Source organism: Telmatherina bonti (assembly GCF_933228915.1).
Source record: "Telmatherina bonti genome assembly, chromosome: 12".
In the NCBI taxonomy this organism is placed as follows: Eukaryota; Metazoa; Chordata; class Actinopteri; order Atheriniformes; family Telmatherinidae; genus Telmatherina; species Telmatherina bonti.
In genome coordinates, this window is record NC_136610.1 from 20,528,216 (window position 1) to 20,600,304 (window position 72,089).

Below are 72,089 nucleotides of genomic sequence, written 5' to 3' on the forward strand. Positions count from 1 at the left end.
AAAAATGTCTAAGTCGTGTCCACACATTTTTCCCAAACACCTTTCATTGACTCATTTGATGCACATTTCGGCCATTTGATGCTCTTGCATTAAATGACCGGGGTCACTTATTCATAAATTAATTCATAAAAACATAAATATTCTAAATGAATATTTAATATAAACATATTGTTTTACATGGTTAGTCATATTTAACCCTTTATAGGGCAAGTGACTAAATTTAACTTCCACAGTCGTCCTACCTTACATCACCACGGCTTTTCACATGTCGGTAGAATGGTATGATTTTAACTAGCCAATCAGCAGAGATGAAACTCATTATAGTTTGTGCTTTTGTGCTATTTAACCAATCAGCTGGTATTTGTGATGCGGCAAACATCAGTGTTTTACCAGAAAACTGAAAAAGCCGGTTTTGCAGCTCAATCCTCTGCATCTTTACTGTCGGATCTCTAAAACAAACCATGAGAATTTTATGAAACATTCACACTATATAGTTGAAAAGCAGTGCTACATAACATCATATAGATTGTTCTTTGGTAGACTTTGTTAAACTAGTGAAACTATCTCATGAAAAATGAAGTGATCATATTTGATCATATGCCCTAAACAGGTAAAGTCACCAGTAACTATTTTTAGTCATATGCCCTGTTCTTTTAGTAAACCATACGTGTAAGATGTTTCATGTCAAACAAACATTATAACTTGAGACAAAATATTACAGTGTTGCCATATGCGTATAAGGATATTTCACAAGCTATCAAAAAATAAAACCTGCTTTCATAAATTCATTTGTTCATTCATTTTCCTAACCACTTAGTCGGATTAAGGGTTGCGGGGAAGCTGGAGCCTATCCCAGCTGACTTTGGGCGAAAGGCGGAATACACCCTGGACAGCTCTCCAGTCCATCGCTGGCATTCACAAATTATATAGCTAAAACCAGTGAATAAGCGGGATTTTAGATTGTTTTAGTATAAAGTCTCGTGACATTTCAGTGTTGTTTCATATAAAAAATGGAGTTTTAATTCAACACCGTCCCACAGACTATTATTCAAGTCAGTTAAACACAGTTTTAAATGCATGTAAACATCTGCATTGCTGAGCTGAAATTCAAACTTTCTTGAGTTGCAAAAGTGCAATTTGTCCTCACTTTTCATTCCGGTGTGTGAGAAATGAAAATAAAACATTTTACTCCTCCAGTAAAGCGTTATTCTGACTGAACTCTGAGCTTCTTGTAAATAGAGCTTTTGTGCTAAATTCTAACTTCAGTCTAACTTCATGTTTGTCAAAAAAAAAAATACAAGGAAACCAAGCAGAGAACATTTAATAGTTTAATTATAAGCTGCTGTATACATTCAGTGATTATTCTGATTTTTATGTTGCCAGAAGCCATGGGTGAGACCAGCAAAACATTCAGCTACAAGATCTAGTTGGTTGTATGCAATTTGTCCATTTCCATTCATATATTTCCACATTGTACATACTGTTTACTGCAAAGCAACATCAAACCATATTGCTGATGTGCAACACGGTTCTTCGAACACCTCTGCTCAAACACGGTTCCACCCAGTCGGTAGTGTGGTACTTGCAGGAGGGGAGAGCCTGTTTTTTGCCACTGTGATCTCAACTTCACCTTTGAGATCAGCTGAACACAGATGGCACAGGGTGACAGCAGTGCAGACTGCAGTGAGTCTGTGTGTCAGAATGCTCTCAGTTGAAGCTGAAAAAAACCTTGTTAGCGCTCAACTGGGTCAAACAAAAAGCCGACCTGTAGGTGGAACCCAGTTATTGCCCTGAAGAACACTGGAAGCTGTTCTTACTCCTTAGATACTAAGATTAAGCAACATCCTGCAATTTGTATGGATTTGTGTAAATCTTTTGTGGTTTCTTTTGCTATCTCACTCTAAGCTCATTGAACTGACACACTAATGTTGGTGCTGAAATCACTTTTTTTTTCTTTTTGAATTAAAACTTTTTTTTTCTTTTTTTTTTTTTTTTAAACATTTTCTAGTAGCCCACGCAGAAACTGGATGGCACAAGAACTGACCAATAAGAAACTCTTTACAACAAGGTAGACTGCAAGTCAACGGTTGCCAGGGATCACACAGTAGAGAAAAAAAAAAAAAATCCAAATTCATTTCTGAAATTTAAAACCATAAGAAAAACAAACAAACAAACAAAAAATCAGATTCAATATAAAAGCAGCAAACAAATTAACAAAAGCAAGTTAATTTCAAGTATAACTTACTCATAAAATAACTACACAGCATTAAATATTCTCATTTTACATTTTAAATTATTTATAAAATATATTTTGGCATATATGTTTTTTTTTATTTTTGTGTTTGTGTAACAAACGCTACTGTAGCTTCAGTTGAACACCAATGTTTATTTGTTTTTCTTTTTTCTCTTGAAACAAAACATTAAAGGGATTGTCACATAACAACAGGTTATTAAAAATGATAATAGTAAACCCTATACAGAGTTTCACATAGCAAGACATGAGTGACGATCCCTTCTATCCTAGCCCCATAATCAAAAGTCAAAAAAAGTACAAGACCAAAGCACAAAGCTCTAATTTGTGCTCCACTGGCTACAATCAGAGGTTGGGCACAGGAGATTTCAAAAGAAGTCTTTTCCTTTCTTTCTTTTTTTATTTTTTTTTCTTCACACAACCCATTCTGAACACAAAGATATGTGTGTCCCACCTCCAGTGTTCAGAGAGGCCTGCAGCTAGAGAGAGTTCATTTAGCTCCATCCGTGATAAAATATAAATACTGTAAGGACCTCACAGTCCAATGACACTGTGATGTCCTCTGGGAAATGCAGAGAAGGTTTCTCTTAACAGTCAGGGACAAGGGGCAACCGAGGCAGAGAGGCCTCGAGTTCCTTCTCCTGAATGCTAAAGAAAAGAATTGACAATATGTTTAGATGAATCCTGTGTATATCTGTGGTTATTACAGTGACAGAGCTCACTATACAAAGGAACAAAGAGCGATTTTGGCAGCTAAAACAGACTGCAAAACCAAAAGAAGGCAAATGTCACTTTGTGATACAAAAGTAGTTCAAAAGGCCTAACTGTACGTATGAATTGGCATCTCAGGTGTCCAAACATGTAATGTCCTGCTTTGGCGCAAGAGCAGGGGAGCTCCACTGGCCGTGTCCATGCAGTCAACAGTAACCTGCCTGTTCACTCACCGCAGACTGATAGAAAGGAAACTAAACAAAAGCAAACAAGGAAAAAGTACTGCGACTACGACAAAAGCCACATCCACTACCTGGGCTTGAGCTCACAACTAGCTGCAGCATACTACAGTTCATTATCATCGGCCCAAAACTGCTTATTGAGTTTTATATACTGCAAATCGGTGCGACTTCTCTACGTCCACATCTTTCCTCTGTGCACACACAGCTATTGCGGAGAATACACACACACACACATATGTATATGTATATATGTGTGTGTATATATATATATATATATATATATATATATATATATATATATATGTATATATATATATATATATATATATATGTATATATATATATATATATATATATATATATGTATATATATATATATATATGTATATATATATATATATATATATATATATATATGTATATATATATATATATATATATATATATATATATATATGTATATATATATATATATATATATATATATATATGTATATATATATATATATATATATATATATATATATATATATATATATATATATATATATATATATATATATACATGTGTATGCATGGTGGTGTGTGTCATTGAGAAGCTTGCTAAAGCACAATGTCCTTCAGGCGTTTGCTGCTGGGAGATTCCTTGTCTCTGCCATCTTGGAGAAGTGTATTGATCTCCCTGACAGCCGGCTCACTGTCTTTCCCTTCCGGCTGCCGCAACAGGCTGTGGTTGGCGATTCGCTCTGCATCGCGACATTTCAGTGTATTGTAGGCTGACGATGGCTTGGAAACAGGGCTCTTCAGGTGCACGGGGGAAGTGATGGGGCTGGCAGCCTCACGCCCATTGCCAGCTTCACGAACAGCCCCTCCATTGGCCTTGGGGCTACACACCTGAGACTCCTGAGTCCGCTTTCCCTTTATGTCTCCTCTTTCCACATCCTCAGACCCATCTTTGCCAAAGGTTGCAAAAGTTCTCTTGATGGTGCCATCCTCATAGTGTGGCACGTCTACTGTGGTGGCCTCGATGGACAAAGCAATGACGTTACGGGCATGCTCGGGTGACTTGGCACGTGCCGGAATTGGTACACGTGGCATCCAGCAGCGATCAGAGTGACCAAGGATGCGGCACTCATCCTGGCAGTGAAAGCCCTCACTGGGATCTGTGGAGAAAAAAAAAAAAAAAAGAAGAAAGAAAAGTAGATGGTTAGATTTGTCAGAAAGATTTGCTTCACGTCATAGACTGACAATTTGTTATGCTTCTCCCACATGATATTATTTGATTTATGTGTCAAAGCTATAAAGAAAATTAATAAAAAATTAAATAAATTAATTTTTTAAAAAAAGAATTAGATTGATTCATTTTATTTCAAGCAGTCGGATATTTCTAAATAATTTGTTTTCCGAGTGCAGCCAATCTACGTTGTGACAGCAGTCCCTTTAACACCACACACTGCTAACTGGGGCTGGATGTTTGGGGCACATCTAATGTGCCAATTAAATTATGCATTGTTAAATCAAAAGTCCATTTGCAGCTTGTGTATAATTGGGTTTTCTCTTCAGCAACATTAGATAAAAGGGAAGTTTAAACAGTGCAATCAGATAACTCAGAGAAAGACACCAGACGGGTTGCGGTGTTGCTGCCTGGTTCATATCTCACTCCCTCTCTGTCTCTGTCATCTGGCGCCGAGTTATAAATATGTAATGATGTTTAACGCTGGAGTGAAAAAAAGATTTGTCTGAGTCTGTATAACTGTGCTGCACTTTGTTGTGCTGGGGGAAGAATTTTAGAAGGACATTTTTGCATAATCATTCACAAAAAAAAAATTACATTATGGTGCCTGTAATTAAATCCAAACGATGCAATTTTGCTTTTGTGTGTTTTGTGATCCTCATGTTCATGTTGAAAAACAAAAGAGCAGTAATATATGCAGTGATATATTATATATACAATATTCTCAAAATTTATAGATCAGTTCCCTCATGAAGTTATCAGATTGGTAGCACATCGGAAAAATACCATTTAAAATGCTGTGACGGAGGAAAATAGAGCAGATTATTTTCCAAAATCCCACTCTGGCGCTTTCCAGTGGGTTCCACCAGAGGACCTGCCACACACATACAAGATGACATATTTTTGTGCTCCCCTACTGCTTGTTTCACTCCTCACAGCAGCCCAACCTCCCTACCAAAGGCCCAGGATGACAAGAACGGATTGTGAGAAGGATCATGATCGACCCAAATGTGCACGCTTACATCTGGCAATCGCAGCCTGACAGATCACCTAATTAAAATCACTAATGATCTGTTTTTCTCCCTTCTTTTCTGCACTCATGAGAGGCACCTCTGCTAAGGCCTTGGGAATCAATATTTAAAGATTGGAGATGGGCTTTTCAGGGGCAAATATACCAGAGCTGTCTCTCATAAAGTATAATCTGATATGACCGACAGATAACATGGTAAAAATGACTGAATAACTGAGTCAAGACAATCCAAAGCTGTTGGACTGCAAATACAAAGAGTAGATGCGTTTCTTTTCACAGGATGTTTTTATTAACAGCACCTGAGATGCAGTCTAAACTTATATAAAAATGTAATTCAATATATCTGGTTCAAAATATCAAATGATCACTTCATATTTTCTGTATAGGCGTAATTATGCAGTTTCATATGAGACTGAAAAGCACAGTGCAAAACTCTGAATATTTTCTCAATGTCAGTTGGTGTATGTATATATATATATATATATATATATATATATATATATATATATATATATATATATATATATATATATATATATATATATATATATATATATATATTAATGTGTGCTGATTGGAGCAGGCAACTACAATGGTTGCAATCATAAAGATCAAAGGCAGTAAGCTGAGGATTTTGTTGAAATACATATAATCAGGGGTTGTAAAAAAATCACAATCAAAAGTATTTACAAGGTCCAAAGAACAAAACAGAAGAAAATTATTAAAAGTAAGATACATAATTAAAATCAAAGTGTGATAACATGGTCCACATCTCACGAACTTTGTGCACTATCCTAACAAACTCTTATGAAACTGCTTTGAATTTGAATTTATTTATTTACTCTTTCATACATTCATATATATATATATATATATATATATATATATATATATATATATATATATATATATATATATATATATATATATATATGTATATATATATAAACTGTATATATATATATATATATATATATATATATATATATATATATATATATATATATGTATATATATATAAACTGTATATATACAGGAATCCTGCAACTCTTGCAACTTTTTCTTGGCACATTTGACACAGCCAATATTTTTTCCCCCCTGATTAAAAATGCACAAGCATCTTGGTAATGAATGCAATTTCTTCTAAACACTTTGACTTATTTCTATAGCCTAAAGCCCTCTCTGAGGCATGAAAAGCCTTGAGGCACAAAGAAATACACACAAGTTTCATGTTCTCTGCTTAGCAGTGCATGCATGTGCAGTGAAAGCCATTTTCTCTACTTTTCTTTAGGAGTGTATGGGAGAGCAACTGGGTTGTAAATGGCATTGTTACGAAAGCCAAGTGCTATTACCATCACACATCCTGCCTCTGCTCAGAGCTTCATATAAAACGCAGATGTTGCTCTGAAAGACCCACAAAAAACCACTGAGAGAGAAATTCAAATAAAAAAAAGTGGCAGGCCATCGACCTCTGACAAGACATAATCTCTTCCTATTAAAGGAAAAAAATGATCCAACTGTAATGATCGGAGATGAATCGAAGGCTTTTACAGCAGCACTTAGGTTTGAAAGTCAACAAGTACAGAATAGAAGGCAGCGAAGGCTTCTCCTGCTGAGACTGTACATTCAAAGTCATCAGGAAAAGTCAGGAACATAAGCTTGCCAATCAGTTCTAGGAACACACAGAAAGTACAGCACAGAGCAGGATGTCACTGGGAACATTTCCTGTTGATGATTTACTACCTATTTATTACCAAACGAGGTTTATTGTTGGGGGGTTGGATGTGGCTTGTGACGTGCATTCAAAATACAGTGCAACCTAATGGCAATGGGGTCTAAAAAAGAAAAAAAAAAATGCATGTACAGCAAACCGCTGCCATCAAATCAGACTTATTGCACTTTATACTGAGAGAAGGTCAAAAGGCTCGTAGTGGCTCACAGGAGCACTTTCAACATGTGTAGGCATTAGAAAATAACAAATATTGTCCCTTCAAATGCAAGAGCCAAATCCTCCTGATACTGCTGTCCATGTTTTTTCTGTTTGTGGTTACCTGGAATAGCATCACTTTGCATCAGCACAGGGAGCAAACCCACTCACTCTGTGCCATTTCATCTGAAACCTAGCAGCATGCCAGCAACAGATTCCAACTTGTCTCTTCCTCCTCCTCTCAATCAGACCAAGTGAATTTTAACTTATACAGACAGATCTTTAGCTGCGTGGCTCTACAACCTCACTAGCTTATTGCTCAATACACCCTTGTGCATGAGTGGATATCACGATCCTTACATGTTATACAGCTGCAAGCACAATTCGTGGTTGCAAATATTATAAAAAACAAAAAAAAGAGAGAGAGGGGAAGACAGGAGTCACAAACAAAAGAGTAAAATCCGCTAACACAAAGGGAGAGGGATGAGCTCGCAAAGAAAAGGCAACTCTCTGTAAAACTGCTAAAGCTCTCTGCGCAGTACTTCGCGTCCTGTTTGGCTAACACATAGAACCAGGCTTGGAAACACAAGGTGCTTATCCTTCCAAAAGTAGCACATAGAGCCTCAACCTTGATGTAATCCTACAAAATGAGTTTAAGCAGCCAGACTGGAGGACCAGAGGCAAGATTCAGTTTGTCTGGACTCAGATTGAGGTGACAAAAATCCTCATTCCGAATGCTCAACTAAAACCACAAGGCCACGGGTACTTGCTGTATGACACAATTCAGTCAGTTTGGTTTTTAAACAGGTGAACCCTAAAAAGAATGTGGAGCAGCAGTGTGGCATGATAAATCATTTTACAAAGAACATCAGCCACTTTTGGCTTTAACTACCTTTAACTACCTTATTTCCTCTGTACACTGACATTTTTGTTGTAGCGGTAACAATAAATGCCCTGATTCTGTTTGTCATATGAAATAGATATTTCTGTTTAAAAAAAAAAAGCCAGAGTACAATCTGCATTTTATTTGTGATGCAGAGGTGATGAAAGAAAACAATTTAGAGCAATTTGAAGCAGATATACTTTTCACGTGTCGTACATGGGGTTTGCAGATTCTCTTTGATTTCCTCTTGTTTCCTGGCTGTCTTTGATTCTGAACCCACCATTACAACGCCACAACAAGGCTATCAAATATATTCAGACAATAGTTATTCAGCTGTTGGCTGAAGCAGAAGATACCAACTCTGTTTTTACGCTTTGACCCTGTTTGCACTGCAATTTGATGGGCTGGCATAGACATACATTTCCAGAATTCTTAAATGAATGTGGCAACAGGTTTGAGAATCCATTAACCTTGGGGCAAGTGACTATTTTTAATCACTTCTTTTTCTTTCATATTCAGCATGAAACTGTTTTTTTGTTAATGTAACAACAGAATGTAGGTCTTGGTACATTCCAGAAGGACAATTTTAGGTTAAAATTTCTAATTTCGAGGTATTTCATTGAGTGCCAGTCAACACGCTGCCATTTCTGAATGATCAGTAGATGGTTTTTACGATATTTACTAACATAATGCTGTCTGTCTTGCTCTGGTCTTGATATTCTGGAGGTATCTTTGACAGCGAGATGCCTGTTTTCTAATTGCTCTCCATATTAATTTTCCATCCTGGCAGTCAGATGGCAAAGATTGATTAAATCTAAATTGTTACTACAGAGTCTTGATGGAGTCTGTGATGGAACGCTGATGAAAAATATCACAGGGGAGGGGAAAATAATCTGATCTGGTTGCTGCAACGAGTTGAAAACATGTTTAAGGTCTAAGTCAGCCAGACTTGGTCCTGGCTGATCCGAACTCTGCGAATGGAGCTTAGCATCTAGTCTGTCCTATCTGAGGAACGCTCTATGGCCAGCTGAGGCTGGAGGCTCAGCCAAACAGCCTCCTACACTATTCACTAGGGAGAGTCCGAGCACTGCTGTCATCCCAGCCAGCCAATTCAGTCTGTGGGCCATAAATCAGCCTGGAGGCTTGGCTCCTGCGGGAGTGGCAAGATGGAGTGTGATGGTCTTGTTTTTACAAACAGTAGAGGGGCACCCTTACTGCGCCACATAAGCCATCATTCTCTGCACAGCACTGAGTCCTCTCCTTCTCTCTACAGCATCTGGCTCAGTCACATCAAGCTATCCCCCCCGAAACCCCTAGATTCATCCCTCACAGCTCCCTGCACACGGCCGTCCTTTATGGCTTTCCTCCTTCTGTCCTCCTCTCCTGTCTAATCAGTGCTGCTGTCTCACATATATTGATGTAATTAAATGTATCCTTCATACAAATATCACTTCCTCTCATCCCTGTCTGTCTGAGAAGAAGTATTTAAACTCTCCCTTTGTCAAATATAAATTGTTGAGAATATAAGACATATCAGGCAGCCTTATTAGTGCTGTCTTACGGTTGGTAAAGCCAGGAGTTCATGTGGCCCTGGTTCTGATTCTGAGCATTAGCAGCAGTCAATTTATCAAGAATAAATTCACCGTCTGATCCACTCAGGACTGGACAGTGTCTGGCATTTTGTCCAGCCTACTTATGGACTCAGCTTTTTTTTTTTTTTTTTTTTTTTTTAATGCATGTCAATTATTTTAAAGGGTTGCGGCAGAGTAAAGAAAAAAAAAAAAACCTGTAAAATTTTACTCCCACTGTTTATCTTCTCCCTTGCTGCTCCCCCATCTAGCAAAACCAGTGCATTCGACAATAGTGCCCTGGTATAAAGAATGAATTTCCAAACTGGTGTTGACAAACAATGCAGTAGCTCGTAAATTGGTACAAACAGCATCTGCTTAACAGCTGTGTAACAACAGCGGGAGGAAAAAAGAAAGAAGCAATCGCTATGCTGTTTATAAATCACTATGTCATCACAGAGTACGGTTCGGTTCAGGAGCAGGACCACTAGCCAATGGACTGCTTGATGTAGTGGAAACAATGTGAATGGGTTGTCATGATGACATACGTGGGTGGGCTGGTTTTACTCCCCTGGCAACAAATGATATTTTGCTGAGAGGATTCTCTCACCCTATTGTGCCAGCTCTGTGGCTCCTAAGAGTCATAGAGTCCAAGTAAGAGTTTTTAAGCCTCAACAAGCATCACTCTTCCTTCATATCATGTCAGATGGAATACAGAGAGGGGCAGGTCTTTCCGTGCTGGTCAATTGTTGTCTAACAGCAGCCAATGTCATAATTCATGCCCTGGTTTTCATATATTACATGAGCCAGTGACCATTTAACTCTCTCAACAGGCACTGTGAACTGGATTTAACCCAAGCAGAAAGGCATAAAGAGATAAGCATGGCTGCACAAGGCTAAACTGTGTTAAATTGGTAGCAGAGAGCTTCTCAACACAGGCTCTGGTACCAGTACAATGCACTTATGTGACAGCAGAACACCAGAAAGCCTGTGGGAAGGCCAGTTTCATCTCTGCCAGAAAAGCTCCCAACTGTTCAACCATGCTGCCAGTCCAACAACATGCCGAGTTTCAGTAGAGAAAATGACACACTTCCAACATGTGCCCCTATCTAGACACTGAAATACTTCATCAACAGCATCAACAGGCCACACAGATTATGTCAAAGTTTTGTTCTTTGTGTCAAGTAACTGTCCTTGTTTATAATTACTTGTACAGATATAAATTTTATTGAAGTTTAATAGGAACTTGGAATGAAGTTATGGGGATTCAAGTCTCATTTTGCATTTTTTTACATGTAAAAATGATATAACTAGGAAAATTGATATCATTATATGATGTGCCTACCTACAGCCAATAACTACAAATTGCAAATGAACGTGTGCTTTTTTTCTGCAGAAGTAAAGATTAGTACCATATTGCTTTGAACTGGGACAAGAATCCAGCTATATCACTTTATGGTAGTAAATTATATACATTTGAAACCATATCAGTAAGCAGAAAAAAAAAATCTGGTAATGTACTTCAGTGATGAATTTCATGAGAAAAAAATCATCTTTTGGTATGGAATGCATTAAAGAGACAATTATTTTAAAATAAGAAAGATTAAACTGCAAATTAAACTAAAACTTGAGCACACCTTGTTCAAATAATGTGATCTATTTCCAGCTAAAATGTGATTTTATAGATGAAACATCTTGCAGGGAGGATCTATTAAAATGTCACAGGGAAATTTTGACAGAACTGTAAATCTGTTTTATTGGAGGAGCATTTTCTGTTGAAACATTTGCATAACTGGTCCTAACCAGCTTTCAACAAAACATTGCAACTAAATTAAAATTCCTCCATATGGTTATTGCTCTCCTGGGTCTTTGTGAATATGTTGAACTTTTAAACATTGCAACACTTTGGTAAGTGATAGATTTTAAACATGCTTGTATAGCTTTCATAAACTGATCACGGTAATGAAAGAATGCATTACCTACATATTAAAAAGATTGTGTTGATTGTCATGTAGTGAATTTTGGGAGAATTGCAAAATAAACACATTTAAAAAGCTTCTGAATAGCACTTCCAACAATAAGCTTCAAATTAAACTCTTCAAGCCCCCAACAGCAACACAATGTGTTCCCAAAATGCAGAACAGAAGGCTGAAGGCAGCCAGCCGGACCTGCCTGTCCGCTTGTCTGCCTGCCTGCCCGCCTGCCTGCCTGCCTGCCTCTGCCTTGCAGTCTGCTCGGTGCGGCTTGTTCCCCCTACAAAGCATCAGCAGAGGACATCTTTAAATACACTGGAACAAATGTCGTATTTCTGTGTTTAAGCTTGACCGAGCTGGCGAGCTAATTTGCTCCTAAACCCTTGAGTCTGGGAGAAGCAAGGGGGCAGAAACAGACACTTAAATTACATCCATGGATGGGGTTGGGGGGGGGGGGGGGGGGGGGGGGGGTGAAAACTTGAGTGAGCAAGAATGGAGGAAAAGAGAGTCGGTTTAAGATGGCACCACTGTGGATACTGATGATTGATGTCACAACTATGAGGGAAAACTGAGGTCAGTTCATCTCATTTCCAGGACCAAGTGTCATACCCTTAAATGAACTCTACGGGAGTGTCATGACCCGGAATATTGTTCCATCATAAATCTGACAGCCTCTGCAAACTTACAGCAGAGAAAAATAAAACTTTAAAATTTTAATTTGACACAAGGAGATGTAAAACCCTGCATGGTGCCATTTGGAGCACTGCAGAAATTAAAAAAAAAAAAAAAAATCCCTTTCCAATGCAAATATATATAAAGCCACATTTTTACTCCAACAACCATCATACAACTAGTCATATTTGGTAGAAGAGATTTAATGCTTTAAACAATTCCTAGGCTGCATGGTGGCGCAGTGGTTAGCACTGTGGCCTCACAGCAAGAAGGTCGCTGGTTTGATCCTTGGCTGGTTTGGTCAGTGGCCTTTCTGTGTGGAGTTTGCATGTTCTCCCCGTGTATGCGTGGGTTCTCTCCGGGTTCTCCGGCTTCCTCCCACCATCCAAAGACATGCATGATAGGTTAATTGGTCACTCTAAAATTGCCCCTAGGAGTGAGTGTGAGCATGAGTGTGGTTGTTCGTCTCTCTGTGTGTGGCCCTGCGATGGACTGGCGAGCTGTCCAGGGTGTACCCTGCCTGTCGCCCAAAGCCGGCTGGGATAGGCTCCAGCTTCCCCGTGACCCTGAATTGGAATAAGCGGTTCGGAAAATGAATGAATGAATGAATGAACAAGTCCTAATACATAGAATAATGATTCAAAAGAATCAATAAACAGTCTTGACCCAGAAATCATTACATCCTCCCATATTTGCCATTAAGCAGTTTCTCTTCTCTTATTAAGTGCTTTTTGCGCTTCCCCATCTCAAATAAAAGCAACACTTCAGTAGTCTCCACTGCACAGAAACAACTATGGATGACACACTGCTCATCTAACCAATATCTAAGGATTTCCTCCCACTGTGAACCACTGCTTTGCCTCGAAAAAGCATCCTTACATAATTAATATAATGTGGCTTCTCCTTCAGTCATGTTCATTTTGCGTTAGCCAATACTTTGTGTTTCCTATTTCATTTCATCTCCTCACTGAAGTGCCAGCATGGTGCTTTCCTTCTCTCGTGTCCTTATTCCTTCACTTCTTTGCTACTTTTTGAAAAAAAAACATAAAAAAAAAACAAATCCATTTGTGAACCAACCTCTGGAAATAGGACACTATAAGATTGCATGCATTGTGACATGTATAACTCAGGTATAACTCGGTGTACAGTAAGAGGAAGTGGGCCACCTTGGGAAGCCGATCAAAGCTTGAAAAAACAACTCCCTTGTTTATCACTGAACCACATAGATGGTGTCACTTAGGGATGAGAGGCAGATAAAAAGAAATAAGACTACCACAGCAAGGCCACCCCCCAGTGCGTGCAAATGCATTTGATTTACACCTACTGGGCCAAATGCTTTCTAACATATTTTCCATTGCCCTGTCACAAAAGCCAATCTGTTTGGCATCTGGGAGGCATGCTGATTCTCTCCCAGGTTCTCTATTATCCACCACAGTGAGGTCTCTGCCGTGATACAACTTAATATAACGCAGTCAAAACCAATGTCCACAGCATTAACTGCCCACCACTGTCAGTGAGTCAAGGAGAAAAGCTGCTGCTCGTACCATGAGACACACAGATTCAAATGGAGTTGGGAGACTGGTCTGAAGAAAGGAGAAATAACTAATAGGCACATCTTTTCTGATTTGAGGAACATAACTTCGACATACATAAGGATGGTGGCTGGGGTCTGACACAGTGGTAGTAATTGGATTTCTCAGGCCTTGTGCCCACTCATGATAACATGCTGAGCTGTGACATGAAAAGTCCTTATGTGTGTTGAGGGAGTAAGGTGCTGCTGAGTGGAAGTGACAGGTTTCAAAGATCCAATTCCCTCGCTCCTCTCGATCCTCTGGTTCCTTTTCTCAAGAGTCAGACGAGGAGCAGCCTACCTCATGGTGCAGCCAAACACCAGAGTTGACATTCAGTTGCAAATCCAAGCTAGTTATGTTGAGTTCAGCAGGGGAGGTGAAGGAATGGGAAGTCTGGGGGCGCTGCAGATACGAGGGGGTCAGGGCCAGATCCCTGCTTTATTTACAGGATTTTCAGATGCTAATATGAGCTGAATGCACAAGGAGCACAGGAAAGCCTAAGAACCCCCGCTGCAGATGTCAGTGACAATGACGGCAGGGGGTGGAGATGTGCGATGTCTGCACGGCCACAGTCCTCTCCCTGTCCTCTCCAAGCATTCTGGTCTCATCTTTAACGAGGACTGCATGAGAAGAGGCGCATCATTAAAAAGAGCCAGTATGAGGTTTTCCTGTCTGCCATTAAACTTAACAACCTACCTCTCCCATTACCTTTCATCCTCCTTTTTAAAAATGGAGACCACAGAGGTTTGAAAAGTCACATTTGCTTGGCAAGATGCACCCGTTGGCTGAACATTGTCCTTCAGTCATTTCTATCTAGAAGTCTTACTTATTTTTTTTTTTTTTTTATTATTATTATTACTATTATTTCTCCACATATTAACCTAGATGTTAGAGTTTCTGGAGTATTTACATGTTTCACAGTGAAGTGATTTTACATAAAATACTAATGCAATACGGTAATTAGGTTAATGCCCAGAAGGATATGTTGTAGCCCAAAGCAAAGATCTTATTAGCAGTACAATGGCAAAATACAGGGGGCTTTGTGAATGTTTTTAATGTTGATGAATTTACCATAATTTGATTATCCACCACCGCCAGCAATGCCACGGTGTGGAAACACCATTCTGGATCCTGTTCGGCTCTTGACCTTTCTCACAAATGAACCGAGTCCAAACAGGAAGATTACAACATGTGCATGGAAAAAGTAATTCAGACTGACTACCGTAGCGGTTTTCAGGTTATTCCAAGTTTGATCTTGATTCAGCAAGAGCACACAGTTTCGTTCAACGGTTTTACGTATTTCTTTCATCTGAAGTGATAGGCTTTCTGGTTGGGGCCAAAAACAGAACGAAGGGTTAAACACAACACCTGGAAGTTGTTTAATATTAAAGTGTGTTGATAGACAAAACACAGCTAACGTAGAGGAAACCAGTGGACAAGCAGGTTTCTCCTCTCTGTCACTGCGCCCTCAGTCTCTCATCAATACTTTATAATGTGGGTCACCAGCAGCCATAAGGTGCCTCCCACTAGTGAGACTGACTCAAAATGTTGAATTACAACATACTGAGCTCATCTCTGCAAGGTCATGTGGGGGACAGCATGGGGAACACTGACACTAATTGGTGAATGAAAGATAGTAATGATAGAGGGGGCTTGGATGACTTCTCTTTAACCTACGTTTAACTTCTGTGGAGTACAAATCCAATGAGCACATTCTGCCATGATATGTTTTACAGTATGTGCATGATAACTGTGAGAGAAAGCCTGCATTTCAGTGGCTGTAAAAATGTTACAGAATAAATCATTCTCACTGAATATACATGAGGAGAGGAAAATATGGAAATATTACAGCTCTCTGCCTGAGGTAGTAACCTTTTGTTGCCACAACTGAGGAGGACGACATAACTTTCCATATTTCTGCTTCATATTCTATTTGAGTAATAATGTTGTCAGGAGAACCCAGGTGATGAGAGCCATGATAAGAACCAGGATGGAGATGACAAAGGCATTTGTGCAGATGTTGGGGGTTCAAGCATGGAAAATCTCAAAGGAAGTTATAAGCGTTAAAAAAAAAAAAAAAAATGCTGCAGCACAGGAGACCCCTCTCACCCCCTCTCCCCCCATATCCCCTCTTTCTGCCTCTCTTTCTTTCTTCCTCTCCTACCACAGCTGCAGTGATAAATGTCTCTTTGTATTCTGGACAGAAAACTGTAGGCTACAATGTACTTGTCAGAAGACAGCTGATCCCCCCCCCCCACACACACACACACACTCCTTTTTAAACGGAGCAGAGCATATTTTTAATCTTTCAGCTCACAGAAAAGGCAGAAGATAAAACAAATGCGTTGTGCCAAAACACATAACGCCCAGAAAATCTCTCCCTATTCCCTGCATCTTTGTGTGGCATTTAGTTATGAATGTGTTCCTCTGGGTACACTGTACGTGTCTTCAGCAGGTGCTGCTCCATGCTATTTGTGCTTTTCCTAAATTCTGCAGCATCCTTAATCCCTGTTGTGAAGCCCATAGTTCCACTATAAAGGCTCCTAAATGGGCATCAGTGCTACAGGTAATGGAGCTGATTATAGCTATCTGGGCTACGGGCCAGCTGCCAGACTTGCCCTGCCTGGAGGGAGCACAGGCCGCCTGGTGTCTGATATCCTGGGATCCCTGTAATACAAGCCTTGCTTTGGCAGTCACTCTGTGACTATCCTGCTCACTTCCAACCACACACTGAGGCTCCTTTAAGTTCGTCTATGTGTATAGTATGTCCTCATCAAGCAGTTTACTCCACATGGTAGTAGTCCGCAGTCATACCATTTCATTAACAGAGAAAGTCATGCTCTTGTAAAAGAGGGCTACAAGCTTGAATTGTCAACAGAGGATTAGATCTTCTGTTTTCTAACCTCAGGGTAGAGATATATTGTAGCAGCTCGCTTAACTGTAACCGTATTCGCAAAAATGAAGACCCTGAAAAAAACAGACAGCATTAGCTGATCAGCTGGGGATGCATTCCCCAGCAGGATCGTAAACATTTGCCTGTCAGCTGTATAGCAGCCATTAGAGTTAATACAACTCTACTGCTCCCCAAGTTACACTAAAACTGAAAATTAGGATGTCCGCACCAGAATTGGCCAAGATGCTGGTCAACACAACTATTAACGCAGCAATGTGACTCACAACGCTGAACAAAACAAGTAAGCTTTTCTTTAGCCGATTTACGAATCATGCTGACATCAATAAACTGGTCTCCTGGTTAAAGCCACAATATTCTACTTTTAGAATATCCTCCCCTGATGCGGAAAAACTTCACCTTCCTGCCTGCTTTGTTACAGCGAATTGCAATGAACACTGGGGAGGATTTGTTACTAAAACATAACTGGTGTGGTTGATACTGTCATTGTCCTTGAAAAAGGTGTCTATAAGCGCAGCAATCTACAGCAGTACCTTTTGAGGATAAATAGCCTCCTCTGGCTCACTGAAGCTTTTTACTGTCATGATAAGAGTATGTGCAACAGCCTCTGTACTTGCTGCGCCAGCTGGCGGTATAGAGATTTGCACATTTAAAAAGACACTTCTGAAAGGATTCTTTGTTAACCTTTGGTAATATTGATTCCACAGCACATATAGATAAGATTATCACTCTGGGGGGTAAATTGTAATCAGATTATGATCACCTGTTCATGGCAGAATGCCCACATCAGACTGGTAGCGAACAAATAGGGTTGCATTCAGTGTTTGGGTATTTGACCATGCTTACTCACATCTATTTTCCTACACTGTCAGTTCACTTCAGTCCTAATTTAGTCTCTAGTTTAGTCTTTTTCCTGATAGATTTCCAGCTTATCAATGTGATCTCTGCTTCATAAAACTCTTTGTCGCTATCGTTTCCCAACTGCATCGACCTGGCACCAGTTGATTCTTCGAAGCAACTGATGGCCAAATAAAACTGAGTCCAATTTTGTCCTATCTTTTCAGATAATATCTCCTTATCAAATTAAGATTAGCAAGCAACAGTGTTAGGAGATGTTACATTTTGTTTGTAACGTTTGTTTTGCTACTCCAATAATCAATCGGTTACTTTTTAAAAGTGTCCTATTATGGTTGGAAATGTGTCTATGTCAATGATCCTTGTGTTGGCAAAGAAGGAAAAAATATCCCCGAAGCATTCACATATTTTCTGTGTCTCCCTGCTTCTTGGCAGACATCTGCGTACTAGTGGAAGGTATCCAACCCAACAGTTGTGTCAGTGTGCATTTGTACAGCAGCTCCGCGAGGAAAATGGCAAGTATGTGCATTATTTGAAATGTATGGGTAGAAAGAACATCATTGTAACAACAGGCATCTATCAGCTGTGAAGAGTTCTACTTAAAGAGTTAAGAAGTGTGTGTAAGCTAACCATGGTAGCAGCATCCATTGAGAGAGAGGGAGCTGCTGCTGCTGCTACAGCTCTGAAACAACAAAACATACAGCCATGATTTGTGGAGCCAAAGCAGAGGCTGTGTGGAAATGATGAGGATGTTGGTGGCGACAGACATGCTACACACCCTCTGGACGAGATAAATGATATGTGTGAGGAATTGCATATAGGGTGTTCTTTCTTGGTAATGTAACAAGTTACTTAAAATAATAATAATCAGAAGAAGAATCACCACAGCAGTAAGATTAATAAGGGGTTTTTATTTTCGTAGTAATTGGGTCGCAGCTCCTGCAGCCATAGAGCTCTTTGATTTAACCCCCAGTCTTATTACTTCTTTCTTTGTATTGCACTGGGGAAAGGGCCGTGTCCAAACTGTGATCTCCAAGAATTAAAAGCGCAATAGTGTGGTTAGAAAAATGGATGCTGTCTCAGTTGCTCGGACAAGAAGCAGAATCAATCAGAACCACAAAAGGCACGCAGACTGGAGACATCGCTATAGCTCTGCTTCTTGAATTTCACTCTGTTTCCACCAACCCGCAGTATTTCTCTCTCGTGCCATCTCTTTATCTTTCTCCTCGTCTCTCCCTTCCCCACTCCATTTCTGATTAACCTTTATAGACACACACTTGCAACCACACACACTCAATACACTGTGTACACACACAGACGGATTTAAAATTCAGGTACTCTCTCCTCTCTCTTTAATACACACTCAGCCCCCATCAACTTCTGCACATTACCTGTTCTTAATCTCCCTCCCTCTGTCTGGGATCATCCTGATCCCCCTGTTTTCCCATCTGCTGCTGATTGGGGCCCAGCTTTGCAAGGTGTTCAACAAACAACTGCGATTCACTTGGTTTCTGCGGAGATTATTAACACACCTAGCATGCCACAGCGTCATGAATAAGCAATAGAGATCCGGAGCCCTATTTTCTGTCTGCCTGTGTGTTTCCTCTCCCTCCCTCAGCCTCTGTGTCTCTCTTGCCCTGCCGCGTTGTGAACTGAATGCCAGGATTGTCTCGAAAATGAGCTGTCAGTGGAGGGCTTGCAATGAGATACATCAGGCTCATTGTGAGCCCTAGAAAATAATGAACTATTCCCATTTCTCTCTCTGATATGTTCAATACACTATCCATGACAAGTGCAAAGAGATAAGCAGTCCCCTCTTCAGCTGATTAAATACACTGAGTATTCAGAAGGGCTTTGGCAGAGTGAAAGTTCAAGGGACGCTGCAGTGGTATTATAACATTTCTATATGTTTTCGGTCTCGGCCGAAGACGAAGACGTTTTGTATGGAGCTTTATTTGTGTCTGTGCAAGTGTTTGCAGTCGAAGGAAGCACAGCTACAGGCAATGCTCGCAAAAAAGCAGCCAGGGAATCAAAATATGTCACAATAGTTTTAGTTGCTCACATCTCTTTACTTAACTCCACGATGAAGAATGTGATTGCACAAGATTTTTTTTTTTCTTTTTTTTTCTAAAGAATTTGTCAGTTTTCTTATAAGTACAGCTAACACATACAGGCCACAGGCAAATTTTCCAACACAGAAAAACACCCCAAACCACGTTGTTTAAACAGAACCAGTAAAGAAAAAGAGGTAGATACAGGAAAAAAAGAAAAAAAAAACTACAGGCTTTTTTGCAAGGAACAAAATCAATAACAGGCAGCTCTGTTGTATTATATTAGGTGTAATTTTAATATGACACAACCAGACACCTCACAGAGTAACACAATTTTATTCAGTGATAAGCACCATAACAGAGAGAAGCCCAGATGGACACAGCTTGAAATAACATTTTATTTCCTTCTTTTTCCCTCAAGTCTTCACATCTTGGTAGCAAATTCTGCATGTTGGTTGTTCATTACAGACTCCAATACACCTGCTAGTAAGCAATCTCTGGTGTGTTTGAGCACTAGTGTGTTTGCACTCTATCTTCCTTAATGCCCGAATTGCACAGAGCTCTTTGTCACTGTCAGCCATTTTACCTCCACCAGTTCCACATTAGATTAGGCAAATCCAAATCAAAATGGATGGTCCCAGCATAGAGTTTATTTGTTAATCTAATCATAAAGTATCACAAAGCACCACGCGCTGTTGCCAGCCTGCATCACAACAAGAGTTTTGATGCTTAATTCAATCAAAACGCTGTTTGAGAATCAGTCACATCATCTAGCAAATTCATAGTTACCTTGGAGTGAGGGAAAGAAAAAGAAACCCATACCTGTCACGCAGATTGTTTCTTCTTCTCCTCTTTTTATTTTCCCTCTCCAAGACTGCTTACTAGACTCTCAGCTCATCTCTCAATCTCTGTCTCCCTCGCACACAGGCTCTCTCCTCCTCCCGTGTTGTCAGCACAGCCCTGTTCCTGTTGCCTTCCTCATTCTGACACCTGTCAGCATTTTCGTTAGTAGATCAGAGAACTGCAAACTAGAAATGTTCCCGTGGTGAATTTAGGGCAAGTTTGCAGCAGAAACATGTGAGGTGTCTTTACACTTTCTTTAATTCAACAGGGAAAGTGAAGTGCTTGACTGGCACAAAGTTTGGAGATGTGGGTTTGAGATGTATGCAGTCGGTGGATGGAAAGAGATGAGGAGGATGTATGGAAGGTGAGAGAGAAAGGAAAAGAAAGGGTGGAGGGTGGGGGTGAAATCAATTAGGAACAGCGAAACCCTGCGGATGTGCTGATGGAAGAAGGGAATATGGAGGAATCTGCAGCCCACGGAGGGGGCTTCCATTCCTGGGCTCCAGCTTCAGGCACACACCCACAGGGAGCTAACAGATAGATGAGAGATAGTCTCCAGAGGTGGAGGCCAAAGAATATGTCAGAAATAAAAGAGGACTGTTCCCTGCTCTGGCTAATTGAGCAGTCTCAGTTCCCTTTGAGTCTAATAAGCCAAGAAGCAGGGATTTCATTTGATGAACGCTCACACAATGACCTGGAAAATTATTTCGAAAGCAAGACCGTAAACGTCAAGAAGCCGCAAATCCCACGCTGTAACATAACACGATGCTCCCTCTTTCCGTCCCGCTGAGATAACTTGAGCGATTTAACAATACGGGAATCTTAATCCTTGAAAACCATTGCTCATCCATATCGGGGGGGGGGGGGGGGGGGGGGGTATTACAGTGTGAGCTATGACAATCAAAGAAAGTGGGAAAAAAAAGAAAATAGATTAAGCTCCCTTTGTCACCAGCCCCTCAGAGCCTGTTCCCTGGCTTCTCCCTTTGACACTAAGGGCTCCACAGAGCCAAAGCTAGCATGTCACACATTTCCACCAAATCTCCCCTAACTTCACAGACATGCCTGTAAAGATAAAGAGGAATTCATTTTACGTGGTTCTTGTTCTCAGTTTAAAGCTACAGTGATATCATCCACTTTTATTCTATTGGCAGATATGGGGGAGCCATTACATGTTTAAGATATCGCTTCCTTTACAGATTTTAACAGATTTAATGTAATTTGCTCTTCACATAACTTCCCCTAATCTAATCCACTGGGCGAGGATATTTAAGGTCAGATTCTTCCAAAGAGACACACACGCCTCTTTAGATTCTTGGAAGTGATTCAACAAAGAATTATTCACTCGGATATAAGTCGGAAATCTCTTCACGGGCACTTCACTGAAAGTTACCTTGGTGGCAGCTAGTGGAGGAATAATGAATAGTGCTGCTGAAACCGCATCACCGAGGAGGAAATCACAACCCATGGACAGAAGCCAAATATCAAAACGTCTAAATTGCTTCAGAAAGAAATACTGCCCACTGTGATGTGGTTCTGGGTCAGTTTGCAGCTGAATCTCATCCTCAAATGGTTTCCCACATGAAAGCCAACAATATGACAGGGAGGCAGGGTCTTTGTGTAAAGGTAACGACTTGTCTCCTGGGCAAACAACATCTTTACATGGCACTGGGAATGGTAAACATTTGCACTGTAAAAGCCTGAGAGTTTAACCCTTCCTCCAATCCGCTTCCAGCTTCCTTTTGTTCTCTGCGCTTATCAACACAAGAAAACAGAACAATACAATAAAAAAAAAAATCACACAGGAAAACTAGGCGCTTCTATCCTCATCTTGTGTGTTGTTGTTGTCCTTTGGCAATTGCAGTCTCTCAACTTGTTTTCTGCTTTAGCTGGCAGGAAAGGCACACTTTACAGCAGTTATTCCCAGAAGACCTCTAAGCAGCAGGGTGTTTAGTAAACATGCCTATTTGTTTTCTGGGAAAAAAAACAAAAAAAACCTCCGCCATTAAATAGATTAGTGTCCGTTTTTGTCAATTAAGACAGATAAGCTCAAAGTAAACCACAACAAACGCCTGAAATGCAAGCGCCACACCTCTCATATTATAGAAACTGTCCTATTTCTGTTTCCTCACTGAAGTCAGTTTGCACAAAGGAAAAGAGAAGCAGGGAAATGATGCAGCTGGAGTTCTTCTGAGGAAATGTTGATCATGTGAGATCCTCATACATCAGGGGAGAAGGGTTCAGCTGTGCGTCATCTGCCCCTCACCGTCACCTCAGCCTGCCCTTTACTACACTGTATAATTAGCCATGTAATAAGGTGGACAGTTTTATTCGCATTGTGATCTTTGGTCAAATCATGTAACAACTATGAGCAGCCTCTGTGATGTGACTACTGGGGATGACTGACTTCTAAAACACATTCCAGAGAGACTATTCTATTAAATCCTTACTGACAAGAGTGTTGTGGGGGGGAAAAAAAAGAATCTGCAGGAGGGGTGTCATGAAAAGGGAGAAAGGAAAAGCCAATAACTAGCAAACACATTGTAATTCCAAACAGACATTTTGTTATCATGTGTTTTGTTCTGGTCAAAAAGAATGGACAGCACTGCAAAATAGCTCCATGTTCTGTTCAGCAGCAGTGCAGAGCTGCATTACACATTCAGGAGGCATGCATCCATTTTGCTGAAACAGATACAATCATCGGTGGTGTTAATGAAAAACGCACTGCCTCAGAGAGCTCTCCCCACTTGTAATATTCTTCATGTACATCATTTCTAATTGTCTCCAATAATGAGATCCCACTACCAGAAGACCTGTCAGCATGCATTTTTCTGAGTCATTGGAACTTTTGCAGGTTGTGAAATAATTACAGTTGGCAACCAATAGATGACCAATTCACTTTTCATTGTTCATTATAGTCCACCGCTGCCAGGGGAACACCCCGGACAAGCTGATTCTAATGGTCACCATTCTTCCCAACCCCAAACACCTCGATATGCATTTCTCAGCAAAGTCGTTAAAAAGCGAGAGCAGCCAGGGAGGAAGACGGAGCCATTTGTATAACTCTGTTCTTAATGAACATACAAGGCAGGTTGTCTAAAGTCATTATTCCTCAGTCAGACAACATAAACAGTAAAACTGCTCCAAATTAAGCATTTGTTCGGTTAAATATGCCAAGAACGGGCAAGGATATTTATTACTGCTTGTCAAGCCACACCCACACACTTCACAGTCCACTGGTAAAAATAGATAGCTGAATAATTTAAATAAATCACACAATCTTCACTATTTATGCGCTTCTCTCAAAAAGGATTCCTTTCCGATATCTGCGGCTCATTAAAATTTCTCCCCCTATAAGAGCTGAGGAAGAAGAGAGTAGAGGAGTAAGGAAGTAGGAAGTCTTTCTAGGCCAGTGTTGGTAAAAGGGAAGCAAAATTATACTGACGCTAACTGAGAGAGGAAAACCTAAATCTGGAACAAGTTTTGAAAATTGGAGCATGGAGTAAAATGTAAAGTTCACATGCAGCAAAAGATATCTCAAGAGGGTCCTTTTATCAAAATTAAAAAAAAAAAAAAAAAAATCAGGAAGGGGGGGGGGGGGGAGGGGGTCTTCTGCATTCTGAACTCAGACCGCTAATGGGAATCGTTTCAAAATGTCTGCAATTTCCACAAACACTGCCCATTGTCCTCTCTGAATCCACCGCACCTGTGTGTGTGTGCTGTTTCCTTTGAGCTCAGTAAATACCCTCAGGTGCATATAACCAACATCCTGGTCCACTTCAGACAGCTTTATCCTGCTTTCCTCCTCCTCTCTCCCCTCTTACTGACCCACTCTCTTCCTGAGCCTGACTGGCAGTAGTTAAGAATGAAAATGACCCTTACACCGACTCCTGCCAACCAAACGGATGTCTTCTTAAACAGCGAGTCAGAAATGAAACATCAACGTTAATTCCTTGCTAAATGATCTCATTGAATAATGGATGAGGGCACATGGTGATATGTAGATTTCCACCTTGTACCTTTGTGAGCCTAATTGCTGCCATTCAAGCACATCTAAAATCGGCCCAGCTTCAAGAGCCGACATGGCTTCTATCAGTCAATAAAGTTGTCTAAGCTCTTTTCAAAGGGTAGCCTTAGCTGTCAGAGATCCTTCACATTAGCTGCACCAGCAGGACATCAAAGACAAAAAAAAATAAAAGTAATGCTATTCATGCTTGCACATCAGAGACCTGCAATGGGTATAATGGATCTTAATAGACGCTGTTGTGGAGTAAAAACGGTCTCGAACACACAAACAAATCCATATAGGTGTTATCTAAAAAGTGGAAAGCATAGTCCAAAGGTTGCAGCAGAACTCTGAATGCACAAACACACGGGCGCAGGTTTCCTTACCTTGGTCTGGCAGCTGGCAAACATTAGGGGGGACAGTCATGTTCAGCATGTCATTGACAGCCGTGTCAACATAGTGTCCTCTCTGGACATCATGTTCACTGTCGGTTTGGTCGCTCTCTTCGTGGCCACTGTCCTTCAGACTGTTCCCCTCCAGGTCCTTGAACGTTGATGTGCTACATGGGGGCCAGGAGGGAGGAAAGGGAAATGTTGATTAACTGTCACATCACCTTCTCTCACATGCTGTCCTTCGTCCCCGTGTCTCTAATGGTTTCTGACGAGCTGTCTTTCCATCCCTGTCCTTTTTTTTTTTTTTTTTTTTTTTACCCTCAAGGATTCTTTGCCCTTTAACATGGTCCATTTCCATTTATTCAAAGCTAAAGTTTGGTTAAACACCTCTGAAAAGAACAAAGTCCTTCTCCAGCTTCTGTTTGCAGTGACTGCAGGATAAGGCAGCAGTTTAAATCTTTTGAGGCTTTCTCAGATTAAGTTTTTTGTACCTCGCAGAGATGTTACAAGGTGCTTTAGAAGGGGACAATTTTGGATGGACGCACTGACTTCAAGGACATCCCCGTGAACAAACAGGAGGCACGCACTCGCTGCAATCAAACAAATCCTGTAGTAATCAGGAGTTCCTGGAAGGAAGATGGATGGAGGAAGCACTGGAAGCATACAAACTGAGCGTCTGTCTTGTTAGGGGCTCACAGTCAATAAAGAGGGTGGGGGCACAATCAACAGCTGCACAGTAACAGCGTGATTTCCCTTCATTTGATTTCCATCCCACTGGAACAAATTCGGCTTTACAAGCCACACTAAATAGGGTTGAACATGTGTTTTCGTACGAGAGGAAAAGAACCCAAGTTCAGCGATCGACTCACAGGTTAAAGGAAAAAAAACCAAAACAATAAAGACAGGAGAATATAGTTGCAAACAAAAGTGGGCAAACAAAGTTAAGGCAGAAGAAGAGGAAGTGAAGGACAGAACAAGGTAGCAGCTTTCCCCCCAGCCTAAGCCAGACATTCCCCAGCCTGGGAGAGAGAGGACTGCAGTGGAGGTAATGCTGCCTCTCTGATGTTATCACTGTAATTGCACCTGTCCCAGACCATAGGCTCACTGGCTCCTGAGGGGATTTCTTTGTAGTATCCTGCAGAAGCCCACACTTGAATGCTCTTTGTTTACATAAATGCAAAGCCTCCTTTTTCTTTTTTATTCTTCCTTTTTTTTAAGGAAAGAAAAAAAAAGGGGGGGGGGTCAGGGGGTGTAGTTAAATTGTTGTAATGGGTTTTCAAAGGCTGATGTGGCCTCAAAAGAAACAAAAGGGATACCCTGGACTTTCTACAAGCAAGCCTGCTTACAAAAAAACCTCTGTAGGTGGAGGGAATTACTATATGACCCCTATCACAGCCCCCTCCGTGCTGAATTCCTGCAACCTTATCATCCGTCCTGGTTCGGGTTGACCGCATGGCAATGCACAGTGAAAACATTTATTCGTCACTTTTAACATCGACGCAGAAGAAAAGAAAAATAAGTGTTGACTATTCATGAAACTGCTGCCTTCAACAGTGCTGGAGAACTCGTTTGAACATTATTTAGCAAGAAGTTGTTATTTTTAAGTTCTAACTTCATGCAAATCCAAGTCACATGTGTTGCTAATGAGCTCCAGAGCAGAAGTGGAAGAAAAGTTTCATTTTAAATATGAAAATAATTACTTGCAGATTCTGCTGCTCAGGGTAAATGAATAACCTGAAAGAAAGATTCATTTCAACAAGTGTCTCCTAAATGCATTATAGTAATTCTATTTATCACCAAATCTTAACCTCCCATTTCAATTATACTGAATGAGAAACATGCAGGTACACATGCAAACGGCAGCAAGTGTGGCTGTGCTCTCATTAGATAAAACAATTACAGATAACAATGGTAATGAGGCGCTGGTAACAATTCCTAATCAAGACATACCTTTTAATGAGGTGGGCTCTGCTGTTCACATAACTGGAATCAATGGAATAATTCTCCGTCTGCAGGAGAGTGATGAAGGGGTAGGGGGTTGTGGAGGAGGGATGATGGGGGCAACAGAGAGAGATACTTTTAATAATGGAAGCAACCAAAATAATGTTAGCAGTAATTGGCTTTCAGTAGAAATGTTATTTTACACAAAGGCTGACTCCTATTCTCTTTCAAAGCACACACACACAGAGAGGCTGACTGGTAGTTGAGAGCTGAGGCGAGTGCTGCAGTGAGCACAGCCTCTCCTCTCCTCTTCTCTTCGCCCTCCCCGCTCTCGATCCCTTGCTCCCTCCCCGCCCTGCTGGTCAACCCACTGTCTTTAAAATGGAGTCATTAGGGAGAACAGACTATCATGCAGACGCAGGGAGGAAAAAAAAAAAAAAAAAAAAAAAAAGTTTCCCTTTACTTCTTCTCTGAACTCTTCACTTTTACCATGTTTGAGGAGACATGTAGAAATATGAAATAAATAACTGTAAAAGAAAAAGATGAAATTAAAAGTGTACCGGGGGAATCTTAACTTTGCAACTGCAGATGAAAAGCCTTTCAAAATATGCATGCAGCCGATTTCTGGCCCACATTAGAGAACACAGTTCAAAGGGATCAACCAGACTTTTTTTTTTTTTTTCCCAACATTTATTTAGCTGGGTGAACGTCTGACAAGAGGAGCGCATGGACACAGGAGTCAGTGTACGCTGAGCAGGTAGCCCCTCCACATCTGCCAAGCATCTACTCGCACTATGCGAGATGTCAGAGAGCAACTATAAAAACCCCTCAAAGGACTTTCCCAGTTCTTTCCCCACAAAATGACCCTTCAGACAAAGTTTGATAAGATGCAGGTGCTTCTGCAGAGAGAAAGCACAGCCTTCACTTAAAATTCCAGCATGTAGATATTGTATCCTGATAAAAGCTGAGAGTCAATGGCGGACTTCCGAGGGAAGTGTAGAGTGCCAGTATCAAAGCCTTCATGAAAAAAGTCACCCTGATGGTAAGAAAGGTTAATGCTGCTGCTGGAGCACAGTTGCTGATTATCAAGTGGACTGTATATGTGACACAGGTCTGCTGCTGAGGTAGCGATGGCCCAGCTGTCAAACAACCCAGTGTGCGCCTTCGCCAGCGCTCGCCTTATTAGATGTTAATGGGCTGGAACAGTTTGAACTTTTTTTTTTTTTTTTTTTAGACCCTGTACGGAAGTGCAACCACAATGCGGAGGAGTGGAACCAGTGCAGAAGCACTTGTCTTCTTGATCTCTTTTGAAATAAATGAATAAATAAAAGCATGAATAAAATAATAAAATCTATGCCAGCAAATCACGGCAGGAATGTGTGTGGTGTTTAATTCTGTCAAATTGCCATCATGACCTGTTTCTTGTAGTCCATGAAAAATAGAAGAATTTGTGCATTCTACTAAATGCGTATTTTTATTTTGTATTGTTTGTATTTTGTATTTTCAGTAACATAGAACATAACATGTTGTCGTCTCTTCCTGCAGAAGCTGGCTGTTGCTGGAGTTTACATGGCCAGATGTGTACATTAAATAATTAGGAGAAAAAAACAAAAACAAAAAACTACTAGTCTCCTCACTTACTTTACTGGAAAAATTTGCTGGAAATTTGACTCATGAGGAGCAACTTTGCAGCCCAGGGCACCGATTAGGTTTTGTTCAGTTATAATGCAACAAGTTTGTGCTGAAGGTTAGCATCGTCCCTGCTCTTTTTTACCATTTAGCCCTAATTTAAACTTTAACTTATCATTGTTATACCAAGGATAATTTGTAAAAAGGGATCTAATTAACATCTAATTATTATTCTATAATTTGAAGCAGACAGTGTTTGTTCTTTTGTATTAACCCTGACTCCTTTTGTTCTCATGCAGCCCGACTCCAGTAAATATCAAAGGTAACAGCAGTTGCAACATTCTGCAATTCAGATTAATAATTAATGGGGAGATTTGCACTTTTTATTTCATTCATTTATAAATCAAACTAAATTTTTTAGATGTGGTTGTATATGCTGTTTATTAAACACTGCTTTTTTTCTGGCAGAACACTGCACAGCAACATTCCCATTACCAACACTACTGTATAGATGGAATAATGTTTCTATAATAAGAAAATTAGGCTCTGCATATGCATTATGTTTTGTGCTGCACTTGTGCTCTCCTTTGATCCCACGAATTAAACCGCCTCATCTGTTACAGTGGCTGAGCATCCACTGAGAGACTAATGAAAATGCAAAGCATGAGTAACAAGAGGAAAACTTCATTTAAGAGACCAGATAGAAAATTTCTTGTGAACGTCACTCTGGCTGCAGCCAGTAATTGGTTTGGTAGACATGTTTGGTGCAAATACGGCCTGGAGAGGAAGGGAGCACGCCCCTGCTTTCAACTCAATCCTGTCCTGAAATGAAACTCTACTTTCCATATTGCAATTCTCTCCTGGCTTTTTTTTTTTTTTTTTTTTTTTTTTTTTTTTTTTTTTGGTACACTGAGCCCTCCTAAGGGCGTAAGTGCATCGGAGAGAGCCACCTTTAAATTTGCATTACCCTCTCTTCCACTTCAGCTCTTGGGAAGTGCAGCTACTCGTCTTTCAAGGAATGTGGTTTATTTTGTTTGTTATCCCATATTCAAAGGAAATAAACAATAAATCTTCATGTGACGGCATAACCTTGGGCACCGATGAGTCACTCAAAAGTGCCTATTCAGAGGAAGAATCGGATGCATTAGCCCTGGCTTCCTGTAAAGAAATGTAATGTCTTCCCCCCGCATTTCTGACCAACCTCAAATTGGAAGACATGTCAATATATCTTGGTGGGAGGTCAAGTTTCAGGCAAGAGGATGAAGACTGCTTAACTACAGTGAGGATGCCACAAATGGCTGCTTAATCAGGTTGGACAATGTGTTGTTGTGATTTGAGCGGCCCCAGTTTGGCGGCCAGAGCCACTCTATCCCCATAATTATTGTTCCGTTTCATCTGGAGAACTGGAGGCAGGAATGTAGTCCCCAGTGTCGCTGGATGACTGATAGGCAATGTCAGGATGAGGGGGGGGGGGAGTGGAAAGAGAGTGGAGTATGAGAGATGGTGAGGATGGGAGAAATGGGTGCGACTTGACCAGCAAAAGAATTGTGGTCCAGCAGCTGCACCTCAGTACCTTTCCTCTTTTCACCCTGTGCTCCTTTCTCTCCATCAAAACCTGAAGCCAGGGGATGTTGGACTTGCTGTTCTGCGACTGAGAGGAAAAGCAATCTCCTCGCCTAGTTGCTGCCGTAAGATTTGATTTGCCTTCCTCCCAGCGTGACAATTGGTTCTGTAGTCTGGATGCAAGTGTATTCATTGCATGGGGAGTAGCAGAGAGAGATGAGGAGGGGCTAGGAGGGAAGGTGAGGGGGAGGGGGGGATGACACCAGTTGTTACCCCTGTAAACACCTGACAAGTTCAGCAGATGTCACACAGATAGGAGAGAAAGAGAGAGAGAAAAAAAAGTCACACAGCTGCCCCACTGGAAGGATTATTGAGGCTGATACCGCACAGAGCTACATTTAAACAGGATAGACAGCTGGTAAAATATGAATAAATATAGTGACATGCATTAACATCATGCAGCAAAAGAAAAAAAAAAAAAAAAAAAAGGGATGCCTTTAGCTGCAAAAATTTTTGACTCAAAAATCTATTTTACCAGCTGCTTCGTTCTCTCTCTCTCTCTCTCTTTTTTTTTTAAATGGTCTGACAACAACGCAAAATACTGTAATCTCAAGACTGTCATTTATTCATTTACAGAGGATTTAATCCTGCCAAAAACAAAGTTGCACGCGATCAATCTTTTAGGCAAAGTTAACTTTGAGATCAATTTGATCTAATACAAAGGAGCAGAGGGGACTTGGAGAGGGTGAGTTAATGAGATTGGGCATCTAGAAGAAGAAAAACTGATTACTGAAGTGAGTGGCTCATGTCTGTCATGGATGCGACCAATGTCATCAATTTAGCTGAGAAAAAACATCCAACCATGCTTGTTTTGGACAAAGAATGGTCTTACGGCCACACTAAAATGCACAGCTTAAGCATACAGAACAACAGACGAGACAGAATCAATTAAGTCTGTCAGATCAAATTTGTCTGCTTCATTGTGTGGTTAAGCAGCATGAGGTTGTGCCTTGCTGCTGCAGCAAAGTCCCAGACTCCCTCAGTCCAGGAAAGAAATATTTGTTCCACATAATGTCCCTTGTTATTTATAGATTACATTGCTTAAAGGGGTGCTATTTTGGTATTTGGAGTTTTCTGAGCTTTCTACAGTGTTACAGTGTTGAATCCTCATCAGACATGTGAACGGCACCGTGTCTTATCACCTAAACGCATGTTTGAGTTTGAGTTTGAGTTCCAGCACGCTCTCCGTTCGGTTTCCAAGGCGACGAAAAACACGTCGTTTTAGAGAGTTTTTTCTACTTGGAAATCCTTGTGACGTCCCGGGGGATAAGGTTCGGTGATTGGTTACCTTCTACTGGTTAACAAGGGCATGTACAAATACATCAGGCGGGTGGAAAACGTTGGATAAAGTTATTTCCAACGATGGCTGGTGAGTTTACCAAAGAGACATCCTGCTGCATTCGTTGCTGTGGGTTGCTGTTTTCCACTTCGTTTTCAGGGTCTGATTCAGGTTCCAACATGTAGGGCTGTATGCTATGTGTTGACATTGTAGTTTTTTTGTTTTTTTTTCATTGAGTTCATATTAGCCTAATCCTTCTGTTTATGAGATGTTATAATGACGGTGAAAGCAGGTGCGGTGCGCGCTCCCGATGTAGTGCAGTGGCGGGAGGCGGGCCTTAATGCAGAAGAGTCTCAATCCACTCGTTTTGCCCGCAGGCTGATCTGACAGCCTAGGAGAGGGTCGGTCTGAAGTAAATAAAGCGATTTGTGACAATAACTCGATCAATCCCAGCCCTTCTGGGCTCAGAAATAAAAATAAATTAGCCTGAAATGCACAGAATAGTTCCACTTTAACGAATAGATGATGGAGAAGAGTTTCAGGGATTTACAGGCAAAACAACTATTAGTAGGAAAAAAGAAGGTCCTATAATACCACTAGGTTTGACTGTGGTAGACTGGAGCCAGAGACGAAAAATATAGGAAACTGCAGTAAAATACCACCACAGAGGCAGGGCGGTCGGTGTTTAAAAATGACTGTTTACAGATCTATGAACTCCTTTCATGTAGTGTTGCAGTGTAGACGGAGAGGAGTGTGTGGGTCTGCAGGTGACTTTCTTATCCTATACACTGTGCCTATGAAAAGAAATGCTTCACTTTGAGCTTCTTGTTCATCGCATTCTTGCACACACACTCACACACACACTCACACACACACACACTCTCTCTCTCTTCCCTATTTGCCGCAAAAGCACTGCTCCAACAATCCCTGACTCGCAATTCTGAACTGGCGCCCGACATCCTCGCCTCTGGGTCTGCACCCAGCAGTGCCTCTAAGCAGCTCAGATTCAGTCAGCATGACACCTACTTCCACAATGCAGGTGATGAATGCACCTGTTCTGGGTGGGCTGATATTTTGTTCACAATGTCTGAGAGTAAAAACACTAGGTATCGCAAACCTTTTGCGCTCTACCCCGGTGACCAACATCAACACCTTCAATTTGATTATAAAATTTCCCATAGACCCTTTGCCATCTGCTAGATTATAGATTTCCCTCTTCCTTCAGAGAGGGCATGGCCCCAGAGGGAGGATCAGCAGTAAAAAGGGTGAAAGAGTGCCTGAGGCACAGCCGTGGTTGTGGATAAGATTACATTTTCTATTTCTGCCTGCTAAGAGAGGCCCGAGCGTGATGAATACAGTGAGTTGTTACCATTTAATATCAACTGGCTTTCCTGCAAACTCAAATTATACACAATCAATTGTGACAAAAGTGCACACGTGTGACAAATACCCTGCCACATTCTCAGCATAATTTTACTTCATCACCCATAAGTTCACCCCAAACCCAGTCGGCCATTTGAAAATCAATCATGCTATGAAAGTGAGGGATTTAGTGGAGGGAAGCCTTTTAAAAGATCTGCCTGCTCTGCTGCTGTTTATGCATTTCTGCAGCCTTTGTGAGCCGCTGAAAAGAGAAACAAAAGACTCAACAAACTGAACGCCATCACAAGATCATCTGTGTCTCTGACCACAACAGTTAAGCGTTACGCATTGTTTGACTGCACATAGCAGTTCTTCTGAAACACAATGAAACAGATACGTAAAACAAAAAAAACCCAGCACTTTCTGCTTGCATTTTTGTGTCATTTTTCCTGCTTTCTCGTGTGAAATTGAGGGAATATTTCCCCATTCATATAAAAAACAATCAGTTCCTGTTCTATAAGGAAAAGGCCAAGGTGCTGTGGCTGTCACTTGCTCCACTTTTGCAACACATGCACGTAAAAATCTGCAGATCATCCTTCTCTCCCACATTGAGAAGCAGAGACAATAGCCCAGACCAGTCTCCATGTCACTCAGGACTTCAGGCTCACAGAAGTCCAGTTAGTTGAGATGTGATTAATTATACATACATTGATAGAAACAGCATTCTTTATTCATGAGCTTCTCAACGTCAAAACTATTTCCCTCCCTCTCAGTATGATGAAAAGATTTTAAATAATAGGACCCATTTGCAGACGTCTGCATTCCAGCGGAGACGGCTGATGCTTAAGGGGCTTAAGTCAGAGCCGTTGTCTTACACGGTTCAGGCCCAGCGGTTGGTGGCGGTGTGGCGTCTTGGGCAGTGTTCTTGTTTGGTCTTTGTTTGCAGACACAAGGTTGGTGCTTTTAAGCCTTTCAGATGGAGTTATAGTAGCCATTAGAGTGAAAAGAAGGTTTTGAGTTTCAGCATGGCACCAAAAAGAAGATGGGGTTTCATTAAACACCTGTTCAGTACTTGGGTCTGCATTTGTCTTCAGACACCATCTTTCAGGAGGTCAGAAAGAAAACCTGAGTACCTGCATGTCATTACAATTCACGGTTTAACACAGTTTAAAAAAAAAAATAAAAAGGAGGAAAACGAATTGACTATCTACGCCGTTTCCTAAAAGAAATCGGCTTAGTTTTTATAAAGCCTGTGGAGCCCAATCAAAATCAAATAGCGGGAACTTCCCCTTCAGGCAAGTCTTGAGGGATTTTCTCTAATTCAGATGTCAGACTGAAAAGTTTTCACACTCCTCTCATCCCCAAATCCGTTAATGTGCATATGGCGCCACATGAGAGGTAGGTGGTGATTTTTATGAATAGACTTCGGAAACGTTAAAGGAACATCTAATCCAGGTAGATTTAGTAAACCCCACCCCAATCCCCACACTATCTACACACACACACACACACACACACACACACACACACAGATGGGAATGGGTAAACAAGTTGGTAGCAGTTATTTCATTTGTCGGGGAGTTTTACTAGATAGCAGTTTCCATTCTCAGTTGTGGCCTACATTAGCCAGAGTTGGGAGGAGGGGGCATGATATTTTAGTGCACAAGATATTCCCAAAGGTTTCTCTTACCTCCCCTGAGCTAGGCCTTAAAAATACTCAGAAATGCAGCAGATCATGTAAACATATCTAAATGCCTACATGAGAAGCGATAAGATGAACAGCAACATTTCCCACTATTTTTTAATAAATCAGGAGCGAATAGTTAATGAACAAAACAGGAAACGTGACATCGATGAGAACAAAATAAAAATCTGTGCATCTGAGAGTGAGATCTAGATCCCCACCCCCCCACCCCCCCCCCCCCCACGCCCCCACCCCCCCCCACCCCCTCTGCCCCCGCAGCACCCAGCAGTGTGGCTTGGGGGACAATTCTCTGGGCGGTTTACAAGGTGGCTGCGGCTCACTTCGGTGCAGCTGTAGTCTCTCTGTCTCTGCTGCCCTCCCTCCCTGTTTTTTTTTTCTCTCGCTCACTGTGACAAGGCATCTTTCCAGACATTTTAGTTGGATGGAGATTTGCAGCAGCTCATTACAGACTGGGAGGCTCTCTGAGCGGATGCAGTCACTCTGAGATGGATTGACTGGGTCTGTTTATTGACATGCCTTAATCTGACACTGGGTAAAGGGAATGAGTCACCGCCTCCAGACACACTACCACATCACAGCCACTCCAGCAAATAGGGAGGCAGCACCTAGGATACGAGTGGAACTTCATCAGTGCTCATTAATCCAACAACCCCAGGCCACTCGCTCAAACAAACCATGTTTACACTGCGTGTTGGCTGGATGGAGGGGTGATGGAGCTTTTCAAAGGGCATGTGTGCAGGTGCTCAAATCTGTAACACACACACACATAAAAATGTGCAAACTGCGGCCACACACATATATAAAATATGCACTCCTGGCTTCAGCTGATCTGAAACCCTCCCGCCCTCCTAACCCACAACCCTGTAAACACAATATCTATGTGCACCAGCTGCTTAAACTCTGTCACGCAAATCAAAACTAATGCTCAAATCGGTGTGGATGATGTGGCTCGATGCCAGAGAACATATAAAAGAAAGATTCTTTACTTAGAGTTTCTAGCCTACGTCACAACCAGGCAGATCCTTTTAAAAAAATCTGGCCTCGGATGCCGGATATCTTTTTGATCCTGTTTGCTGCTTCAATGTGAAGCACATCTGGTGCTAATATTTAGGATGGTCCTTCTAGGCAGATGTCAGTGTTGGGATTGACAGCAGAGCATAATCTCCCTGCTGAAGACCACGGCATCTGTAAATCCAGCTTGTTAACAGGACTGTGACAGTCTGCCATTAGGGCACAGGCAGAACAAAAAAACGTCCCACACCGCCGTTCCCTTTCGGTTACACCGCTACTTTTCAGTTCGCAGCCTGAGAGATGTGAACAAGCAGTGGCTTTGTATCTTATATTCAACTGCAGACTTACAAAAGAAAAATTCAAGTAAGCAAACAAACAAACAAAAAAAAAAAAGCACAAACAAGAAAAGTGACATGCACAAGCCAGTTGCAAGCAAAAATAAATCTGTTTTGAAGAACGCGCACACACACAGTACAGACACGCAGGCAAACAAGTGAGAAGGAATAAACTGTGTGTGAGTCAGAAAGGCAAAAACATAACACAAATTTACAGTAAAAAAAACAAAACACACTTTTACGCACACACAAGCACACACATACAGTAGTAGCAGGGCAGAAAGTCTGGGGGGGGGGGGGGGGGGCTGCTGTCTCTGTCAGGGACTGGGAGTTTGGCAGCTTGAGAGCAGGGCCAGTGGAGAGGGGTCCAGATGCACTCATTCGTGAGGGAGGGTGGGGGGGCGTTTCAGTGCTGAAACACACAGGGATTAACTGCACTGACTTCATTTAATTTAATTTGTATTGGGACCGTCTTTGGGGGCAAACATCGTTTTTCACTGCGGGGGATATATGGGGTCACGGAAAACAGCAACAGCCGGTGGATCTGTGCCTCCTACCCCTGTGGCAGATCCACGAGGGGAACGCAAGGCATTGTGTTCTCAAATCTCAATTACACACAAACAATACCTCTCTTCTACACAAACATAAACAAACAGGAGCCGATATCTTGTTTAATTATGACAATATCATGAATTCAAATCCATCCAATTGACATGCATTTTAGGCACCGCATCCACCTTTCCATAGCTTGATTTCTTAAAATGAAGACCTTGAATCCTTTTGTTCTGCCTCCATAAACAACATGTAGTAATTTTCAGTGCTCATCAAAGCTCTGCTTTGTGTGCTTGTGTGCTTGTGTTCCTGTGTGTTGCAAACACTCACACTAAGCTGTTATCAACCAAGAACATATCTTAGGGGTGGATGTTTATCTAAGCCGATGCAGATTTGGTGGAGTTCTCTTTGTCTCAGTGCAGCGGTACATAATATTATTTGTCTATTTTTTTGTTGTTGTTGTTGTTGTTTTTTCATCATTTATGTCTCTGAGGCTGATATAGTTAGACGTCCTACAGTGGAGAAATCCTTTTAGTTACCCCCAAGGCATCTAATGTGCTTTTACTTGTAATCAGGCAAGGCAGAGGAAAAAAATTTGTACACAATCGAATAATTCAACTCCCTTTTGTGTCCCATGGAACATGATTTACACTGTTAAGCAGCAGACAAAAACAACTGCAGTGAGTGAGTGAGTACCCAACATGCCTCCACACAATTTACAATAGTTCTGTGGAAATATGGTGGCGATCAGCCATCAAATCTGTTGTAGCCAAAGACTCTGGTCATGAGAAAGCTTCTACTCTGTCTTGTGCAGGTGACATACACTGACAGACAGCTAATGAACCATGCACTGGAAAAAAGGTGCTTTATTACAGACATATCTAAAAATAAAAAATAAAAGAAGGGCAGAAGCATTGCCTTGTCAGTGCTAGACAGAAAGGACTGTACTGCTGGAGCATGTTCAAGACTTTCAGACTCTCACTGGCAATCGTTTTTTTTTCCTCTCTCTCCCGGCCCCTATCAAAAGATGTTACTGTGTAAAATGTCAAAGAAAAAAGAGGCAAGAGAAGTAATCTCCGTCTTCGTTTTGATCGCAAGTGGAATAATTGGAACCCTCTTAGGCTCATTACACGAGTTGCCCGCCAGCCAAAAGACGGCTCCAACTGCCCCTCTTCATTCATGTCGGAGCTTTGAAAAATATTGCTTCTTCTAGTTACAACTCTTTATGAGATGCAATGACTAGAGGTCCTAGTACCTACATTAACGAATAATCCCACAATGCCTTTGAAAATACATCTTTAAGCATCCACTGTCAAACATGGACTCTAAGCAGTAGTCAGGAAACGGCAACGATCTGGCTCTGTAATAATGTTATTATGCATGTTGTGCAGCATTTCTCACACTTAACTGTTTGGCAATGCCATTGTTCTCAATTACATAAGGTACTGCGTATACTGCAATGAATTCATTTGGATACCTATTGCTAATGGGCTTGTCGTCATTGCTATTAAACTCTGCTTGTAATTATTGTGACTATAATTACAATTACTGTATTATCCAAATTAACTTTATTCTAGGTTTAGATCACCCGTACTGACGGTAGCCAAGACACGCCTGTGAAGAATGGCACCAATGTCCCTTCAGATAAATCTGGCATAATTAGCTGTGCCTTACAGGGCCTGTGTGATGGTAATAATTAGAGCTACTGTAGCAAAGGTCATGCAAAACAATTTAGAGAGGACGTTGGCTGCATGGGAAATGGAAGGAGAGGAAGGAAGAGCTCAGATGAACACAGCAACTCCTTTCCTTGTCAGATATGGAAGGCATATTGTTGCCTTCTCTTTGTACTTGCCTCATTTTTTACCAATGCTGGGTAAAATATTAGAAAATGAGAACCCATTCCAGTGGTAAGTAGACTCCCGGCTAACGCAGTTTAAATGGATCCATGATTAGATTTGAGGAAAGTGCTACAGGATTTATGTGTGAATTGGAATCGATTCACTGCCTTTGAGGTGTGAAAGCTACCCCTTTCACCCTGCCTTTGCATCTGTTCATTAGTGTGAATTTAGTGAATTTAGCAAATTTAGCTTGTTTATTCGTACCTTTAGTCCTTGCTATTAATTGTGAAAGAGTGAGAGAAAGAAACGGGAAACCAGAGATGTTCTGTTCTGTATCACCCAGGTGCACAGGTTAATGAGCTGAGTCAAAAATGTTGACACAAAGGTAAACAAGTGCTCACTCTTAGGTGCTTCTATTTCTATGTTCCCCTCATGTGGCTCAGCTTTCTCTGCAACTCCCAGATTGCTCCTAAGCCAAGAGCTCAGGGTTCACAGACTGGGCCCACCAGGAATTCTCTCTGCTCCCTCACCTCACCACCATCACACACCAATGAATTGCTCAACAACATCATCCTCAAATATAGCATCTCAAGCATCGCATTTGTGTATTTCAGCAACTGTAGATGAATGCCTGTCCCCTGCTCCAGCACAACAACCTTAAAACCTCCTACCACTCCTCATAGCACTTCTTTAAAGCCTGATTCAAGAACAAATTGAGAGAAAATTCTAATATTTTGATCTTAAAGTCCTTATTTGTCCCCATTACAAAAATAAAATAACATAAAAATTTTTCTTGTATATTTACAATTTGATACCATGTGATGTAATCAAAATTGTTGCAGTGCAAAGGGTATCACCTGGACGGCAGAAAACAAGTATCAGATTGTGTTCAACAGAGTTTTGAGCGGTTTTTGCCAAAAGCATTGAAGAAGGTCTCAGAAACTGTGTGTATCAAATATGATGCATACTGCAGTAAAGTGATGCAAATACAAATAATACAAATAGCTCTGAGCAGGTGTGTTTCCTGTAGCTTTGGTTTTTCATGCAAAGTCAGGAACTTGCTATGTTTCAGTTAGTCCCTTACGCTAACTAAACAACGCCTTTCATTTAAGTTTTATTCAGATTTAATGACTTCTGCGCAGCTTATGACTGACTTAATATCTCATACAGTGGTTATAAATGACTTCCCATATTTTTTGGATAATGCTCTTATGGGCTTCCTTGATAAAAATTACACCGACAGATCAAATCTGTGCTAATCTTTTAAGCATAAAGCTCAAACCAGTTTGCTGCTAGCTTAGCTTAGCTTCCCACTAAGCACTAGACCTGATTTCAACGGTGTTGAATGTTGCACTGACCCTCATTTAGTTATAAATACATACAACTTTTTAGTTTAAGCAGCTGTAAATATTTAAAATGTTCCAACAATATGTATAATACTTATATATAAAATGCCCTACTGTGGAAAATACAGTGAAATAAATGCTTGTCCAGTCTTTTTATTGCAGTTTTGATCATTTGTAACATAAGCTCAGATCTTTCATGTCCAATTGTCTTTAAATCGACATTTTTTTAACCTCCATCAAAGCTGAAGCCTTTGCTTCAAACTGTTAACAAATATAGCTTTGAAAAAGCAAATGAGAAAACAAAGAGCATCGTAACAAGTTTTGTTGGACATCGAATTTAGCTGTTTTTCTTAGTCAGATTCCGCCTGCTGATAAAATTCACTGGGACTCGAAGATGAGGCATATGCTGGGATCCATATGCCTTTGTGACTGTGGGGGTTTAAAAACTGTAAACTGTGATTATCATTGATCTACAGCTGTCAGACGCCTAATCTCTATGACTCATAGCCACACTGGTCACATTGGGTGACGATGAACCATCCTCCTACACATCTGAAGTCCCAAACAAGTGTTGAGGGAAGCACTGATAAGCAGGTCCTTATCCATTTAAAGACACTCCCGTAATCCAACAGTGGTGGGAGGAGGAGGGGGGGCTTCAGCTTTAAAGGACTTAGTCTGGATTATTGCTGGTCCTCCAAATTAAACCAAAAGTCAGCTTTCTGCAGTTGCTCATGCAAGCTGGCAACTGGCTCGTTACCAACCCTGCAAACACGGCAAATAATGACGGTCTATAATTAGAACGTTTTCACACTCAGCCACTACATGATTTCACAAAGGAGCATAGTATATAAACCCGGTTCATCCCAACCCAAACATATTCTGTCATTCTCGACCCTTTCACTTCCCAGCTGACCTGCTGTGACGATGCTCCAAATATCCTCCGTGTTGTGTACCTGACTCCCGTTGCCAACCAGCTTAGCCGGTAGACAAGCTTCTCAGCCAGGGCAAGGCTGCTCTGTCCCCACTGATGCTACTTCCCATAGCAAAACAAGGCCAAATCTGGGGCTTAGAGGCTAAAATAATCATTACTGGGTAGTGAACAAATGAAAAGTCAGAACACTGCTCCCGCAGCCTGTCCTCCCCCAGTCCAATTGGTATTTTGTCTGCTGTCCAATCACACGCAAACAAAAAGGGGCAGCCACACATTAACATTTAGAGTGGACAATGTTTTGGCTGCAGACTGAGGGAAAAACAAAGCTTGGACTGGATTATCTCCTTTTGGAATAAATCATTCATACAAGCAAAATTACATTTAGGCAATAATAAAATAAAGGAAATTGCTTGACATTTAGGAAAATGTGCTTATTTAGTTATTTAGAGTACAAGGTAGATATGCTGCCATATTTGCTTAGTACAAGGGTTAGTTTAAAAAAAAACACACACACACACACAAAACCCAGCTCTGACCATAGGTAGCCTGCATCTCTTCGCTGTGTTTAATTCTAAGAAAAACTGTGAAGCTGAGCCAGGCAAACCTTCAAATCTTCACACAAGCACGATAAAAGGTATGATGTAAAAACGTGAACTTTCCTGCTGGTCGCTTTAAGGAGTCTTTAAAGCAGCTGAAGGCTTCTCTCCCCTCGCAGTGTTTATGTTCCTTAGCGTGCATGCATGTTATGTGCATTTATTATGCATGCTGATGCATTGATGTTACAGTCTCTGAACTAGATAAAAGTATCATGCAGTCAGCTCCTCAGTGACCTTCCTGCCGTGCTCTCAAAAGGAGGAGTCAATCTGTGTTATTAAACCGCAGAGATTATAAGCAATCTTCCCTTTAACAAGCACAGACATGTTGCCTTCCCTACTCGCTGACTTCGACAAACCTACACCATGAATAGATAATCTTGAAATAAGGAGGTTACTGGGGAAGCAACCACACTCGCAGCAGTCTGACAGACAGAAGCCAAGCGCTTTCCATCCATTTACTTGGCTGCCTGAGTTTTGGTATGTCAAAACATGGACGTGAGGGGAAAGTCAAGGAGTTGTGGCCATTACTGCTCCATAGCCAGACAACAAAATCTCAGTTTTCTTTCTTTTAACCCTATGTATGAAAAAAAAAACTGTGAGTAAAGTTGTTATTGATTCCCTTCGATCGATCATAACTGATGTCCAATGTATTGTTTTCAGCTTCCACATCCACTCCAGGGTATCTGGAATCTACTCCCTAGCATGCATTCTTGTCTTTCTAGCTTACTCAAGTAAAGAAATTTCCTTGCATTTCTGCAAAACTACATATGGTTGTAAATAATTTGCCTGGACACTTGGTGAAAAGCCCTAATCCCAGGAAAAACAAACCTCAGTGAAACCGACCCACATGAATTGCTTTCACGAGAACTAGATAATCAAAATGCAAAACAGCCTTTGATAGAAAAAAATGAGCGGAGTTCCAACAGCAAATCCGCTACAGCTAACATCAGCAAATTCTCCCCTGAACTTTTATTTGTATTCAGTGTTTAGGTTTTTAATGTAATCACACTGCATTCAGGGCTCCGTCAATGAGCTATTCTGATTTATGTCAGGCTGAATCAGACTTGCCGCTTAGAGGTTTATAGACATCATGAATGAGAAAAAGAGTCACACACTGAACACATTAGGGGTCCCGCCATCTCTTCAGACAGGGGGACAATGGGAAAGGGAACAGAGATAAAGGAAGGGGATAACAGGGGTAAAGGAATGGCTGATGCCGATCGGGCAGAGAAGAATGGGGGAATGGGAGAGAAGAAAAGCGGAGGCCCGAGACACTGGCCACACAGGGCAGAAGGGAGCGCGAGGGCTCCAAGAGGGCCTACACTCGGTCATAGTCCATTAGGCTGGCTGGGTGAAAATGCTACAGCTCATTACATGCTCTGCCTCTGTTCTGTGGATGAACAATGCACAATTACGCTACCCTGCTGCTGCTCCAGCCATACTGCCGCATGCCTCTGAGGCGCCTGATATTGCTGCTATAGTAGCTGGCCTGCCAACAGCCTATGCGCTCATCAAACAGCCCATACATACACTCCCTAATGCAAATCCAGGTTTAAGTCTCGAAACAAAAGCACTTGTATGAATTTGCTGTAATGAAAGGAGAGGGAAACAGGAGAGACTGCTCACCACTGAAGTGAACAAAACAAAGGTATAATGCTGCATTTGTGTGAGTAACACAATGATGTTTACTGCTTTTTGTTTGCTTCGCCCTCTTTAGATTCTTTTAAAAGATAGTCGTGTAGCACACAGATAATTATCTTGTTTCCAGCTGGATGAAGTTTCACTTGATGTTATAATTACTGCAAAGCAGGTGGAGTCCAAACATCCAGATTCCAACATATAATAATGTAGCTAAGCACAGTGACAGTCCCTTCAGAGTTACTGTCTAAACTAAGGATTCATCCGTCTACCAGCAAGTGGTTTTTTTTTTTCACTTTAAGTCTTCCTCCCTTCCATTCTACAATTATGCATGCAGAAGTTGACATTTAATCTGATAGGAGGAAATGCTAACTAATATCCTCCTGCTCCATCTTTGTTTTAAGCAAAAGAGAGAGAAAAAAAAAAGCAGAGCACTGGCAAAGGTCACTCTTCCCTGGTGTCAAAGCTGGGTCCTTGGAAAAGTTTCCGTTCACAGTTAGTATTGTTACATTTCACACAGACTCCCTCCCCCATTTTCCCTGCCATTCAAAGAGGCATGGGAGCGACACGAAGGAGAAAGCCCTGGGAAACTCTTTGAACAACAATGTGGTTAAAAGTTTGGCAACCTGCAGTGAAACTAAGACAAGACAGAGAAACACAATTAAAAACCTGATATCCAAGAATTCTAATTAATACCTTTTCTCTCTGCACATTTGGATGAAATTAGTTTTGGGCAGATATAACTGTCATTATAAGAGAAGTGTAATTACTTTTTCTCACTTTGGTTATTTTCAGAAAAGCATTTTCTTTTGGTCATGTATTCAATTCAATTCAATTCAACTTTATTTATATAGCGTCAAATCACGGCAATGCCATCTCAAGACGCTTTACAGACAGAGGGGAAAACATAATGAAGGCCAATTCATAACAGCCTATATAAGGAAACCAACAGATTGAGTTGAGTCCAACTCAATCTCCCATCCTGAGCAAGCACACTGGCAACAGTGGGAATAGCTTTAATGTAATATGTAATAGCTTTAAAAAAAGATTTACACAGAAATGCATGGCAATTTCTTTGTTACCATTATCTGCAAGGAGGGACAAATACACAGAAGATGCGTCTATGTTCCTTCACTGCAATGCCAGCAGACATTATACAATAGCTCCAGTTTTAATATTCCTAAGCCACAGGGACAGAAAAAGCCATATTCCTCAATACTACAGAGACCGCAGCAGAGAAACTTATATTTCAAGCTTCCTTTGCAAGTAAATTTCACTCCTGGTCAAAACAAGTATTGGGGTTTGTGTTTTAGAATGTGGAAGCTGACCTTTTCTATCCTACATTAATGTAAATACAGGCATTTCCACCACAGGCAGCTAAATCTGCATTAATGAGAGTTTTTTTTTTTCTTTCTCTTTTTTTTTTAGTCTCCCAGAGTTTTCTAATGTCAAAGGTTTTCTGCAGACTTTCATTAGGTTTTGTGGTTTTGTTTCTGCTAAAACTACCTCATGTTTGCAAAATGGAGGAATTTGAACAAAAACACTTTGCAGCAAAACGGGTTAAATGGCTGCATGTGACCACTTCAGCTTACATTTATAAATCCCTGTTGATGGTGTATTTTCACACTTATGAGTCGGGACTTGACCGTGGAAGGATTTCCATGATAGAAAATAAAGTGCGGCATGTTTGTGTCAACGAGTTTAATTTGAGAAGGAAAAAACAACAACAATAACAAAAAAAAAAAAAAAAAATCGCTGTAGGAAACTCATTTAAATGGGTAATTACGTCCACGCAGCATTGCTTGCAGGGCTTAACAAGGTACGTAATGATGTCCCCTTCCCCAGCGATAAACATCATCACTGTGTCTATTTCCTTCCCTCCATTTAGCCTTTTCTCATTTGCGGGTGGACCCATCAACCTATAAGCTCGACGCCATTATACCCCTTCTTGCGTTTAGATTTGTGTCCAATAAAGATCTTGCAACATAAATTGCTGGACGACTGCAGTCATTATGCAACTATTTCTGCCTCCTTAAGAATCCCTTTCCTCTGCAGTTTAATAGGTTTATAAAAAAAAAAAAAAGCTAATTCTTTCAATTTGATAGCGCTTTTAGAGTAAACTAAAGTGTATTTATATATATATATATATATATATATATATATATATATATATATATATATATATATATATATATATATATATATATATATATATATATATATTTAACTAAAGAAGTAAAACAATCTCTAAAGGCTGGGAAAGAAATAAGTTCTTTGGATTTGGCTTTTATTTTTTTGTTGTCTGCTTCATTTTTATCATTTCTTCTTGAACTGTACTCACAGAAATTTCCCACGGTTGACAACTAACATTTCAAGGACAAGGAACAACAGGTGCAAAACTCTAAGCTTACATGTTTACATTGACGTGATCAGAAGAAAAGGGACAAGATTACTTTCTGCAGAAGTTAATACGATTTGTAGGAAACAATCATATCTGCATCCGAACATTTTATTTCATATAGAGAAAATAACATGTTTCAGGCAGCAGCAAAACAGGCTGAAGAAAATCGTTGCCATTCTATAAATAGATCTCAGTCCTCTCCTCTTTCCCACCCCAGTTCTCCTCAATTTGCTGGGCCATGTCATTTTCCTACCGTGTTACTCCCTCCGTACAATCTGTGCAAGTCACATGTGGTTAAGGACGCGCACAGTGACGTGTGTACATCAGACGTTGCCACTCATGTGTTTTGACTCTTGAGTTCTTTTGGCTGGATGCTCTGATCTTAACAAGAGGGTGGCAACCCGGCGGGCCTGTACGCTTCCGACTGGCTGCCTGGGGTTGTTATGTCATTTCATTGTACCTCTGCAACATCAAGAATGACACGCAGTGATGGAGTGTCGCGGGTTAGGGTCAGGGCTATAAAAATCCAACCGAGTGTTAAACTAGCAGTGGTTCCATGTGAACTGAAAACCATCTTGTTGAGTAATGTCACTCTATCACCCACAGCCACACCAGCACGATGCGTGCGACATGATGGGAGGAGCCGGCTGAGGATGCTACCGGATAAATCACTGTCATCCCGTTCATTTACAGCATCTTTGACAGACAGGGTGTTATTTAACCTTATAAGCACTGACACTTGAAAAGCAGAGAACTTCTAAAATCCCTTCCTTACAAATAACTTCTAAATAATTAACAGGTCCGTCTGCCACTCTATCAGTATGCATCTGAAGCGCTTGGAGATGAAAAGATTTTTTTTTCAACTCCTTTGGAAAGAGGAGACTTTAAAGAACGTTACATACACCTCCAAAGCTTACCAAGAATCAAAATAATTATAAAACACTTCAAAGGATCAAACGCTCATGTATCTTTTTCTTTATTGCAAAAAATATCATGTCATTGTTTCTTTCCCACTACAAAAAGTTTTATTTTACAGAAAGTTGAGAGACAAGTTTTGTTAAATGCCTGTTAAATCTAGCATTGAATTTAAAATTCTTCTCCTCACATATAAAGCTCTCTGGGACCAAGCTCCACTGTACTATATGAAAGATCTCATAGTTCCATATATTGCAAACACTTTGCTGTCAGATTGCAGGTGTACTTGTGGTTTCTAGAGCGATAAGAATACGACGGGCGGCAGAGGATTCGGCTATCAGGATCCTCTCTTGTAGAACCAGTTCCCCGTTTCGGTTCAGAAGGCAGAAAGCTTCTCTAACTTTAAGACTAAGCTCAAAATATCCCATTTTGATAAGTCTTATATGTAGGCGAGGTCACCTGGGTAGTCATTTGGGTGGTCTAGTCATCCTTCAGCTATTCTACCATCGGCTGAGACCGTTGCGAGACGCCCTGTGATGCACTGAGCCCTTCCTTTCCATCTCTCTGCTCCTTATCTTCGTTGTATAAATATATGACACTATTAGCATCGTTGATGCATTTCTTGTCTCTCAGCAGGTCTTCCTGGTTAATAAGTTGCAGTGCATGTTGGTCTCTCTTTCCTTTCCTCTCTACCCAAACTAGTCGAGGCAGACGGCTGTCCTCCCCTGGGTCAGGTTCTACCGGAGGTTTTTCCTTCTTGTTAAAAGGAAGTTTTTCCCATTCCACTGTCGCCTCATGCATGCTCAGGATGGGGGATTGGATTGAAGTCAAGATTTGATGCAAGCACTTGGTTTTCCATAATTAGGCTATTTATTATGAATTGGCTTGAATTGATGTCTGAAAAGTGCCCTGAGATGACTTTATTGTGAAGTGCTAACATACAAATTATGTAAATGAAGGTGAATTTAATTGAATTAATAGCAGCAAATCTTTATTTTTTCTGTTCCATCATTCATTGCACCTTCTAAAAATAGAATAAAATGATTGAGATTGTATTTCACTCTAAATATCAATACCTATTTGAAAATCTGTAAATTTCTTTCTATTAAAGGGCTCATCTAATCTTTTTCACCATGTTTTTTTAAATAGTTTATTCTGTAGGCTACCAGTGTTTCTGGATTTTAACCCTCTCTAAGACTTGTTTCCTTTTCGTGCAGCCAGGGAGGAGACGAATTTTAGAATTTTCTACAATTTGAAAGAGCACACAGATGTCTCCTGTTGCTGTAGCATGCAGCTGCAACCTGCGAGCTGAGACAAGACGCTTTATTTCCCATTCCTGCTTCCCTGCTCTCCATGTTGTTTACTCTCCGTGACACTTTCAACCATCAGAGATGTCCTCCTCTTTCTGTCAATCACAGCTTGTTCGGAACAACAAACAAACAAATCTCAATGATTCTGCCAAACACAGCCTGCAAAGTTCAAATAAAGCGGAAGCTAAAATAACAACTCAAAGTCCGTTGTGTCTCCCTGACAACACACAATTTAAAAATGTTTTGGTTTTTTTTTGTTTTTTTTAAATTTTTTTTTTTTTAAAATACTTTATTAATCCCGAAGGAAATTGTGCAGTTGTCCGTTGCTCACATTCATAAAACAGCAAAAGAGAAAATTTAAAGTTTAAAAAAACCAGACAAATAAATAATTCAATAATTCAGTTGTTATTATTATTATTATTATTATTATTATTACTATTATTACTACAATTTTCAAAAGCTACTGAGAAAAGCAGAACATATGGATATTTCATCAGTTTCATATACTTTAAAATTGCAAAATGAAAAAAGTCTTAAAAAGAACTACTGGAAATATGTGATATTTTTTTTGAACATGTTAGTAATGCACATATATTTAACCACATCTCACAGCGAGTCCTAACATCATCACCACAGCACAAACAAAGCTGTTTAAATGCAGAATTTCAACTATGTTTGATTATTGAAAATGTTGCTTTTATGCCTTGTGTTTCTGCTACTCTGAGATTTCTGAGCCTGCGTGCTCATAATGATGTAAATGATAATGTCCCTGCCCATATTTCACATAAATGTGACACTACTAAATAAATATTGTGTCTGTGTGTTTATTTGTGAGTAAGTGTGCAGAGGGAGATTGGCACTTTCAACAGATGTGTAGTATGCACTGACAGCATGACATCTACTTTGCATGCTCAATATGACACGTTTGAGTGCTCCCTTGCATATTGTCCTGATGTGAAGCGATAGAGAGGGATGTGCAGCCTCACTGGAATCACTCCCCGTCGTCTTTTGCAACATCAATATCAAATCGTCATCCTTGCTCAAACAGAAGAACAGCACAACTTGAGCAGTGAGATCTCTTGTCAGTTGTTTTGTTTCCATTTTCCTGCTCAGATTTCTTTGATCAACTGTGAAAAGTGCACTTTCTATATTTTTGTTAAAACTGGGACCTGTCACAGTGGCATACGTTGCAATCTGGTATCATTAAAACTAGCATGGTTAGCATATGGATGCATGCTTCAGTTATCAAAATCTTTTCACTCGTGGGATGCAGCTCTCAGCGGAATCCTCCAGCACTGTGCAGTGCAGTGTCCACTACTTTATTATCCATTTATCGTCTTCTCAGATTGATTTGTCATCCATCTAAAGGGAAGTCATCATTCTCTTAACTGGAAAAGGTTTATCGATAAAACAAAAAGAGCTCTTTTTCCTGCTTCGCTCATTATCTGGATTCACAGGTGTGAGAAGCCTTAGTGTGCATTACAAATTCAAAAAACACATTCTAGCCAAAGGCCATTCCTTTACTGTATAATTGTCTCCCTCACCAAGTGATTCACTATAATTAAGCCATGGAAGACAGCTCTATTCTCCTGTGAGCATTCATATTAGTGCTACCACAGGCAGGTCTAACAAACATCTCACAGCTGATGCTTTGCAAAACAACGGATAGTGATGTTCAAGAAGGTCCGTGCTAGTGAACAGTCTCACAAGGGAGAATACTATATACACAACGCAGCTCAAGGTATGAGGCCTACAGGGAGGCTTGTCACTGGTATCTTGGCCAAGTCTGCAATGTGCATGTGTGTGAGTGTGTTTTGTCTTTAGGAGGAAAAGCTTGATTCCAGCAGCTCTGACACAAGCAGGATGCTCGCTGCTCCACATAAACTAACAATGGAGGACAACTTTGTATTGATCAAATGCATAAATTACAAATAAACAGGAGCCCACATTCTCCTTTCGTCCATTAGCAAACCAAATTCGACCACTTTCTGATGACTGCGATCATTTTAAACTGCCCTTTTGGAAAATAAACAAACACAGGGACCTCCCTGTGCCCTGCTGTAAAAACAAAAGGCTCTTCTGCTGAGGATAAATGAATCATGGGTAATTATGAGGTTGCCCTCAGGATGAAAATAATTTTTGGGGACAAAGCAGTCTCAGTAATCACAACAGTGCAGCCACTCGTGTGTCCTAACCAGTCAATGGGATATGGGTTGAGGACTTGTGGAGTCAAGTGGTTTCGAGCCTATGCTTGCTCATTGTAACAAAGCAATTATCAGTCATTTCGCTGCTGTTTGCTCGTGCTATAAATGGCACTGTAATTAAACTGAGCACATTTTTTATTTAAGAGCAACATCTGTACACGCTGCATAGCTTCTGTCTCTGGCAAATGTCACAATGGGGAGGAAAGAAAACAATGACAACTGTTGTTGTGCTGGGTTACTCTGTTGGAGGGTAAGGCACGCTCTTCCTGCTGCTGCTGCTGCTCTTCCCTACTTTACCCCAACTCTCTCACACACACTTACTCTCTTTTTTTTTTTTTCAGTCCAGAGAAAATATGCAAAGACTGGGTCAAAGGGATGTTTGTCAACATCAAGTGCAAGAAGGAAAGAGGCGGAGGCTGCATGCTAAACAGCTCTGGGCCTCCATCAAGCCGATCAACTGCCTCTCAGAAAATGAGAAAATGTGGTCTGGGCTCACACACCTGGCACTAGGACTCAAGATTCACCCTCCTTATCCATCTATCTGCCCTCACACTTCTCTATCAAGACAACTCCAAGCTTTGCATAATGAATCATCCAAATCAATCTTCCTCCCTATTTGTCTCCCTCTCCTCTTTTTCATTAGCTGAAACAAATAAAGGGTATCCTAATCCCGCGGCTAATGCGCTCTTATTGGATGCTTCAGCCACTGAGGCAGGATGTAGCAAGAGGTTTTTGATTTCTTTCTGCCTTCACATCCGCATTTCTTTCATTTTCTGGGGAACAGTGGTGGTGACCTGCAAAGCGCTACCCACCAGCAAACACAATCACAGCATACGGGTCACTGCATGCACATGTTGAATCCCCCACCTCAGCCTCCACTGACCGCATAACACCATAAGACAAACCCCCACAACATTTCCCATTCTTTCCACCTGTGTTATTCACACACACACACATACACACACACACACACACACACACTCACAGCTAACAGCTCAGACAGGCCCAGTAAATCAGCATCCCTGTAAGTAGGTCTCATTGACCCCTCAGGATCCAATGGTGCCTGGATCTCTGTGGATCATCCAGTCAATATATCAATACCCATCTTGTGTTTCTTGTTTTAAGACCCCCACTCCCATAGCAACACCCCCACCTTCTCCTCACTGAATGTCAAATGGAGATTGGGCTCATCAATTACAGGAGTGTGTGTACACTGAGCTGGAGCTTATTTGCTGCTGTCTATACAAGTGAGCATAACACACATTCTCATACAAACACACAGTGAGCGCATTCTCCTTCTCTCCAACACACACACACACACACACACACACAAACAAACATAAATATCCCTCTTTCCCATGAGAGAAATGGGTCATGAACAGAAAGAGGCAGATTACTGAAAGAATCCAATAGAAGAGTACATACAAAAATCTTTAAACTAAAGATCATCTGGTTGGCACACACCTGTCAGCTTGAATAGTTTTTCAAGTCGGACCTTCACTGCTCTGCTGGATTCACGCATGGCATGTCAGAGTAATTCAATGGCTGGCTGTGCAGAGCGGCCATGCGGCAACGCTGCAGCCAAATGGACGACATACAGATTTAAGCAATGATTATTCTTTCCGTTAGCACCTGAAATGATGTGTGGTGGAGCTGATTAACCGAGTCAATACATCTGGCAGGTGCACAAACTCTTGCTCGATTTGCAGCAGCTCAGCAAACACAAAAGGGGAAAAAAAAAAATAAAAAAAATACAAGTGCTGTGAGAGAGGCCAAATAATCCACTTTGTCAGGCCTCCAAATTCTGCTTGGCAAAGCGCTCTCATCACAGGTCAGCTCCAGTGTCTGGGCACCTTGAAATGCCTTGAAGGATTCCACTCGACTGACACATTGCCATTTCAAATAGCTCAGCTTTTCCATCAGCAGCAGACAAATATTTCACTGACACTATATTCTTTGGTGCTATGGAATGCGAAATAACATTAGACCTTGAGATGTGTTGAAAGACGTGCATGCTGAACATTGAGGAGACCTATTCATTTTACGTAATTAAAAGCTGTATTTATAGTGTTTCTTTGCCGCTACATTGCATTAAATCATGGGAATAACAAAAATAAAAATAAAATCAATTCCCTCCTTTATTCTACTCCTGACAGCCAAAGCAGCCCAGCCAAAGGATCAAGGACAGAGCACATTGGATTGTATCTCACCTCTGGCAGTGGCATGCCGTTGATGATGAGGTCTGGCTGCTGGTGGCTCTGCCCTGTGAACGGGTGCTGATAGCCATGGTTGGGAGCTGCATTGCGTGAGTTCTGGTTCTCCACGTTGAGGAAGGTGCTCTCGGAGCGCCTGCAGCCCAGTGGCAGGCTCTGCTGGTGGTAGTCGAAGTAGTTGAGCGAGGAGGTGAGAGATGAGCAACTCACCACATTCATCTTGTCTGTTTCCTCAACGTCTCGCGGCACCAGGCGGATGTCATTCTTGCTCAGCTTCTTCTTCTTGCTGGATTTCTTCTGGTTACCATATGAGTACTCCGCCACCCTGCGCAAGTAGAAGAAACTGAACAGACTCAATAAAGCAGTGTTCTGCCTTCCCCTCCCCAGCCCACAAGGTCAGTAAAAAGCTCGCCCATCATGCCGGCTAGGGTGCTGTTCAACCATGGGTTCACTGCCCCTGTCCAGAGGTTGAGCAGGACACCTAAATGACTTCCCACACCCGGCTTGCAATGGAGCTGTCATCCTGTGTTCCTTTGCATTTGCATGCTCAACAATTCACATGTCACAAACAGTCAGACAATATGCAAACATGCCAAAACCACAGAAGCAAATCAAAAGAGCACATTGGTACTGAGCAGAACTACTGGTTTATGCCATCGTATTCAAAGCACGCAGCCTACAATAATTTAATTTCATTAGCAAGCAAGCCTACTAGCAACACAGAGTGCAGGAGAACTGCAGATTCAACTTCAGCAAACTTGAATTGAGTATTTTGACTTTAATAAGAGCAAATGAGCAACACAGAAATGCTTCATCACAGGATCATCAGACTGGGAATATATCCGCTCTTTGCACTGCCTTGCAATTTTTACAGGAGAACAGATGTGCCAGAGTGATGACTACAAACCTCACTTGACACAATTATGCATGATGTTTTTCCAATCTTTATGTTCCAAACTCTGCAGGAGTATAAATCTAACCATATGGTATAAAACATATATTAAATAGAAAAATGCTATCATGAGAATGTCTAAGTTCCTGTCCTTTGTCTTGTCTGAAATGTTTCAGCAGTGCAAGGCCTCCCTGGCCTTGGTTCCTCAATACAATGCAGTGCTAATGCTCAGTCTCTTCCAAGTCATTGTTGTAGTTTGTCTTTTTCATTTGTCTGTTAGATTGCATCTTGAAAACAGCTCCTGCCCCCTTTCTACACCCCTTTCTTCTTGATTCAGAGGAAATAAAATGGGCAGCTGCAGGGGTAGAAAACACTGCATTACTTTTTCATTTATCATTTTAACATGCTGTCTCTCTGTTCCTGAATTGAAATCTGGGAGAGGAAAACTTCAGAGTCAGGCAGACTGACAGAGGACAAGCAATAAATTGGAGATAACTGCTCCTCATATTCGAGGTGGCGACTGAGAAGCAGAGCACATCAGTACTGATTAAAGCTCCCAGCAGGGAGACAGGCTCCCACTCGGAGACTAAAGTACTGGGAGCAGTTTTGAATTTTGAATGTGTTGTTGTGTGTCATTGTTTCGTCTCTGCAAGAAATGTTTGAGTAGCATTAAAAAAAGGCAAGGGAAACTTTTTTTTGGATCAAGATGTCAGCTCATAGTTTTTGCCTAATTTCCAATCAAACTTGCTGAAAACATTATTGTGAAAGTATTTACAGGCAGACAGGGGATGTGGGTTCATCATGTCCTAAATCTACAGGCAAGGCCACTTGAATATGAAGAAGCCCTGATTTCTGATATGAATTTCCAAAGCATTAGTTTCTCTCTCAAATCAATTCATGTAACATCTTGGAAATGGTTTGATTATATAAGCCAAATATGACTAGAGTAAAAAAATAGTGCAATCCACATCATTTCTTCTATAAACCAGATCAGTACTGAAGAAGTTTTAGATCATTTTTTGCCCACAATCACTACTGCTTGAAAATGAAGTTAACCTCAAATCAACAAATATTACGTGAGGAGCAAAATATGATTATGGCTGCAGGTTAAATTCTCAAATCCAATCTATATGTAAATTTACAGTGGTGATGCGGCACATGCCTGGAAATCAAAGTTAGAAGTGATGTTCAGACTTGATGAAGAAAACTGAATTAAAGCGAGATCTGGAATTAATATTCTTTCCATAAATCTGTCTTTAATGGACTGAAATGATAACTATTATGTGAACAAGCTATAGGCTCTTGTATTTTTATTTGATAGCAGTTCATCGTCATGCACAAGAAAACAGAAGGGAATGTGAGAGATCCTACAGGACTGTGCATAATCACACTAGATTAAAGCTGATAACAGCCAATCAGCCGCTGGTGGACGTTAAATAATAAATGTCTGGGACTGCTATTGAGTCAGTGGGACGTTAATTGTCCGGCAACACATCCACAAATTGAACATGACAGTTGAACCGTCGTATTTATGAGTCAATTGGTTACAATGGAAGGATTAAATCCATCAATCACAAAACAATGGGTCTCGGCAGAATGTTTCTGATTTAACGCAGTCGGGTTCACTTGGGTCTACCTCAGCTGTGGAGCTGCAAAGGGAAAAGGAAGAAAAAAAAAAAAAAGGGAAACGATCTGCAGTCCTCTCATACAGGGCCTCTACATGCTGCATGGTAAAAAGCGATGCACTGACAGATTCAGGCGCACACACGCACATGCATCCACACAAACACACGCACTCTCTCACACATGCGGATATGGTCAGTACCTGCAGTTGTACGTCCGGATCTCCTTGTTGTCCCTCTTGCACTTGACCGCCACAAAAATCATGGTTATGAACAGGATGGCTGCGATGGAGCCCAGAGCGATGATGAAGATGAGGGACAGGTTGACAGGTCCAATAGTTTCCTGCGCGTTCAGGTCTGGCGAGAGGTAAACTACAATGTAGGCCGAGGCGGACAGGGAGGGCTTGCCGTGGTCCCTTGCCACCACTGTGATCTCGTACGTGGATTTAGCATTTTCTCCAAACATCCTGGTGGAGCGCACCTCTCCGTTCACTTGGTCGATTTCAAAGAAAGCCCTGTCCCCCTCCGAGATGGTGTAGGTGAGCCGCCCGTTCTCCCCCTCATCGTAGTCATCAGCTTTCACCTGGGTCACCATGTAGCCCACTACAGCGTTTCTTGGGATGGAGACCTCCGCTGTGCCATTAACCAGAGGAGGGTTTGTCATAACAGGTGTGTTGTCGTTGACATCAAGCACAACAATGCGCACTGTGGCGTTGCTGGATAAAGAGGGGTTCCCGTTGTCTCTGGCCAAAACTTTGAAGTCAAAAGTCCTGGTGTATTCGTGATCAAATGATCTCATGGAGTAAATGCGGCCAGATGGGTTTATGCTGACATATGTGTTTACATCCATGTGCTTAATCTCACCAGGGACTATGGAGTATGAAACTGTGCCATTCATCCCGAGGTCCGGGTCCTCTGCTGAAACTGCCAGCAGACATGAACCGGGGAGGTTGTTTTCCATCACCATCTCTTGATAGTGGGGTTTAAGAAAGTGGGGCGGGTTGTCATTTTCATCCGTGACTTTGACTACCAAAGATTTGGTGGCACGTAAAGGAGGAGTGCCGCTGTCCTCTGCTTGGATAGTCAGGTTGTAAGTGTCCTTTTGCTCCCTGTCCAGCCTGCCATCAACAAGTATGGTGGAGAAGCTTTCATATTCTTGCAGTCTAAATGGAACATTGCCCTGCAGCCTGCACTGCACTTTGCCGTTTGCCCCAGAATCTTTATCTGACACCCTCACCAATGCAATGACATATCCACGCTGCGCGTTTTCACTGACTTCAACCATTTCTGTGTTGAGTGAAAGCAAATTAATGACAGGAGGGTTATCATTCGTGTCCATCACATTCACTGTGACTTTGCAGTGTGCTGGAATAGAGTTGGGACCTAAATCTTTGGCCTGAACGTCGATCTCGTATATTTTGGTTGTTTCATAATCCAAAACCCCGTTGACAGTAATGATTCCAGTTCTGGGGTCAATTTTGAAGGCCTCCCTTGTTTTCTCTGTGACATAACTGTTAAATGAGTACACAACCTCTCCATTAGTCCCCTCATCAGGATCCGTTGCATTTAGGTCTAGGACTAATGTATTAATAGGGGAATTCTCCATTACATTGACAGTATACACAGGCTCATCAAAAACAGGGTTGTTGTCATTAGAATCAATTACCTTGATATTTAACTGGACCGCGCCTATCTTAGGAGGGTCTCCTCCGTCCTCTGCACTTATTTCGTATGTATAGTGGGACTGGGTCTCTCTGTCTAAGGATTTTTGCACGACAAGCTCAGCTATTTTAGACCCATCCCCTCTTGTCTTGATTTCTAGTCCGAAAAGCTCATTTGGAGTGATGGAATACGACTGCACTCCAAAGATCCCCGAATCCGGATCACTTGCCCCCTCTAGGGGAAACCTGGTACCAGGGGAGGCATTCTCTGATATTTCAATGTCAATGTGGCTCGTTGGGAACCTGGGTGCGTTATCGTTCAAATCCTCAATTTCAACTTTGATGACACAGATCTCCATCGAGTTTGACATCACTTCGAGGGAAATAATGCACTTTGGGTTTTGTCGGCAAACTACATCCCGATCTATTTTCATTTGGGTTGTAAGAATTCCTGCTGGACTGAGTTCCACCCATCGTGGCTCTGAATTGGAAATAACCCTTAAGTAAGGGGGCTGCGGTGCAATCTGAAATCCTTGCTTAAGCGCGTCCTTTGTCACGTTTCCAATCACTGAGCCGGGCTTCATCTCCTCGTTTATTCCATATTTTAGGTTGATAACAGCATCAGTCCCGACCCAAAACAAAAGGAACACAGCAGTTAATTGTATAAATTCCATCTCCTTGGTTTGCATCGTACCTGTTGACTTTGTGTTTGTTTGTTTGTGCGCGCGCGCCTAAGAAAGACCTCGATAATTACGCACAGGGATGCACGTCAGAGGGGGGAAAAAATCGGGAAAAAAATTATACAAACGAACCATCTCATTAAAATGGCCAGAAAAAAAAAAGTGTTGGGATGTCTCTTTTGTATGCAGATTAAATCATGGTCTGGAGGCTACAATTCTAACAAGTGCTTCAGACTATTTGGCTCTTCTCAGGCAGAGCACATCCTCCGGTCTACTGCAGCGGGAGAGACACTGAGGGCGGCAGAGATGGGAGAACATACTGAATCTTCTCAGTCATTTAGCCATACACATCCGTGCAGCTTTTAACAAGCAGAAAACTGTTCTTACACATGACTCATGGGATGAATTGTCCATCTTCAGATGAGCTGAAAGGGGAAGAGAAAAGCTTCGCACTGCGTTGACTTAAAATGGGAATTCTTCTGTGAACAAGTCCATTAGGATGTTAATCTTCCGTGCAGATGAAGCGACAAGGCTCAAAAGTCCGTGTTCAGTTCTCCGCCCTGGTGCCAGTCAGAATTTAAGTCGCAGTTTGGATAAACATCTTGTTCTGCGCGATGAGCTATTTTACAAGGAGTGATTACATTCCCTCTCCGGTCAGCAGATACAGGCTTTTGTTTTTAAAAGAAAAAAGTACATCAGATGAAAGGGAGTTGAAATGGGATGTAATCACAAAAATGACTGAACAGCCGAAGTCCGGATGTATTTGAGTCAGTTGAAGGAATGTCTCATCATTTCAGTCAAGTCCCGATTACCTTTTCATTTCCAGCAGATTTTCTCTCTCCCCTCCGCAAGTCTTGTAGCTTTTACTCACTAATCAATTCCTTTGTATCTCACTTGGCAAAAGGGCTACACACATCCCGGTTATTAGTCCATGCAATAAAAGAAAAAAAAAATCCACTGAAAATGTAACCAAAAGCCAGAGGGATCAAATGATTCCACAACCTACTGTATGTTCAAAACGCATTTCATGTTCAGCTGCAGCAAAAGAAAAAAGAAGAAACACCGCAGCCTATATCCAGCCTGGCTGAGGCAGAAAAAAAAAGAGAGAAATCACTACTCGTCTCCAGCAGCCTGTCTGGTTGACTCCAACAAGCGTCCCTCTCGCTTCACTGGTGCACACTGGCAGACGCGCAGCTCCAAGCCGTGCGCTCAGTTTCAGGACCCGCAATCCCCTCAGCCAATCAGGGGTTACACAGGAGGGCTGGAGCTGCTGGTGGGTGGGGCAAAGTACAGCAATGAAACACGGCCAACTACCTGTTCTCCTGAGATGGACGACTCAACGGGCAATTACAGCGTACAAGCTGAAACACGACGCTGAGTGTTAGATGATCGTTGGAGCTGCTTCCAAAAGTAGGGGGTCTGGTAGGGGGGGACCCTTGGGGAGACTTTGAGAGAGCTCTCATGAGTGCCACGGTTAAAAGAAAAATATATAATTTCCCCCAAGGGATGAGATGCTGATGTGGCAAAATTTCATTATTGTGTTTATCTTTTTTTTTTATTTTGATTCGTTTTATGTTTTGCTCGCGCACCAAGGAAGTTCACAACGTCGTGCATCCACTGAGCACATCTCACTGCAGAACCAGATAAATTCCCGCTACCTTCTGCATAGTTTAAAGCCAAGTACCGGCCCGATTATCTACACAACTGTTGCAATTGTATGTATAAAGTTACGTCATTTGCACTCTGGTTTTCAGGCGTTTGAAGCGCTTTACGTCCGAAACCTTTCAGCAACACCAGGCGCAATGGGGAGGCAATCACTTCTAAAGGAATACTGCAGGTCTGGATGATTGTTTCCACAGGCCAGATCTATAACAACTGTTAAACAGATATTAAAGTAAAAAAAGAAAAAAAAAAAAAAACTTGAAAAAATCGTGTTGAAGCCCAGCCGCTATAGCAAAATGAACCCTATAGGGTTTATTTAAACAGATAATTAGCCCATAATATGAAAACCAAGAAGTAACCCCCCCTCCTGTCTGACGATGGAAACGGCTGTTATTAAGGTTAATAATGAGGTGGGTGCTGACCTCCAGCCTGTTGTTCATCAGCATCATAAAGGAACACATCAATTACACTGCTGTTCAAAGCGGCCCGTTTCTCTCATCTCCGTGTAATTCAGGCCGACATCATGAGACTCCTTGAGATGTGAACAATTCAGCGTGGTTACAACCATTCTGGGCACCCGCACAAGCTCCAGCCATCTACTACTTTGGCTATGACAAAAGGACTTAATATGAAGTTCTCCATCTGAGCTGTGTACATATTGCAGTCTGTCATCACCTTCCCTGACACTCTTTTACAGTCGGTTCTTCTATCTCGCTCTCTCTCTCTCTCTCTCTCTCTCTCTTTCTCACACACACGTATTCACACACACACACACACACACACACACACACACCGCCTCCTTTGTAGCAGCCGGTCTGTCCGACTTCCACCGACGCGCGCGCTCAGCCGCCGCCATCACATCCTGTCGCGGGGCAAACAGATTTCAAAATCACAAGGGCGACACCTAGCGTCCGCAGCCGCCGCTCGATTCAGTTCTTTCAGCTTGTCCCATTTCGCCCCCGGACTCTTTCACCCCAATGAAAAACAATAGCGCGCCTCAGGAATAATAATTAAAACACACCGGCATATAAATTTCCTCTCTTTATTGGAAAAGAAGTCTGCAGTTTTACCACGATTAATATTCAGCCCACGTGCCTCAGTTCTGAGCCATATCCATCCACTCTTAATCAATACTGATTGAACTCTACATGGAAAGGAGAATTAGATCATTGTTGTGCATTATGCATATGTTATTTATCTCACTTGTTCATTTTAAACACCTCGTGATAAGGCACTCTGGCTGGTGTAATTCTGTGATAAATCTGGACCTTGCTGACATAAACCTGCAAACAATAAAAAGATATCAACAGTAATGTACTTACACGACCCCACAGCAAATTAGTTTATTATCACCAAAATTGCTAAATTACTCACTGCCACATACAAATACAAAAGGTAAAAGCACTATCTCATAAATGATTCACTGGATATATTTCTTTGTAAAATATTTCTCTGCTTTTGCATTATGCAATCCTGACAAACAAGCAAGTATCAACAAAGTAACTTGTTTGCTCTGCCACAACACTTTCCAAGACATGATTCAGTCGCATAAGGCAAACGCCAGAAGAATCTTTAAGCTCATAAATTCTTAATGTCAGTGAGTTAAACAACCGTAGGCAGTGGCAGGGGACTTTTCTTATCCTCGGGGCTTTCTTACAGCCATGTGCATAGCAGAGCGCATTACACATTTTGCATTTCCCTCTCTTGTTTCAGCGGTTTGCATTGCCTGATTGACTGTATGAACAGGTGGGATGTGTGAGCAACAGTTAACAACAAAATGGGCTGGTGTTAGTGTGCTTTGCATGCAAATGTGCAACCATTTTCATCTTTCAGCTAAGTTTTCTGCCACTAACCAAATACCACTGGGGTTAAAACCTCCTCAAGTTTGAAAATGTTTGGTCCAATTTGGAGAGGCTGGGTGATGAGAGCCAAGAGGGTTAAAAATGTTGCAGATGTCTTCCCTCCTGCAGCTTACTGCAGTTTGAATGCAGAGAATAGCCAGCAGCGCTGATCATAAACTACAGTAGTAATTTAGCCACAATGTTTTTGTTTTTTTTTTCTCTGTGAGAGCGCTGCCATATTTCATTTATGAGCTACGATCTGCCCCAATATACTTCCTGCTGTTGACATTCCTTTGTGTCCTTTATTGATTTGACCACTATGTTAAAATCCTTCAATTTTCTGTTGTGAGGAGTGAGGCATTGACTGGCATCAGTGTTTTGAAGCGTCCACTTGCCCACTGTTTCATTAAACTGTCAGTCAAGCTGTGAAGTTACTTGCTGGCCATAGTTTGTCACAATCCTACAATACATCGCAGAAGACATGATGTATTTATTTCCTAAAAAGTGCAGTGAGACAAATTAAAGTCATAATTAATGTTCATTTCATACTTGTCAGTGCTGCACATTCATCAACACCTCTCACAGTTCTATTGAAATGATCATTTTCTCTCAGTTTTTTCTACGTATTTACAACATTGTTTGAAGGCAACAAAAAACAGGAAGGAGGCATTTTAAATTGTCCAAACACTATTAATTTAATTGAGAGTTCTTAGCCTTTAATCAACTTTCAATCAACATTTCCAAAAAATTAAGAGAAATAACAGTTATTAGATATAAAAAATGTCTACATGTACAATTCATTTTTTAAATTTTTTAATTATATATATATGTTTTGTTTTGTTTTTTCTTTTGGTAAATATCAAAAACAGAAGGCAAAGCTAGATATTTGGGTCCTTGGGATTTTCTCAACCTCACATCAGTTTTGAGCGTATTTGAAGTGTTTGTGGTGGGAAGCTTGAACCAGCCAGCTGAAAGTACACATAGAATGGCTTATTCTAGTTCATTTAACATTTTTTCCTCTGCTGCCAAGGAATGGCTCATGCCTGTAGTCCGTCCCTGCTGGATCCTTGGAAAGCAATATCTAAGCCCCTCTGACAGATGTTGGTGTTATCACCTCCAAGTTCTGTACTACTCGGCATCTTGCCCCATGCAGTTGCATGGACTTAGAAGAGCTAGCAAAAAGACAGCAGAAACAGTTGCACAGTAATTCCGAATGGGCAAAATGGTCATGCTCATTTTGGCTGCAGCTGAAGATGATGTTATTATTATGATCCTCAGCCATACAGCTTCAGAAAAATTGATTCTTCCTGAGCACCCCTTGCCAGAGGCATACAAAGGAAGGGGAACTGACAGGCTTAATCTATGGGCGTCTCGTCAATGACGATACGCCCTCTACTCCATTCCACACTTTGCCTGTCCATGATACATCAATTAGTATCAACTCTCACCATCCATCTAAGGGTTCATGGAGCCCCTTGGGCTCGCCAGCATGGCTAAAAGCACAATTCAAACTCAAAATGAGTTCTTGTGCTTTTCTGCAACTATTTCTTGATGTGCTGGTGACTGTCATGTGATTCTTAATTTAATCCCGTTTTTAATCTCCCCAAAGCACTGGCCTCAGACTCATGGGTGACTTAAGGAAGGAAACGTACAGTGGGTACAGCTTAGCTTTCTACTAATACTTCTTCATACCATTTTTTATCCTTACCCATCATTTCTCAGTGAGTAGATAAGTCAAAGTCGAGTGCATATGATTAGGTCTGTTTAGGGGGCTGATTTCTTCATGATGATGTACCAAGCTGGACTCATAACAACATAAATCCAAAATGAAAACATTGTTTTTAGAGAGTTACACTTTTGGAACACCAGACTTAACTTTCAAAAAATACATGTCAGTGAAAAGATTGTTTTGAGGTAACAGATCATTTCTATTGTTGAGCATATCTCAAAGTTTTCCAAAACCAATTAATTTCTTTTGCTTCCTTCTCTTTTCTTCCATTTTAAACCGTTTAAATAGTTTAGGTGCCTTAACTTGCTGAAATAAAAAAGCAGAGAGAAACTGATGGAAAACATGTCTGCTGAAGTGAACTTATTTGCTTCTTACAACTAGACGGTTCTGCCTGCTTTTTCTTATCCAGAAAATGTTGTGTCCAAGATCACAAATTAATACATCATGACAGTTTCACAAATTGCTGTGAGACTGTGGCATCTGTAAGAGTGTTAACGTGGAATAAAGCTTCTCTCGCCACTCACAACTGTTGTTGATCTTCCCGAATCTGATCTGACACATTTTAATGAAATGTCAATGATTTTCTTGATTAGCTTTGCTCAGTTTTGCTCATGTTTGCTAAAAAAAACAAGTAGGAGTCATGCCTTGCTTGCTCCAATACAATCATAAAACAGATGATCTTGTATTAGAATGGATGTGGCCCTTCTTGTATACAGATGCAAATAAAGAATTGTTGAACGTGGCTGTTTGAAGTTGCATGGGTGGTGGGGCTCCTGATCATCAAAAGCTGCACTCATTTAATATGCAGTTTGTTGATGTTTAAACAATTAATAATTTGTAACCCAATGACCCATTTGCTTATTTAACAAAATATGTTTAAGAGAAGCTTATTCCATCGATGCATAATTGGTTTAGCTTTTTATGCTGTTGGATGTTAATTACCAGAGTTTTCTTTTGGTATTGTCCTCTAATGTTGTGATCCAAACGTTCCCTCATCGCTTCGATTTGAATGTCTGTTGATAAATAACAACTTAAAGTCTAAATGGAGATTTGGTTAAACTGTTGAACTTTAGTAATTCACTGTGATGTGTGTGTGATATCTACAAATGTAGGATTACAGTAGTAGTTTAATTTATTGTTTTCATTAATAAAGAATGTCCCATTCCTTTAAATTGTGGACTTGATTTAGGTGTTGACTGTAAATGTTAAAGCTGTAGCTCACCAGGAGGGGAAGTTCCTCCCTACGTGAGTGCTGGGCGTGGTAGTCTGCTGGGAGGGGCTCCCAAGCTCAGGCCAGAGTCTTCCATCCTTCCATTCTCTTTTCTCAACCACTAGTCCAGTTCAGGGTCGCGGAAAGCTGGTGCCTATCCCAGCTATCATTGGATAAGAGGCAGGGTGTCATGGTTTGGATTTCTTGTGTCTTTTTAGTTCTGGTTTCCTGTTTTATTTTGTAGTTTTCCTTGTTTAGTTCCCTCATCTATAATTTCCTGTTCATTAGCTCACCTGGTTTGATTTTCTGATTCATTCCACCTTTACTCCCTCCATGTTTATACCACTTGGTTTACGCTCTCAGTTTCTGGTTCATTGTGCTTTTCTTTGCATCATGTTCTTGCTTCTCCAAGAAACTGAAAGTTGCCTTCAGTTTAATTTTTTGGGGGGATTAAAAGTGTCTTTTTTCTGCCTCCCTGGTTCCTGTCTCTGGCTTATGGGTCCACACCATCTTCACACCGTGACAGAAGGGTACACTCTGAACAGGTCACTAGTCCATCACAGGGTGACCAGATGCTTCTTTCCTGCAAAAATGCAGGTTAGTAATGTGAATTTTCCAGACCGAGCTATCCCATAAATTTCCTTTCCTATTAGATACTGTAATATTGTCTAAACACCAATGTTTTACTTTGCGAAAAGGCATTAGAACCTGATCGTGCAGGGGGAAACATATCAGCCCTTAACAGGATTTATTTGGTTTTTGATGTAAATACCATACACTCATGATATTCTTCAACTTTTTATTTATTTATTTATTTATTTATTTATTTATTTATTTATTTATTATCATGAATGAATCCCATTTGACCTAAATGGCAGAAGGAAGTTTCACCATGATGGTATTAACTTCCGCTTTGCTAATCTGGTTTCCTGTTTCCTCATCATTGTCCTGTTTACATCTTGGCACTGTAAAAACCAAGAGTACACCTTCTTGGTCTTCATTCATAATATAATACCAGCAAAGTATGAACTTATATCCTTTTCTGTCATTTTAACCTACCAGTTAAAGATCCTTCCCTTTTCATGAGTAGGCAGAACAGTTCAGTTGGCAAGATATCAAAATCCTGCATGGGACACCTGAGTTTAAATTTGGGACACAGTCTTCAGGTCAGTGTGCTTTGGCAGCATTACCTACCTCATTTACAGTCTTAGTGTCTTAGACATTAATTAGCCAGACAAAATGTGCATGACATGCTAAAGAACCATGGCACTGAAAAGAGCCACTAGTGCAGGAGAAATATGATAAAAGTGCTCTTAACTTTGTTTCATTGGATCAGCACAGTTTATCTATGTTTTAGTGTTATTTTAAAAAAGTAGTTGTGTCTACCCTGTTAAATAAAGTACTTGACATTTCTGTCACACAAATGATCTTGCACATAATTTATAGGTGAACTATGTTTTTCATCTTGTTTTTGTTTCTGTCCAGGGCTTTGGTCGAATGATTGTTATGAAGTGCTTAGTAAATATAACATGACTGATTGAAATTTAAATAAGACAAGGCAGATCCTTTACTTTTACAAAAATAGATGGATTGAACCATGTTAAACTACAGTAACCTAAATGCATCAAGTGAGTCCAGTGTATTTAGTCAACAGAATTTTTTCTCAATTGTAATTAAAGCATTTGATTTTAATGGAAATTCCTTCCATAATTTTACTATGTTCACTCAAAGTCTTTTTTTTTCAGCGCCCTCCTATAATCACTACAAAATCTTGGCAAAAAATTGATGCAACTCTGACAGAAAATTAATGTACGAATTTGCAAAAACTCATCAAAGCAATGCCACAATGAATGTGTGCCAAAATCATTGTTAAAGGCACTGCAGAGAAATATTAGAGAATGAATAGTTTTTTTTTAGATGGGCAGTGCATTTAACTACTAACTCAAGACCATTTGGGTGAGGAATGTAGACCTGTCTGGTCTTTCATTGTAGATGTTTGTTGACCAGATGTGACATCTGGTCACATCTGACCAGGAGATGTAGGATGAATGGAAACTAGAGCGGTATCTGTGTCAGGGGCAGAGCATAAAATGGTACATTTCCAATTCTTGAATCTGTACTGCATAATAATAATGTGTATGAGTACCAATATAAGTATTCTTGTTCCATCATTATACTGGATTAGCTAGGAGAAGCATTCAGGTTTACTCACTAAGTTATTTTGTCTTTGCCAGAAGGAGCTCTGTTAGAAAATAAAATACAAACATTTCAGTTCTGCACCATTCTCATTATTTGCCACATAAACCCTGTGTTTCAGTCAACACATTTAATTTCCCCCTGATAAGTACTGATGTCTGTGCAAAATTCTTTTAAACATCCCTTAACTGGGAAAACAAGTGTTTTCCAGGAGCTGTGGATGCTTAAGTCAACCTGAACTGGTAAGAAAAGAAAAGAAAAAGAGAGACACTGTATGTCCATTTATTCATTTTCTCTATTGCTTCATCCATTTCAGGGTTGAGGGGAAGCTGGAGGCTATCCCTGCAATTACAGTTGTGTCCAAGTGTTTTGGCACCCTCTCATCAAAGCAAAGGGAACATAGTAATTCAAATAACTAGAAATCAAACAAAGTAATAATAAATTCAAATTTGCTAAATTATAATTTGGTAAAAAAGAGATACCGCTTTTGAACTGCAGTAGAAAATAATCATTTAAAAAAAAGAAAAAGAAAAACTAAACTGTCCCAGAAAATTTAGAGAAGTTTGCTGATGAGCAGTGGGCCAGAATAGCTACCAACAGTTGCAGAAGTCTGACTGAGAGTTAAAGAAAATGTTTGATTGCAGGGGTCGCCTCAAACAGTTGTTGAACAAACTAGTTTTTGGGTCCCATCATGATTGTTTCTTAAAATATTTCTGTTGGACCACAATTCAAAAGCAATTTTGTTTTGTCAGTTTCAGTTTTTTTTATGGCAGCTGCATTTTGGTCCTTATTTTAAGGGGGGGGGGAATTACATATATATATATAAAATCAGTGTGTGTAACTGAACCGACAACATGCAGGATCCATTAATAAGTAAGTTTCTGTTCACCTGGTAAATGGTCAATTATCTTTTTGTTGCTGTTTATTTAGTGTCCGCTCTGATTAATAGGCACAACATGGTGGCGAGTAGACCTGAAAATGAAGTGTGGTGCCTGGGTGGGACATTGTTGCCATCTGATACCATCACAGCAACATGGCACTTACCTTGTCAGTCCCCATGGGGGTGTTTACAGCTGCTTTTTGTCAAGACAAATTAGTGTGGCCATGTTCCTTTTTTCATCCTCTCGCAGTGAAGCAGCGAACTGAGGCATCATGGTTACTGCCTGGCGGCTGCGCCTTTAGTTGGTATATGTTTGGATAATCTTAATCTTATTGTAAAGGTGGTGACGTGTCAGTTTTAAGTAGATGTGTTTGCTTGGTTTTCATAACCAGGGCAACCAAGAAGATGAAAACATATTGTTGGGATTTCCCCCACCCCTTCTCTAATCTGTCCATCTAATCTAATATCCTAAATGTTTTGAGCAGCTGTGTCTGGTTTAGCCGTTGTAATACTCTAAATCCTGACTAGCCTGACGGGCTGTATGCTGTTAAGAGACAACGAGGTTAGATGACAACATCTCTCTGCACAAGTGAACACACTACCCACCCTTTCTGCCTACCTGTGCCTCTTGTGGTCTTTCAAAAAAACATCTAGGGCCGATGCATGTATTTTTCCTATACTGTAAAACCTTAGTGAGCAGGCTGTAGCCTCATTCTAACAAAAGTTGTACTACCTGCTCATGAAAAAGCAAGTTTTTACACTTAACCATGACAGCGTTGTTAGCAAACCCCAAGTGGGTAAGCACGGCCACCCCTGCGGGCATCCATATGTCATCTGTGTGATAGATGCAGAAGCACAAGCAGGGTCATGTTTATTGCTTTTCATAATGTGCCACCAGTGCATTCATGGTAATGAGGACTTTGCCCTATGATTGTGCCAGTTGAAAGTGTTACACTTCATCACCTTAATACCAGGTCTCGGGAACATTTGATGGCACAGACTCCATAAGACTGGCTGCAAATTAGTGGGTCTAGTTATTTCAGCATTAGCTTGTCAACACCTCATCTTAATTTCACAGCTCAACCATATAAATGGAGACCTTGAATGTTTTGGCTGCTCGTGTTGAAGGTAGATAGGAGGTGAGAGCGTATGTGGGTGTAAGCACACAAGCATATCTGTGTCTACGCCACCATGTTCTGGATGTGAGAGTGTGTGTGTGTGTGTGTGTGTGTGCATGACTGCATGTGTCGAAAAGGCATTCTCCTCCTCAGAGAGATATGAATTCAAAATAACAGACACAGCGATAGAAATAGAGGGAGAGAGTCAGCAGGCGTGAGTGGGAGAGAGAGAAAATAATCTCATGCTATGTTATCCCTGCAAAACCTGACAAACCACCCCCCGAGACTGATCTGGCTTAGCATTCAGTGTGGTTAGGGGCTTGTTTGTGCTCTTATGATTGGACCAGGCTGGCTAAGTTGGCCTCATAACAGTCCAGTCACAGTAGAGACCTAGTGGAGTCACGCTGCCTGGGGATGGCAGGCCTGTCTCTATCTGGCCACAGATATCAATAAAGGCAGCAGTACGGTCTTGTGGGAGGCTACACAGTCCAAATTTTCTCCCCTGAAGGATGGTTATTAATTGTCTCCATGTTGCATGTGGTCTGCTTGAACAACATGCTTTTTTTTTGTAGAACATTTTGAATTCTAGGCATGTATCCCAGAATGGAATTAGTCCTCCGCCATTAGATCAAGCAACACACGTCTTCTTGCCTCATGCCTGGTCTGGAATTACGGTGAGGGGAGGGAGAAAAGGAGGAAATTAGTATGGAAATTAGCTGTCTTCAAAGCCTTTGGCGTTAAAGGTGGTGTAAGGTGCTACGGGGGGCTGGCAGCTCCTTTTGCAGATATCTTAAGAACAGAAAACGTAGGGATACAGGAGGATTGACTTCCTTGGGAGACTCAAATCCCTCTGTGCAATGAACGATTAAGGAGATGGGACTTGAAAGGCACATCATGCTGTTTAGTGTACTCTAATTGTGCATTCAGTACAGAGTGGTCTGGGGTAAGCAGATTGTATTTTAGCATCACACACTGATATTTGAATCACACAGAGATGGAGGTCCTTTACGTTTTAAAATGAACATATTAGTGTTTGTAATCTTTACCAAATAGGACTAAGCCCCGGCCTGGGATATCAGTCTGATATGCGTTTTGATCCTTTCCTCAATTTTTCTGTGTATTTTATCTGCTTTTTTTTAATATGGTTTTGAGGGATGGGGATGTTTTAATCTAACATAACATTTAACAAATTCATATTTGAGTTTAACTATAAATTTAATGGAGCAAAATATTTAACTAAGTTGGCCAGTATCGCTGTCATTTCTCTTTGACGTGTCAAGCGACAATCGATTTCATGACTTCATCCTCCATGGCGGTATTTGGGGCACATGGTGACAGTTAAAGCATTAACACAGGGAAAGCTGGAGTTTTGGCAAAGTTAAAATAGCAGCACTAACACCAGGAAAACTAATTTTCATTTTTAAAGGTTTAATTAAAAGAAAAACATTAAATTAGATTGAAAGTCTTACTGGTGATATAAATGTAGAGAAATCCTTTAAAATCTCAAATGGGTGACCTAAAGATGTTTTTGATAAGTTAATAAAAAAAAAAAAATCAAAATACTTTCCCATTTAATTGCTGAGTTTATGGGGGAGTCATTCAGTAGTTTTGTACTTATACCTTTAGTGTTGCTCAGGTGTGTGCTGGGTTAATAGTACCAATATTTCCCTAAGGTCAGAGCTCCTCTGAAATGTGACATAATTTGTGTAGAACTGTGTGTGGCAGTGTGTGAATGGAGTCATAGTATTTTACTAATGCAATGTGATTCCACTGATGTTGTTTGTGCAACATTTTTTAAAATTTTACCAGATAATGGTTGGTTGTTGACTTATTTTCACAACCTCCTGGGCGCTTCTAATGGAGATAGATATGAGGTCATTTGTTTATTTATACAGATTGTTGCCTGCTGCAATAATTCACTGAAGTGGAAACAATTTTCCACTTTACAAATGCAAACAATTAACTCATTTTAACCTGTATTAAAGCAATAAAAGATTTACCTGCTTGTCGTTTCAGTCTCTACCTTCACTCTTAGCACATTTTTTTCATTTGTATCAATGATTTCCAAAACAACTAATTTTACTTTTGCTGATAATGTCAGGGCGAGTGGCAGTGCCCTCAATAATATGATTAATTTTTGTGAAATTAATTACTATAATCAATATGTAGGTAAATGTTTATCTTGTTTAAGTTTGTACAAGTACAAACAGTACAACATGTCTATATGTACAAGACAAAGGCAATTAAATGACAATTAATCACAATAAACAATGCGTAACTCAATCCACAAATGTTTTATAGTGTGCTGCTGTTCTATGGTGACTTTAGTTCTCAAACTTGGCAATTATGTCCGTCTGAGATTAACTTCAAATCTTTGTTTGATTAGTTGTACGCATCAGTGACAAACAAAGTCAGTCTTTTTGTCTTAAAGTTGTATTTATAAATATTAATGTTGCATTGGATATCTTTTTCATTTTCAACCATATGCTCCTTCGGTTTGTTCATTTAATCAGTGCACCCTGCAGGTATGCAAAAGGTAGCTAATACCTGAATATTTAAGATAAATGGTTTGGATTGAACCCCCTAGCTTCATTATCTCTTTTACACTGTAATGGCGTGGTGCTACTTATTTTAGCGGGATGCAATCTGGCCCTGAGGCTATAGGGATTCCTTTCCCCCATGTGTCAGCTAATGTTTACCAAGGCCTGAGGTCTCAGGATGGATCACAGGATTTCATAATCCACTGCCTGTACAATGGAGCAAGGGCAAAAAAATAATTCTCTTTGTGTCAACAGTTGTTTCATTCATGGGTAATTTCCCCATAGCTAGCCTCACACTGAAACCACAGAGAGGAAGAGGGAGAAAGGAAGAGATAGCAAGTGAGATGTCCACACTCAAGAGCTCTGCTCCCCTGGAAACTGCTTCATGATTTGGTTGCAAGGCTTTGCTATTTGTATTCCTTCTGGGTTGTTCCTTCTCATTCATGTGTCTTAACCAACCATGCATTTGAATTTATGAGAGAGCTGCGAGTCAAGAGATGCAGATGGTGTCAGCAGTTCTTTTCTGAGGGAGCACATCTCTGGAATCGCTATCTAACAGTTTTCCTCTTGCTCCCTGAGCTCTGGCTATTTTCCAACACGTAGTTCAGGATCAATGCACTGTGGAAGTGAACTCTGAATGGCAGCACTGGAGGTAAAACTCACTCAGACCAGAGCATTGACTGTGTAAATTTGAAAATGTTAGGAAGAAGTATTTTGCTTTCCTCTGACTCTAGTGGAAGTGTTTCTTGAATGTGGTTTTATGGTGTTAGATAAAATGCAGTCCGCTACATTTTCTTAAACAAAAATAAAATAAAAGATTTTTCTATATATATATTCTTAATATCCTTGATTATGAAGTTACACTTTCTTTCTTCTTTGCCAGTGAAGCTATTGCTGAGTAGCTTTGAGCGAAAGCATCAGGAATAATAAACTTTGCAGCCATCATACACACACCTTATTTCCTCCCACTGCCTAGCTCATTAAGTCTAGTCAAACACAGCAGCTACAATCAGCTTCCTCCAGCTTCTCCTGCTAACCTTCCCATCAATATGTGTTTATGCTGCTGTCTGTACAAAAGTCTTAAGATCACAAAGGTGGAACAATCTAGCACAGTTTATGGGTGAGCCATCGTAGCCCTTCACAGACCTCAGGATGTATATTCAATGCATATCCGTGTACTTTTTCTCCCCTCGGCTCTTGACTGATATCTGTGCAGCACAGGATTGCAAAAGCAGGATCATCTTAAGGTGGATAAAGAAGAAACTTTCACTATCATAACCCTGTGGATTAACTGGTCCCTTCTCTATGCTGATATGAAGTGTACAGCTTTGCAGATGTGAGCATGCCTGGCTATACATTGTAAGTTCAGAGTGACTTGTTTAGGATTGAAACACTGACTCTGCAATGGATGATGCATTGTTAGCTGATGCCTCAATGGCAGAGAAGTATTTAATAGTTTGTGGTTAATTTGTAGATACAGTACAAGAAATGACAAAAGAAAGAAAAGCTCATTTCAACACACCCATTTCATAATGTCAGCAATGGAGGCTTTATATGCAACAACCATTCCAACAGAAGGAACCCATCTTTTATCTATCAAGTATTGTATGGTGCATTAACATGATAACCTCACTAAAACAGATTGAAACTAAAACAGAATAATCACACTGTCCTCCCAGCTGATACTGGACGTATCAGAAATGTGTTTTCTTGATGCTGTAATATATCCCATTTGCCAAAGAGGAAGCATTGGCACAGAGGCACCAACACTTTTGCAACATGGTTGGCAAGCCGGTGTAAACAAAATCCAATATTAACACAATTAGAATTGATTCAGTTAATTTAAATAGAGCCGCACAGTTTGTTTATATCTGGTTGAACTTGTCAATTAACAGCTAGTGATTTAATTACAATTGCTAATTTCAACCTCTTCCTTTTACAAGGTGTGGACATATGGGGGCTGCTATTGCAAATAGCTATTTGTTATTGTAATGGAATGCTTGCAAGGCAAAAGAGAGGATCTTTTCGTTTTAGTCCTCCTTTCGTGGCCTGAATTTAAAACCAAACAAGCATGTTTCAGAATGTCTAGCAGTGTGCCAGGTTGTGCTTTCT

At 40.8% G+C, this 72,089-nt stretch overlaps 1 protein-coding gene across 1 annotated transcript; it reads right to left on the reverse strand.

Moving 5' to 3' along the window:
* Positions 1-3,783: 3,783 nt before the first annotated feature.
* pcdh19 (protocadherin 19) lies at positions 3,784-57,149 on the reverse strand. The gene is made up of 5 exons (XM_079249840.1): positions 54,664-57,149; positions 51,944-52,271; positions 27,068-27,126; positions 25,112-25,284; positions 3,784-4,367 (listed from the first exon to the last, which is right to left on the reverse strand). Exons 1-5 carry the CDS (start codon positions 56,808-56,810, stop codon positions 3,808-3,810), a joined length of 3,267 nt encoding a protein of 1,088 aa, XP_079105966.1. The 5' UTR covers positions 56,811-57,149; the 3' UTR covers positions 3,784-3,807.
* Positions 57,150-72,089: the final 14,940 nt, after the last annotated feature.

Coding starts and splice junctions, on each gene's coding strand:
- pcdh19 (XM_079249840.1), bottom strand. CDS start 56,810: ATGCAAACCAAGGAGATGGAATTTATACAATTAACTGCTGTGTTCCTT. Junction 52,272..54,663: donor ATCCGGACGTACAACTGCAG/GTACTGACCATA, acceptor CTACTTGCGCAG/GGTGGCGGAGTACTCATATG. Junction 25,285..27,067: donor AGAGCCCACCTCATTAAAAG/GTATGTCTTGAT, acceptor GCCCCCATGTAG/CACATCAACGTTCAAGGACC.